This window comes from Mirounga angustirostris, unplaced genomic scaffold (assembly GCF_029215605.1).
Source record: "Mirounga angustirostris isolate CCGP_5_RB_7025 unplaced genomic scaffold, mMirAng1.0.hap1 SCAF_4, whole genome shotgun sequence".
In the NCBI taxonomy this organism is placed as follows: domain Eukaryota; kingdom Metazoa; phylum Chordata; class Mammalia; order Carnivora; family Phocidae; genus Mirounga; species Mirounga angustirostris.
This window is the reverse complement of record NW_026991712.1, coordinates 171,765,034-171,833,896: the sequence shown is the minus strand read 5'-3', so window position 1 is coordinate 171,833,896 and position 68,863 is coordinate 171,765,034. Positions and strand designations below refer to the sequence as shown.

Genomic DNA, 68,863 nt, shown 5'->3' with positions numbered 1-68,863 from the left:
CCAGTCTCCATTTCTGACTGCCAGTCTGGGTGGCGCATAGTGACACTGGATCCCTCAGTTGCACGAGGCCTAACCCCACAGCAGAACCTTACCCTTTGCTGCTCCCTGACCACTCCTGCCCCGGCTTCCTCATTGCTTTTTCCCTTCCCATCTCCTTGGCACAGGCCCTCCCAAGGTCACTGCCAATGATAAAAAGAAAAATAATGCCAGGGCGCCTGGGTGGCTCAATCTGTTGAACGTCTGACTCTTGGTTGCGGCTCACGTCATGATCTCAGAGTCGTGAGATCAAGCCCCGAATCGGACTCCGTGCTGGCCGTGGAGTCTGCTTAAGATTCTCTCTCTCCCTCGGCCCCTCCCTCCCAAACAAAAACAAACAAAAAAAGAAAAATAATGCCTCCCATTTACCGGCACTGTACCAGGGACAGTGCTAAGTGCTTATAAGCATCACTGGGCCCTCCCACAACTCCACGTGGGGGGAAAAGCGGTCTCTTACTGCAGCCCAAGCGGGCGGGGAGCTGGCAGTTTTGGAGAACATGGAGGCCCTTTCAATGGTTGCTCCAGAAGCTCCCTCCATCCACCCAAAGGAAAAGGAATTAAAGTCATGTGTGTGTAAATGAGTATGAGTGTGTGCATGTGTGTGTGTGTGTGAGAGAGAGACTATGTCTTATACCACACTTAGCTCCCAGGCCCGAGAAGGGGACAGTGGGGGACAGGAAGTGAGACCGGGCTCCCTGCAGGTGACCATGACTCTGGGTGGTCTGCGGGAGCCCAGAGGGGCATCCCCCTCATTGCCCACGGTCCCAGAGCATGGAAGGTTCTATGTGAAAGGGCTCTTCTTGGGATGGTTCCAGAGCTCTACCTTGTAGGGTTTGTTTTCTTCCCCTGATGTCTTTCTTCCCAGCACGGCTCTCTTTCTGTGTGCATACATGTGCACGCATGCATGTGTGCACGAATGTGCACAGACGCACGTGCATTTTTACCCACCTCTCTCCCATCACCTGCGTCTCCCCTAACTTGGTCCCCTAGACTTTCCGGAGTCGTCCTCGTTAGCAGCCCGTGTGATTCCTCGTGCGAGGGGATTTAGTGCCTCTCATAAAACTCCACTTCACCTTGTTTTCTTTTCTCCTCTCTCTCTTGGGCCCTGGCCGCAGAGCCTGCATTTCTCCCCTGTGTTTGGCCAGATATATAAAATAATACATCCACTGTGCAGGAGGAAATGACCCTTGGGTTCGGGGGCTTTTTTAATGGGCCCTGAGCACGGCTGACAGCTCCCCGCGCCCCCCGTTTGACCCTTTCTCGATCTGAGTGCCCGGGCATCCATGCTGGATCCCGGGCGCTTCGGGCCTCGCAAAGCCCCTCGGTTTCTCATCAGGCTTCACCCTGCTTCCCCTCTGCCTGTGGACTTCCTCTGGCTGGGGTTTTTTTCTTTATAGTAACGGGAGAAATGTGTTTGCCTCTAAAACTATAAGCAGTCTAGACATGATGATCCCCCTCTCTTCTTCTCCGAATCTGTCTCCCGGCAGGACTCATGGGACTGGCACGTCCTGGAGCAGCTGTCCCTCTCTCATGCCCCCTTCTAGAATGTCAGGCGCTGCTGGAATCTCTAACACAGCAGGAGGCCTGCCCTTCACAAAGGTTGAATGAAGGAGTGAATGAATGAACGAAAAGACGGAAGCTGTGCTGGGCGGTCTGTCCCCAGGTGGGCCTTTGATCCCAGAAGACATGGCTTGAGCCATCCCGGAGCTGGAAGATCCTGCTTTGGGATGTGGTCCCGCTCCTTCCTCCTGTGTGACCTCGGGCAGGTGTCTTTACCTTTTGGAGCTTTAGTTTGTCCCTTTATTTGCAGTGTTTTATTATTTTTTTGGTGACAGAAATGTACTGGGGTTCTACTTCTGTACTGAACATATACACATACAAATAACATAACATTAATAATAGACTCCATGTATGGAACTCTGTAGCAGGCTGTGAGGATTATGATGATGCCCATTTTACAGATGAGGAAGCCGAAGCCTGAGAGGTGAGTGGCCCAGCTCCCGTGCCAGCAAAGGCGGCCGCAGACGCCTGACCCCCGTGGGGACTTGTTGGTCCCTAAATGGACATTGGTCACAACAGCCACTGGGCGGGCAGGGATCCAAGGTGCTGTCTTTGCACAAGGGGGGAATCAGCCCGAAGAATGTGTTCACAGGGACCAAACTTACACATCACAAGATGTTTGGCGTCAGAAAGACCTGGGTTTGTGTCCCAGCTGCGCTACTTCCTGGCTAAGCGACCTCAGGCAAGTCCCTTTACTTCTTGGGGCCTCAGCTTGCTCATCTTGGAAGGGGCAAGAAACTACTTTTCAGGCTTGTGTGGATTGAGCATGTGGTGGAAACAAAAACAGCGGGTAAACTGTGAAAAGCAGAAATGAGCATCCGTAATGGACCTGCTTCCTGCTAGGCCTCTTTCTGGCAAGCATGACAGACAAGGTCGTGGTCCCTGGAGGTGACTTTCCAGGGGTCGGAGCCGGACGGTCAGCTGGGAAGGCAGTGAGAGAGTTTGGAGGGCGGTGGCGAGGGCGACGCAGTGGGGCGCTGGTGTGGCTGGGCCCGGGAAGGCCTCTCTGGGCAGGTGACATCTGGACAGAGGCTGGGATGTAAGAGGTCCATGGCTGAAGCTCTGTCATAAATAGAGGGACAGCCTTGAGGAAGGGAAGAGCGGGTCTGGCTGAGGGACCAAAGGAGGCCAGGGCTGGAATCTGCAGGGCTCGAGGCATCGAGACACAGGGAAGACGGTAGGTGGCTTTCCCAGGGCTGCTGATGTGACTCATGGTCCCCACCCTGGCCGAGGGTCCGTTGGGTGGTGCCTGTGTACATGCTTGAGGACATGGGTCCTTTTCTTGGAACAGAGAGAGCTTCCCAGCCTGGATGGGCAGGCGAGAAAGCAGGAGGGGTCCCCGGGCAGGGCCCCTCAGGGGTGGGATAAGGCACCTGCCTGAGCCCCTCATGCGTCTGGCCCTGACGGGAAGATGGGGGGTGATTAACGGGCAAGAATGGGGCATGGGAGGAAAGCAGGGGGCAGCAAGGGGGCGACAGGAGCCCTGAGGTCCAAAGGTGCAGGGAGGCGTGGGCAGGCCAGGCAGGTGCCTGGAGCTGGACCACAGAGGCTCAGGGACACATTTCCAGAACGGCTCTTGAGGTTGCTTCCAGTATCCCACACGCAGGGGTTGGCCTGCTCAACCCAGAGATCCCGCATCCTCAAAAAACCCCCAAAGGTCCAGTGCCCATTCACTGACCATGAGCCTTAGCAAAATGGATCTTCCTAGGAATGTCATTTTCTCCCCACTGCAATTGGTCTGATTGAAGGTATTTTCACTTTTAAGCTCCCCCGGTCGTTGGCTTTGTCCTTCTGATTCCCATCTTCCCATCTTGCTGGCTGTGCAGCATCGGGCAAGTGGCACCACCACCTCTCTGTGCCTCTGTTTCCTTGGCTGTAAAGCAGAAGCCAGCTTAAGGCAGGGCAGCTGGATGAGGTCTGTGACTACGGCGATAACAGGTGCTCAGCTCCAGGCATATTCATTTGCAGACCAGATGCTGTTCTCTGCGAGGGGTCCGGGGCTTGCCCAGAGGGCTGGAACCAGCCTTCCAGGTGCTGGCACGGCTCGGGGGACAGAGAGATTCGTGTTGGCCACAGGAAACTGCCGCTTCAGTTGCCCTCCTTGGTCACATCGTGGGGAGGAAGGGGAGTCTGGGGGGCAGACGAAGGAGACAGCAGAGCTTGAGCCTCCGTGGGGGCCCAGACAAGGGACAGCCATCGCGGAGCTCAGAGTGGCCGTGCTCTGTGACGATGAAGTCCACAAGCTCCAAGACACGGCAGTCGTGCCCCGGGTCCAACCCCCATCTCCTGCCCGCCGCAAAAGCAAGCACAAAGGGGCTTCACTGCTCCAGGGGTGGATTAGCAGTGTCAGTGTCTCCTGGGAGTGGGTCAGAAATGCAGATTTCCAGGCTCCACTGCAGTCCTACCAAATCAGACTCTGCCCCCTCACAAGAGCCGCAGGTCATTTGTGAGCTAAGTCCGAGCAGCGCTGGTCTAGGGGACAGGTAGGACGACGTCCTGCACAGCCTTGTCTGTGGCAGGTGTCCCTCGCTGGGGGGTGGGGAGGGCGTGCCACAGCGGGAGGCAAGGTGGCCGTGTGCCCGCAGGGACACACAGGGATCCCACGTCGTGGGCTGAGCAGAAGAAGCAGGGATGGGGATGAGAACCCATGTCTAGAAACACGCACATGGAAAAATGACAGACAGGACAGTGTTGGGACAGTTGGTGGAAGGAATGTGGACTGTATGTCAGGGAACAGTGTTGTGTCGTGTGAACTCTCCCGAATGTGATCGCTGTCCCGGGTTATGTAACATGACGTCCTTGTTCTCCGGAGGCGCCTGCGACATCGAGGGGTGAAGGGTCCCCATGTGTGCAGCGGACGTCCATATGGGTCCGCCCAAAATCAAGTATACTGGTACGTGGAGAGAGAGAACATACAGCAAAACGTTAATAATTGGTGAATCTAGGTGAAAGGGACATGGGAGTTTATTGTGTTTTTCTTGTCGCCTTTTTGAGGGGTTAATTTTTTTTTTTCAAATTTAAAGTAAGAGAGAATACTAAAAAATTCAGCACAACACAGTTGTGCCAATTTAAGGCAATGTGTATTTTATGAGAACAGAGAGAGCTGGAGAGACTGGCGAAGTGTCCTCTCAGGGAAGGGGAAGCAAGTGAGAGGCGGGCCTTGCTGACTGGAGCACCTGAGGCTCAGGAGGGCGACGGGTGTGACACTGAAGGGCCTGGCCCCCGGAGCCCTTTCCTCACCTGTGGAACAGGGGAGCAGGGGTACCCCGTCCTCGGCCTTGCTGCGAGGCTTGCGGCTCCAGAGTTGGAAGGACCCTTTGCACAGTGCTGGGCCCATAGTGAGAACTCAGTGAACTGGGCTGTCCCAGTGCTGGGTCCTCCTGTCCCAAGATCACAGACTCTGGATGTCAGAGAATGCACCCCTCTGTCCTGCGATTGAATCACCTTTACGGTGTCCTGCTGGCCAGTGCCCAGCCTCTGCTTGATCTCCTCCCATGACAGGACACTTACTCTCTAGGCAGTTCATCTGATCTCAGGCTGGTCTATTGGCAGCTCTTTTTTTCTTTTTTAACTTTTTTTAAAAAATTGAGGCATAATTGACATACCACATTATGTTAGTTTCAGGTGTAGAACGTAATGATTCGATCTTTGTATAGACTGCAGATGATCACCTCAGTAAGTCTCGTTAGCATCTGTCACTGCACGTAGCTACAATTTTTTTCTTGTGATGAGAACTTTCAAGATCTAGTCTCTTAGCAGTTTTCAAATATGCAACGTGATATTATTAACGGTAGTCGCCATGCCGTACATCACATCCCCATGACTTGGTTATTTTATAACTGGAAGTTTGTACCTTTTGACCCCCTTCACCCATTTCACCCGCTCCCACCCCCAACCTCTGGCACTGCCAATCTGTTCTCTGTATGTGTGAGTTCGGTTGTTTTTTGTTTTTTAGTATTTTTTTAGATTCCATATGTAAGAGAGATCATACAGTGGTTGTCTTTCTCTGTCTGGTTTATTTCACTTAGCCCTCAAGGTCCATCCATGTTGTTGCAAATGGCAACATTTCCCTCTTTGTTATGGCTGAATAAGATTCCCTTGTATATATAGATCACATCTTCTTTATCCATTCATCCGTCAATGGACACTCAGCTTATTTTCCATATCTTGACTATTGTAAATCGTGCTGCAAAGAACTAGGAGTGCAGATACCTTTTTTTTTAAACTAGCGTTCTCATTTTCTTCAGATAAATACCCAGAAGTGGAATTACTGGATCATGTGGCAGTTGTATTTTTAATTTTTTGAGGAACCTCCATACTGTTTTCCATCGTAGCTGAGCCAATTTGCATTCCCACCAACAGTGTGCAAAGGTTCCCTTTTCACCAAATCCTCCCCCACACTTGTTATTTCCTGTCTTTTTGATAATAACCATTCTGACAGGTGTAAAGTGATATCTCATTGTGATCTTGATTTGCAAGACCCTGATGATGAGTGATCTTGAGCATCTTTTCAGGAGCCTATTGGCCATCTGGATAACTTCTTTGGGAAAATGTCTATTCAGTTCCTCTGCCCATTTTTTCAAATTGGATTGTTTGATTTTTTGCTATTGAGTTGTAGGAGTTCTTTATATATTTTGGATGCTAACCTCTTATCAGATATATGATTTGCAAATATTTTCTTCCACTCAGTAGGTCATCTTTTTATTTTGTTGCTGGTTTCTTTTGCTCTACAGAAGCTTGATGTGGTCCCACTTGTTTATTTTTTTATTTTTTATTATTTTGTTGTTGTTGTTGTTGTTGTTAGTATGGTGTCAAGTCCAAAATATTATCACAGAGACCAATGTCAAGGAGCTTACCATCTATGTTTTTTTTCTAAGAGTTTTATGGTTTCAGGTCTTACATTCAAGTCTTTAATCCATTTGTGTTCATTTTTGTGTCCGGTGTAAGATAGGGGTCTAGTTTCATTCTTTTGCGTGTGGCTCTCTAATTTCCCAGCAGCAACATTTGCTGAAGAGCCTGTCGTTTCCTCAGTGTGTATTCTTGGCTGCTTTGTCATAGATCTATTGACCATGTATGTGTGTGTTTATTTCTGGGATCCCCATTGTGTTCCATTGATCTGTGTGTCTGTTTTTACATCAATACTACACTGTTTTGATGACTGTAGCTTTGAAATCAGGACATGTTATGCCTCTAGCTTCACTGCTCTTTCTCAACTGCCAGTTCTTTCTGATAACGGAGTCCAGCTTTATGTACTGGGGGTCTCCTCCCATGGAGTCCAGCCCTTTCTCTTGGGACCGCATGGAGCACATCACACATCTAATCCACAGGCAAGTTCCAGCCGCCTTGGTCTCCTCTCTGGTCCCTCTAGCCATCCCTCCTGATGCTCCAGGTGCCCCACGTTTCTTCCCTCCCACCTCCCAACCTTCTTATTTGTCCGGATCCTTCCACCCTGCAGGCCTGAACACAGACTCTGGGTACAGAATGCAGATAAGACACAGGGACCTTCAGCAGTTTCCTTTTATGGGGTGGACTTAACTGATGCCACGGCTCCCCTTCGCTCTTATCTTTCTCTGGCATCCTAAAAGGCCCAGCTTTGTGCAACATAAAGGTGGGGCTCCTAGCCTGCCTCCCTTCCTCCCTTAGTCAGAGGAGGGTCAGGCTGAGTCTGCCATGTACCAGGAAGACCACAGGAGACCCCAGCCAACCATAGACATTTGTAACTGAAAATGTGGCTTTTTCCTCTTTTCTTTTAATTATAAAATAAAACAAGTTCATCAAAAAAAAATATGAAACAGTTCAGAAGTGGATAAAGTAAAAAGCAGTGTCCTTTTCTCCTCTCCCCCTCCCCAAATCTTAACCTGTGTCGACAGTTTGGTGTTGTTCCTTCCGGGCATTTTTTTCCTTCTATATGTAAATAAGTATTTTTTTTCCTCCCAGAGGGCACACTACACAGATGGCTCATTTATCGGGGTGATGTTTCCATGTTAGCACATAGAGCCCCAACCATTTCTTTCCTTATGTTTTAAGTGACATATTAAAGACAACTTTATTAACTATTCTTAGAACAATGGTGTGCCCGAGGCCAGCAGACAAGCAGCATGATGGGTGTCAAGTGAAAAGCCCGTTATTTCCAGTGCAGACCCCTGTCCCACCCCAACACTGACCCCTGCTCAGAGTTCTCTACGCACACCTTAACGTGGGCTCCCCTGTGGAAATGCCACGGGCCGAGATCATCCCGTGTACGGTCTCGTGGCTGCCCAGGGCCACAAGGGGTGGGCAGGCCACGCTTGTGACTAACCTCCTGCTGATGACACTTAGGTTACCCTTAGCTTTTCACTTTTAGAGAAGGCTGCAGGCCTCCCACTGCCCAGATGCCCTTAGGTCCGTGTAGGAAACATCCCGAAATGGGCTGGCTGGACCAGAGCCCATTGGCTGGACCCAACTGCAATCAAGTGGGTGCACAGTCCCATCGGTGAACCCGATAACGCAGGAGGGAAAAGAGCACGAGGCCAGGAGCCGGGACACCTGGGTTCTGTCCCCAGCTCTGCTGCTCCCCCGCTGGGAATTCCAAAAAAAGTCGCTTTCCCTCTCTGGGCCCGTTTCCTCACCCTCAAATGGGGATGCCGGCCCAGGGGGTAGAGGATGCCTTGCCTGCCTGCAAGCAGGACCCAGTCTCTAAAAGTGGGGCGAGAGGACCCTTCTCCAGCTCTCTGTGCAATTCTTCCTTGTGATCTGGAACTGACTCTCTCCACTCTGGGTAACCATGGAAGGGCTCTTGGACTTCTCTGGTGGTTGGGGTTGGGGCTGGGGGTTCGGTTTCTGTTCGAGGACCTGTCTGTGTGGGGCTGGCCTGCCTGTGGCCCCCTCAGAGAGAAGTGGCGCTGGGATGAGATGGGGGCCGTGGTTGTCTGGGCGAGAGTCTCGAAGGACCTTACAAAGGCCCTTCCGGATCAGCCTCCCATCGATGACTTGAAGTCCTGTCACATGACCGCAGGAGGGTCTTCTGTCATTTAGGGTCCAACCAAGAAACAGAAACACGTAGCCATTTCAGACAGAGAGACTTATACAGGGAGTTCATTCCACAGGTCAGGGGAGAGCTGAGAGCCGAAGAGGGGATGATGAGTCAGCCCAGAGATGAGCTGGTGCCCTGGGGATGGAGGGAGCTGGTGCTGTGGGGATGGAGGGAGCAATCAAGGGGATGCCCTTGATTGCAGTTGGGTGCTCTGCCCTGGGGTGGTGGGGTCGGCAGAGCCTGGGAGCCCGGGCTGCCTGGTGCCAGGTGGAGGCTGCTGGGTGGGAGCTGGACCACGGCGGGGATGCAGCTGCTGCCGGCCATCTCGCTTGAGGAGGAAGATGCCAGCTTCTGTCTCTATCCCCCTCTTCCGTCTCCCCAGACCCTGCCTTGCCTGACCGGAACCGCGCTGACAACCCACTGGCAAGGGAGTCTGGGACATGCAGCCCACAGACACCGGCCCCCTGCCACACAGGAAGGAAGGTGTTGGAGGCGAGAGGCCTGGGACTGGCCCTGTGATGACTTGTCCTTAAATGCTTCGGGTGTTGGGGAGCTCACTCTCAAGCTCTGGAAGGAGCAGCAATAGTCCACTTCGTTGCCAGCTGAGTATGAACGTTGGCTCAGAATAAGGAAGAAAGTTCCCTGTGACTCCCCCGCTAAACCAAGGGATCCGTCTTCAGAGCATCAGCCCTTTGTGTAGTAGGACAGTTGGCTGCCCCAAGCCTCGGCTTTGCTCACGCTCTCGTATCTGCCAGGAAAGCCCTTCCCACCCTCCACTGCTTGGCTAATTACCCATCTGATGAGATGGAGCTCTTCCAGGAAACTTCTGGCACACCCTGTGCCCTTCTATGGCACCTCAGACTTTGTTCTCTGTTCTGCACTAACCACGTCGCGGTAAACGTGGATTTCTGCGTTTGGCCCCCCTGATTCACGGGGGGCACAGAGACTGATGGCCTTGGGTGGCATCACATCCCAGAGACGCTCCAGTGTGCCGAGCCTACCAGAGCTTTGTGGACGCGCTCTAACTTAATCCTCCGCAGGATTAATCCTGAAAGTAGCTATGATTAGTCCGCAGTTTTCAGCTGGAGGATCTGCGCAGAGCTGGGATTTGAACCCAGCTTCTTCTGGCTGGGAAGGCCACGTTCCTTCGCCGTGGGCCACGTGGTCTTGTCACAGCACGGCTGGCCCGGGGGTGCGACTGCCTCACTGAGACGTTTTCGGTTCAGCTTCTGGTGCCTCGCCCCCCACCCCCTGTCCCAGCCCCTACGTCAGCCCCTCGCAGACGAGGATGCCGTTCCCATGGCCACTTCTCCATTCTGAAATGACCAAGCGGCCTGGCTGGGCCGGCGGCTCTAACCACAGATTGACAGATGTTTCCATGTGTGGAAGTGGGGTTTGAGTCTTGAGGCGCTGTTTTCGCGGTTCCCTTTTCGGCTCTTGTCCTTGGGCGACGTGACCCATCACGGTTTCGTGGCCCTGATGTGTTTCCCATGTGTACTGTTCACAATCTTTAGACTGTTCTTAACAGTCCTTTTTGTGAGCATAGCACGTTCCAGTTTGCAGAGCCTGTTTATACACATTAGCTCATTGGATCTTCCCAGCAAACCAGGAGGGGGCTTATTTGACAGATGAGGGTTCAGAGAGTCTAAGAAATGACAGCAGCAACGGTTTGCAGCCCTTGGCTGAACTCTTAGCACGTGTCCCTGAAGCACCGTGCTAAACCACGCGATGCAGCCGTGGGAGGTGGGTAGCGTTATTATTCCTATTCTAGAAGTAGGGAACTTGACGCTCCAAGAGGATAGTTGACTTGCCCAAGGTCACAGAGCAGCAAATCCAGACCCATCTCTTAATTCCTGGTCCAGTGTTCTAGCCAACTCTTTTTTTTTTTTTTAAAGATTTTATTTATTTATTTGAAAGAGAGAGAATGAGAGAGAGCACATGAGAGGGGGGAGGGTCAGAGGGAGAAGCAGACCGCCCGCTGAGCAGGGAGCCCGATGCGGGACTCGATCCCGGGACTCCAGGATCATGACCTGAGCCGAAGGCAGTCGCCTAACCAACTGAGCCACCCAGGCGCCCCTTCTAGCCAACTCTCGAGAACAGCTGCCAAACTGAGCAAAAATGCCTTGTTATATCTCAACAAATCTATGACATCACTGCATACAGACACACCACTATTTTATATGCCATAGGAAATAAAAATGCTGTCAATTAGGCTAAGACAATACTTTCTTATCACTTAGACTTTTTTTATTTCACACTTAATAAAAAAGCTCCTCTAGATTTAGGTGCATAATGTACACATATCACTCTTGTACATACATAAAAGGAACATTTATATGAAAATAAAATGATATGAAATTTACACGAAAATGTACTTCGTCACATTGAAAATCTGACTCTGAGTCAGAGTGACCAATGCCTGTGCTTTTTTTTTTTTTTTAAGATTTTATTTATTTATTTGACGGAGAGAGACACAGTGGGAGAGGGAACACAAGCAGGGGGAGTGGGAGAGGGAGAAGCCGGCTTCCCGCTGAGCAGGGAGCCCGATGCGGGGCTCGATCCCAGGACCCTGGGATCATGACCTGAGCCGAAGGCAGACGCTTAACCGACTGAGCCACCCAGGCGCCCCTACCTGTGCCTTTTTAAACAATATTGTCCTCTGTGTCAGCAAGTGTTGGTGATCTCTCTCTCTCTCTTTCCGTTTTTAAATGCATTTTATTCAGCAAAAGCTTACATATAATAAAGTGCACAAATCATAAGTACATCTGATGAGTTTTTATCCATGTAAATATACATCTGTGATCATTGGTGAGCTGATTGTTAAATATTTAGGAATTTTGCAAACCAGCTTTTAAACTGTTTATTGTTCAAAATCAGCCATCGTGGGAATATTTACACCATGGAAACTGGCAAATGCTACAGTTCTGGGCTTTTTTTCTCTCTCAGGGACCAGTTTACCAGCACAGTATTGAACTACCACTGGGTTTAGGAAAGAGATTTCCAGCACCCCCTAGAAGGCAAACTCTATGCTCTCCCTAATCCCTCTGCCACAAGCTAACCATTCTGAAGCAGCTTTTCTTCCAAGAATCCGTAGGTGGACTGGTGGCCCCTCCACGGGCTCTGCATTGTGCAGTGCTCCCCACTTTTCACTCCCACAGGAAGAATGCTGCTAAACACGTCTGCTTGCCCACCTCCCCTGCCCTGTACCCACAGCCGTCTGGTTCCTAGAGGCAAAGAATACTCCTGTACTGTCTCCAGGATTTTTTTTTCCCAAGCCACAGAAACCCATACTAGAGAGATGCTTGGCTTGAGAACTCCATCCAGAGGGCCCCTGGCCAACAGCTCTGGTAAGACACACCCCAGTTTTCAGAGATAGTAAAATGTGAAAAATGGCGCCTCTTAGAACCGCTGAAATACTGAGCACTATTACCCTTCTGAATGTCTTCCTTTCCGGTTTCCTTTGAGAAGCAGCTCGTCTTGGCGATCGAGCCTATAAAGATGTGCCTGCGTTCCCTGGAGGCCAGCGATCTCATGGGGCACCCCACCCCTGGGCGAGCGGGGTCTGCCTGCTTCTCTGGGGTCAGCCCTGAGCTGGAAAGAGAACCCGAACCCTGCAGGAAATCTCGGCGTTGCCACCAGCCTGCTTCTGGACGTCTCTGGGGATTGCTCAAAGTGTACCCTTATGGGGTGGCACCTCGGACACACCTCTGTGATGACTGTTTCAGGATCAGCGTGGTCTTCTCCACCCAGCCGTGACCTTCTGCGACTGGCTTTTAATCACCCCTGGGCTCCCTCAGAGCCCAGCACGCCCCTGACGTGGGGCAAGTGTCCGGGATATATTTGGATGAGTGAGCAGATGACAGAGCAGGGATGGAGAGACTTCATCCTGAAGGCCCGTCTCACTGCCCTGGAGAAAGTCACTTCTCTATCACATCCACAGGGGCACTTGAGATGACCACGCAAAATGGCTTTGCAGGAGCTCTGCGGGCTTGAGAACATGACTCATGTGACCCCTTCAGAGAAGTCAGGACTCACGTGCTATTTGAGTCCTTGCTCTGGGGCCGGACACAGAGCACTTTGCATGAATCCCTTCAGTGCTTCTCAAAGTATGGGCCACAGACAAGCAGTGTCAGCATCCCTCTGGAACTTGCCGGAAATGCAAAATCTTGGGCTCCTGCTGAATCTGAAACCCTGGGGATGTGGCTAGTAGTTTGTCTTTGACAAGTGCTCCAGAAGGTTCTGCTGAAAGCTAACATTTGCAAATCACGGCATGAGCTCACGAGTCTGCCCACCAGTCCTGTGAGGTAGGTACCATACCTACCTCATTTACCATAAAGAGCAAAAACCTCGGTCGTGCGGCTTGGTCCCCAACATGTCCAGACTGGAAGACAATTTTTTTTAAAAAAGCTATCATTCCTACACCATACAATTAACCCTTTTATAAGGTGTACCATTCAGTGGTTCTTAGTATAGTCATGAGGTTATGCGATCATTACCACTCATATGATCATTGCCTCCAAAGCAACGTTGTACCTTTCAGCAGTCACTGTGCATCACCCCCTCTCCCAGCCCCTAGCAACCTCTCACCTACTCTCCATCTCTATGGGTTTGCCTATTCTGGACATTGCATATAAATGGAATCCTATAACTTGTGGTCTTTTGTTTCACTGAGCATCATGTTTGTTTGCAAGGTTTATCCATGTTATAGCATGTGTCAGTCCTTCATTCCTTTGTGTGGCTGAGTAATATTCCGTTGTATGGATAGACCACATTTTGTTTACCCATTCACCCACTGATGGGCTTGGGTTGTTTCCGTTTTGTGGCTATTGTGAAGAGTGCTCCTGGGAATATTTGTGTACAAGTACTTGTTGGAACACCTATTTTCCATTCTTTTGGGTATATATCTAGCATTAGAATTGCTGGGTCATGTGGTAACTCTGTGTATAACTTTCTGAGGAACTGGCAGACTGTTTTCCAAAGTGGCTGAACCATTTTAAATTCCCACCAGCAGTATATGAAGGTTCTAATTCCTTCAACATCCTTGCCAACATTTGCTATTTCCTTATTTTTTCCCCTTTAATTGTAGCTGTTCTAGTGGATGTGAAGTGGTATCTCATTGCACTTTTGATTTGCATTTCCCTCATAATTAGTGATGTTGAGCATCTTCATGTACTTGCTGGCCATTTGCATATCATCTTTGGAGAGATGTCTATTTAAGTCCTTTGTTTATTTTTGAATTGAATTTTTATCTTTTTTTTTGTTGAGTTTAGGAGTTCTCTATATATTCTGGATATTAATCTTGTATATGAGATATATGATTTGCAACTATTTTCTCCCATTCTGTAGGTTGTCTTTGGACTCTGTCAATAGTGTCTTTTGCCGCACAATTCTTTTTTTTATTTTGATGAAGTCCAATTTATCTATTTTTTCTTTTGTTGTTTGTGCTTTCGTGTCATATCTAAGAATTCAAGGTCATGAAGATTTAACCCCTATGTTTTCTGTTTTCTTTTTTTCAAGATTTTTATTTATTTATTTTTAATTAATTAATTAATTAATTTATTTATTTATTTATTTGAGAGAGAGAAAAAGAGAGAACGTGAGTGGGGGGAGGAGCAGAAGGAGAGGGACAAGCAGATTCTGTGCTGAACATGGAGCTTAACACAGGGTTCAATCCCATGACCCTGAGATCATGGCCTGAGCTGAAATCAAGAGTGGGATTCTCAACCGACTGAGCCACCCAGGTGCCCCAACCCCTTTGTTTTCTTCTGAGAGTTTTATTGCTTCAGTGTTTACATTTAGGTCTTTGATCCATTTTGAGTTGATTTTTGTATATGGTGTGAGGTAGGGGTCGAAACTCATTTTTTCATGTGGATGTCCAATTGTCCCAGCACCATTTGTTGAAGAGACTAGAAAGAGACAATGTTTTAAAGAAAAATGTCAAGTAAAATACTAGTGTAGCTGATATAGCAAAAAGTGGGAAGGTGGTACTTGAGGGAGATGTTTCTAGTGGATTCTTGCTCCTTAAGGATTTCCTCTGCCCTGAGGACATGCTCTGTTCACTAAAAGATGCCAGGACGAGGTGATATGGCCACTGGTCTCCTACCCAGAGGGGCAACTTGGCAAGACCCCAGCCAGGTTTCCCCTTCTCTGCTTTTCCTAGACCTACATCTATGAACAAGGGGTCTCTGGGAGTAAAGAGGAGTGATCTCCCTCACCTGCTCACCCAGTACCCAGCTGCTCCCTCCTCTTCCCCTAACTGGACCTTGGCCCAGCACCTCTCCCATCTGGCCAAATGCAGTTCAAAAACAACCTCAAGAGCATTTGGATATGTTTTCCTGCCTGGACTAATGACACTTCTGTCCACATCCTGGACCCAAGTTCCCATTGGGTGGGGTGGCAGTCCTCACCTCCTGAAAGTTGGTGGAAATGTGTGGTTTTTCCTTTTCTCATTTTGCTTTTGGAACATAAGAACCTTTCCAAGTCTCTCTGGCCAAAAGATGACAGTACGGGCCTTTTGGCCTCCCTGCCCAAGCCGAGTGGCTCCATGTGTTGCCCATCTTTCCATCACCCACACGGTTCCAGGTGTATTCATTTCCTAGAATTATCATAACGAAGTGCCACACACTGGGTGGCATAAAATACCAGAAATGTATTCTCTCACAGACTGAAGACTGGAAGTCCAAGACTGAAGTGCCCTCGGAGTTGTTTCTTTCTGGAGGCTCTGAGGGAAAGTCTCTTCCATGCCTTTCTCTTGGCTTCTGGTAGTGGCTGGCAATCCTTGGTGTTCCTTGACTTGTAGAACATCACTCCAGTCTCTGGTCTTCTCCCTGTGTTTCTGTCTCCGTGTCTTCTCCTCTTATAAGGACACCATTGGATTAAAAGCCCGCCCGACTCCAGTATGACTTAATCTTAACTAATTACATCTGTAGTGATCCTATTTCCAGATAAGTTCTCATTCTGAGGTTCCAGGAAGGACATGAATTTTGGAGGGGATACTATGCAATCCGTGGCACCAGGCAATGCCAAGGGCATAACTGGGAAAAGGCTATAGCTGACACTCCATTTCTGAGAGCCTCCTGTGTGGTTCTGCTTCTAACAGCCTGCACCTGAGCCTGGGCGTTAGCGCGACATGTAGCACTTCTTCCTCCCTATGAAGGGGGTGAACAGATGTACTGCTCATAGTCTGTGTGCCAGCCCATGATCCAAACCTGAGTCCTTTGCTCCTCTGACAGGTGACTGTAGAGAACTGTGACCATGAGGCGTGTGTCTAGGGATAGAGATAGGGACGACAGAAGCAGATGACATGGGGAGGGGGGTCTGATGCACCTCTTCACTTACCTGGATCCTCCGGATCTGCTCAGTCCTGATTCCAAGTGGTATACGATTTCTAGTCTATATGGGGTTGCTGCTATGCCCTCCTACCCTTATGACCTGGTGGATCTGATAATCCCTAGCTCAGTTTCGAAGCTCAGGTAGTAGAGCTGCTTCCTGTCCCAGGTGCTCAGTCTTTCTTAGGATCCAGTAGCAGGCCAAACACTGTTTTTCAAAAGAAGAGTCGTTCTCTGCTGCTGACAACCCTAAGGGTCTGCACTGGCACCCCCTTCTACCGGGTTTGCCAATGACTTCGCCCAATATCCTGCTCTTGCCCTGTGGAATCTTCTTGGTTGTGTGGCTTGAAGAGCAGGGCATCATAGCTTGGACCTTGGCAGAGTCGTCTCTCTCTTCATCTCAAAGCTGAAAGCTTTCTCTGACAAATGTCAGTGAGGATGTAGAGAAATTGAACTGTTGGCGGGGATGGAAAGTGGGGAGGCTGCTGTGGAGAACTGTATGGCGGCTCGTCAAAACATTAAAAACAGGACTACCATATAATCCAGCCATTTCATTTCTGGGTATGTACCCCGAAGAATGAAAGGCAGTGTTTGAGGAGCTATTTGTACACTCATGTTCATAGCAGCGTTATTCACAGTCGCTAGAACATGGAAGCAACCCAAGTGTTCATCAACGGATGAATGAATGAGCATAATGTGTATCCATACAACAGAATAATATCCAGCCTTAAAAAAGAAGGAAATCCTGTCATATGTCAATGTGGATGAACCTGAGGACGTTATTCTAAGTGAAATCAACCAGTCACAAAAGTACATGCACTTTGTAATTTCACTTATATGAGGCACTTAGAAGAGTCAAGATCATAGAGACAGAAAGTAGAATGGTGATTGCCAGGAGTTGGGGAGTTATTGTTTAATGGGGATAGAGTTTCATTTTGACAAGATGTAGAGTTCTGGAGATGAATGGTGGCGATGGTCACACAACAATGTGAATATATTTAATGCCACTTAAGATGGCTAATGTAGACTTAAAGTGGTTAAGATGGTAAATTTTATGTTATGTGTATTTTTTTTTAAAGATTTTATTTATTTATTTGAGAGAGAATGAGAGAGAGAGAGAGCACATGAGAGGGGGGAGGGTCAGAGGGAGAAGCAGACTCCCCGCCGAGCAGGGAGCCCGATGCGGGACTCGATCCCGGGACTCCAGGATCATGACCTGAGCCGAAGGCAGTCGCTTAACCAACTGAGCCACCCAGGCGCCCATTATGTTATGTGTATTTTAACACAATTAAAAGCACCCACCAGCATTCTAATCACTTAATAAATAGGTCAGAGTATTATTCCCAAGTGTGGTATATGCTGCTTCCAAATTCAAAGAGGCCAAAGAGGGTGCCTTTAAACAATAGGTTCCCTCCAAGTTCCTGAGGTCAGAAGCCTGAAATCAAGGTATTGGCAGGGCCATGTTTCCTCTGAAGGCTCCAGGGGAGAATCCATTCTTTGCCTTCTCTAGCCCCTGGTGGCTCCAGATATTCATTGGCCTGTGGCTTCATTACTCCAATCTCTGCCTCTGTTGGCACATTGCTTCCTCCTCTTCTCTGTGTATCTCTTATAAGGACATTTGTCATTGGATTTAGGACCTGCTCAGATAACCCAAGATGATATCCTCATCTTGAGATCCTTAAAGACCCATTTTTTCCAAATAAGGTAATATCTACAGGTTTCAGGGATTAGGGCATGGACATATCTTGGGGGGGGGGGTGCTTTTTTTTGGTCTCCTGCATGGTAGAAGAGGAAAGGTACATGTGTTTTGTCTCAGAGGTGACAGCTCTGTGTGCCTCAGCCCCTTGGGTCCTTGATATCTTCAGCAACATGATGGACCCCTGAATCTTCATGAGGTTTATCTTCTACCCTCTGGCACACATGGTCTTGCCCCTTCCTGCTCCCCAGATTCACAGCAGCAGGGGAAGGGGGTCATTGGCCTATGAAGGGGATGTGGGTAACTTTCCAGAAGCTTTCACCATAATGTCCTCGATAATCTTGACATTCCACGGACATCACCCAGGTCCATCATGTAGACATTGCGTGAGTGTTGGTTGCTAACAGTGCATATCTGCCCCTTTCTCTGGAGACCTGCTCTCTGCCCAATAGTAGGGATCTTACCAGGGAGGTTCCGTCTCTCCTGGGGATCGGCAAGCCACAGTCTGGCTGACCGACACTGGAGTCCAAAAGGCTGGCTCTCGGTGGGGAAGGGGCACCTCAGTGGTGCCGTTCATGCTCCAGAGGCCCCTGGGAGACCAGAGTGAGGCCAGTCTCCAGCCCAAAGACCTCACCAATTAGCTCTCTCCGCTTGCTCTGTCCCCCTTCCCTCATTCCACTCCTGAAAGCCCACGACCCACAGATCCCTACCTCTGGATCTGCCTCTGGGAACCGGAGCTAAGACCGTCGCTGGCCACGATCTGATGGGGAACAGGGCCTTAACAGAGCCCCTGGGCAGGGCCAGGAAGCTGTTCTGCGGCCCCTGCCTTGTCAGGGTCAACGGCTTTGCGGGTGTGCCCGCTGGAGAGACGGCAGCAAGCCCAGCAGCTGAGATCAGGCGGTCCCGTGCTGTCCCCTCCTCAGAGGGACCCTCCCGGCTCCCAGTCTTCCTCCAGCTCACTCTCCTACTTTATTTTTTACAGCCCCTATTACTCTCTGAAACCAGGTGACAGATTCGCTCGCGGCGTCCCTCCGGTCCGAGGGCCTGGGACCCCGGTGCCTCCACAGCTGGTTCTCGGGCACCCAGCACGCCCGAAGGTGCTGAACCAACACCCAGCGAATGAGTAAAAGAGCAGGCCGATGTTCTGTCACTTAAAGTGGACAGAAGGGAAGAATTGGGGTTTTCTGCGGAGATTCTAAAGCGAAGGCCATTTCTGGGGGTCATGGGGGTGGGAGAAACCAGGTCAAGGCAGGCTGTCTTCCAGGTGCTGAAAATCCCCTCGGCCCGGGCCAGCCCCTCACTGGCCGGGCTTCTTGTTGGGTCTGGCGCAGACCTCAAGGAAACATAACATTTTTAATAAAACCTCAGAGTCAATAAAGCCGAATGGTCTCCGTGCCTCTCTTGCCCGCCCCAGCTGTTGACTTTAGAAGTCAAGAGGTTGGGGTGTTGCCCAATCCCCGTGTAGTCCAGGGAGATATAAGCGAGGAGGGCCTGGCCCATTTTCTGTGAAAAAAACACAAAACAAAACAAAACTCACTGGGCCCTGGAAAGATTCCACCACCAGCCAGAATCAAAGGTCCATTCAGAGCGACAGAACTCCTCACATTCGCTGCTAATGAAAACCAAATTTCGCATCCCTCTGAGCATTTCCAGGGACTGCAACTGGAAGGGGCCGCCATGGAGCTCTTGGCCACCCCTCCTGCCACCAGGAGGGCCCCGCCGTGTTAAAATTGTTTTATGATGATATGGGCCTCGTATTTTTCTAATTTCAGGCGTTGGTGATTTAGGACTGACTTGTTTTCATGGAAAAAGAAATAGAACTTGTGTGAGGCAGGGCGAGACGGCCACCTCGGCAGATAGCCCCCCTGGGTGTGGGTCCTGGGGGAGTGAGCCCCGTGGCCCGCCTCCAGGGAGGCCTCGTTCACGGGGCGTCCTCTCGGAATGGGGAAGGATGGACTGGGGGGTCACCAGAGGGTGCAGAGACACGGATTTCCGTCTTTGGATTTCCTGCTTTGTGACTCTCAGAATCACAACCCAGAAAGGCAGACACATCACTCTCAGAAGCAGAGAAAAGGCCATAAAACCTTGCGTCCTTTCTGCTTCTGCTTTTTGTTTTATTTTTTATTTATTTGAGAGAGAGCACAAGCAGGGGGAGAAGCAGACACCCTGTTGAACAGGGAGCCCAATGTGGGACTTGGTCCCAGGACCCCGGGATCATGACCTGAGCTGAAGGCAGACGCTTAACCGACTGAGCCACCCAGGTGCCCCATCTGCTTCTACTTTTTAAAAGAAAAGACCAAAAATTAGAAAATGATTTCTTTTTCCTTTCTTTTTCCCTTTGATGATCAGTCTTTATTCAAGTACAAGCCATGGGGCACAAACCCAGGTGTGCAGGAAATAGCGCCTTCTCCCTGAAGTCAGTTCTTACTTTGAGTTTCCAATACCTTCAGCTGATGGGGAGCAAACAACCTTCTCAGGTATTGCTCTGCCCTCACTAGAATTGGGGGGGAATTCTGTTCTTGGTCCTCAGTTTCCTCATCTGTAAAATGGGGATAGTGATAGTATACACCTTAATGAGCTGAGTTAAAAATGGCAAAATATTTGGCAAGCAGTATTAGCTGTTGTTGTTATTATTTCAAAGATAAATGCACAGAGAAGACACCAAACCTAGCATGGGGTTATCAAGGAAGGCTCTCTGGAAGAGGCGATGCCTCAGCTAATGTCAAAAGCTTCGGTCCAAACCCAATCTTGAACTCCTCTGCTTGCATATTTAGGGTCTAGAAATTTAATAATATATGATCCCCCTGACAAATGTGCTCATTTTGGAGAACTTTGGAAAACACCAAAAAATATAAAGAAGAATATGGAAAACAGTTATAACCCCATCCTTTCAGTGATTTCATTCTAGATTACTTTTGTTTCTATCTTTAAAATGCATTAATTGATATACTGTTATACAATGTATAACTGGCTAGAAAAATGTTTATTCCTGGAAAAGTACATATTTATAGAAAATAGAGTTCTGGATGGGGGAAAAAAACCACTGAAAATATTAACAATGCTTATCTTTGGAGGGGTGGGATTGTGGGTGATTTTTCTTGTGCTCTTTTTGGTGATCTGTATTATCTCCCTTCTCTCCCATGACTATGTATTATTTAGAGTAGTTTTTTCATTTGTTTATTTATTTATTTATTTTTGAGAGAGACTCTTAAGCAGGCTCCACACCCAGCACAGAGCCCGACTCAGGGCTTGATCTCACGACCCTGAGATCATGACCTGAGCCAAAACCAAGAGTCAGATGCTTAACTGGCTGACCTACCCAGCACCCTGTTATTTAGTATAATTTTAAAATGTGATTTTACAATTTGTAATACATAGAACTTGGGAACCTCAAACTCAAGGTCTTATAACTATTATATCTTCAGGCCACAGAGGAGAGTGGGGTGGCTGGACCAGACTCTGAGCCCTGAATGCTTTAGTCTGAGAGGCTGCCTGTGGCCTTGGGTGTGGTGGTCAGGTGGTTGTCATGAGGCAGGACAACCTGTGGGGTGGGAGGTCAGGGAGAGGGCAGGGCTGTTGTTTTTGCACAGCTGTCAATAACAAAAACTCTTACTGCAAACTCTTATTGCAACCTTGTCTCCGGTAGCTCCTTCAGAGGCTATAACCCTGAGAAACCGAGAAAAACAGAGCTGAGGTTTAGGTCCTGGGGTCCTTCCTGTGACTTCAGTGTTAAAAGTGCCTTAGGAACGCTTTGCTCCTCCTCCTGCCATTTTGCACAGGCTCTGCCCTCCTCTGCCTGGACTATTGCAGTAGCTTGTGAACAGGTCTCTGCACCTGCTTGCAGCCCACATTGCACGCCACCACGGTGCGATCCCCTCCAACACACACCTATCTGAATGTGCCGCCACACCTCAGCTTGGCTCCCCAGTGTCTGCAGAACCAAATCCCCTCTGACTGGCTGCTGGTCCCTGTGACCTGGGCCCCCCTGTCTCCCCATCCTGTTGATGTTGCTCCGCTTTCCCCACTGCCCAGCTCCCGTCCTTCAGGCCTGTGCACAGGCGGTGCCCTCTGCTTAGATGCTTAGATGCGGCCCAGCTGCCGCATCTCTGCCAGGTGAATTTCCTGATCTTTCCATCTTGTCTCATCCACACCATGTATCCCATGGGTCAGCACACCTGTTTTCCTGCCTGTCAGCCCTATGTGCTCCTCAAGAGCCTGGCTGTGACTTATTTGCCATTTCCTCTTGCTGTCTGGCAGCTGCTGGTACGGTGGGGCTTGGGTCTATGTTTAGCGAATGAGTGAAGAACCCTGGCCAAGGCCTTGCAGACATCAAGCCGAAAGAGCAGCGTGGGGTGGTGTGGCCCAGACAGCTGCCACCCATTAGGACACCAGCGAGGCCACAACTGTTTCCAGCAGTCGGCGTGGGCACAAAGTAGCTCCAGAAAACTGGCTCTGGGGCTGTTCTACTCCCCAGTCCCCTGAAGCCTTCCTCCTGGCCGGGCTCAGGGCAGGCTTTCTCCACGGGTCAATATAAATATATAAAACAGCCCGAGTTTAGCTGCAAAACTAAAAATAGGAAGCCTGGAATCCGGCCCTCCAGGCTCCTCTAGCCGCTGGACCACACAGGTGTGGATGCGGATGTTGGGGGGTGCGGCCCCTCCCCTTTCCAGCTCCCCAGCCCTCGTGGGGAGGACTGGGGGCACTCCGGGTTTCCGCAAGGAACAGTTCATTCTTTCACTCTGGCTGCCCCCACCCCCATTTGTTTGACAGCTCATTTCATTTACGACCCCAAAACGAACCGATCCACTGAGGTGCCATTCCCTGCTCACGTGGCCAAGCGGGTACGTGGTGTGGCTGAGAGCCGCCCCTGGGCCATGCCGGCGGGGGGAGGGGGGACCTGGGTGCCTGTGTTTATGGGGTCTGCGTCTAACCCTGATCCTCCCCGGAATACCCCCTGCTGGCCCCCCAGGAGTCTTCTGAGACCCTCTGAGCTTCCTTTTTTTTTTTAAAGATTTTTTATTTATTTATTTGACAGAGACACAGCAAGAGAGGGAACACAAGCAGGGGGAGTGGGAGAGGGAGAAGCAGGCTTGGGCACGTGTCACTGTCTCGGGCCATAAAATCCTGCCGGGACGTCCCTCTCAGAATACAAGCCAGAGCTTCCCTATGGCCGGAAGCCCTGCAGTTGCAGGACTGCTCCGAGGGGCAGTGCTTTGTCTGGGGGCCACATCCCCTCTCAGGAGGTGCTCAGCACAGCCCCGTGCCCAGGAGGCCACCTCTGGGAGCCCCAAGGCCTGCACTGCCGCTCTCAGCCTATGGCCAGGCCAGCCACACACAGGCTGTGGGTTGGCGTGGGGTTTGGTGAGACTGTAGGCCCCGCCCAGCCCAGAGCAACTCCTGGAGCCTCCAAAATGGAATTCTGGAGGCCAACGGGCTCCCAGACTCTGGGACAAAATGGCCTCTTCATCCTGGACGGACTGCTTCACGTCCTGAGCTCCTGATGGCAGCTCAGGGGAGGTGGGGGCGCCTGGCCAGGGCTCCAGGACTCTGGGGTTACCGAACTAGGGATGTCAAACTTTCCCTCAAGCCAAGTAAACGGCTGTCCCAAAGCAGGGCCTTTAGTGATCATGGGACCTGTGATTCCACTCATGTACTGGTACTCGGACACAGTATAGAATAGAAGTATGAATAGAAAAGGAAGCTCAGAGCGGGGGGCGCCTGGGTGGCTCAGTCGTTAAGCGACTGCCTTCAGCTCAGGTCATGATCCCAGGGTCCTGGGATCCAGCCCCGCATCGGGCTCCCTGCTCCGTGGGAAGCCTGCTTCTCCCTCTCCCACTCCCCCTGCTTGTGTTCCCTCTCTTGCTGTGTCTCTGTCAAATAAATAAATAAAACATCTTTAAAAAAAAAGGAAGCTCAGAGGGGGACAGGGACCACCCACTGCCACACAGCTAAAGGGGGAAAGCAAATCGTTCTTCCAACCCAGACATTTCCCAGGCCCTTCTGAGGATGAAGCTCCCAAGATTAGGAAGTCCCACTGAACTAGCACCCTGAGGGGACCTTGCATGCTCCCCATCTGCTGCCACCTGCAGGCCACTGTGGTTACAGCCCTCAAGCTCTGTGATCCCCCGCACCACGCACCCCCCCCCCGGGGCCCAGTCCCAGGACTTCTTCCCGCCTCAGTTCTTGTCTTGGATGCATTGGGTGCGCTGGTCCGTGCCTGCTGGGGGAAGGCGATGGAGCTTTGAGTCAGGGGCTCTAGAGGCCACAGCTCCTCTCCCAGCAGCCATGGCACCAAAGTGTGGCTGGGGCGCAGGGGCTTGAACTGTGGTCCCCTCCTAATCTCCACGATTGCCCACAAAGTGACCCCCAACTCAACCCATTTCTGGAAGCAGAGTGTTGGCCTGTCCAGGACCAGCCCTGCTCATGCCAGGTAGATGCCACCCAAGCACACTCAGAAATTCTGCAGCTGGGGTTGGGGGCTTGCTGGGAGACAGCCTGCCGCCCCTGGGGCCCAACGGGTGCTGTGGGGGCAGGGGCCCGGATCAAGGGTTTAGGCCGAGGAAAGGGAAACTTCCTGTCGGGTGTTGAGTTTCAGGCAGACCGACCTAACGGAAAGGGGCAAAGTCTTGGGATTAGTTTTGAAGTATTTTCATTAGAGAATAAGGTCTGTTCTGTGAAAATTCACCCCCTCAGGTCCCACCTGGACAGGCACGGGCGGCCGGGCCTCTTCGCTGGCAAGCACCGAGACAGGTCCCCGGGCAGTCACACGCACAGCGCCCACCGTCAGCCACAAACATCTCTGGGGAGATGGGAGGCCAGGTGACACCCTCTCTTTGCACCTTTACTGCCTCATCTGCAAACGGGGGGAGCTGACCCAGCTGCCTGCTTTGTAGTTCTGATCTGCTGCTAAACTGCTGTGGGCCCAGCAAACACAGGCCCCGGGGCGGGGTGCTCCCCGAGGCTGTGCTCCCTCCACCCGCCTCTGCCCCCGCCCCACTCCGAGCCTGGGGAACAAGGTGGGGTACACTGCTCCTTCGGGCTACTTGTGAGTCGTGGTGGCACCATGAAGACCTGTCTGATGTCCCTCTGGGGTTCCAGCCACACCAGGAGGAGGCCGCATTTGCCCAGAGTGGTTCCCGTGGTCATTACTGATGGAGCTGGATGCAGGGAGGCCAAGGTGCTGGAGGTCTCCAAAGCAGTGGGTTTAGTCCTGTTCCTGTCCCCAGGCCCTGCCCTGTTCCTCCTTGGCCACGGTCGGAGAGCCCCCCACCCCCACCCCGCCGGCTTCCAACCCCATACACACAGCCCTAGAAGTCTGGCATTGGGATCCTTCAACACATCTCAGAGTTATATTATTGTAACAAATCAGTCAAAATTCCATTTTACAGTTAAATAGTACAGAAGACAGACAGTTTACTGTACAGCAAGTTGTGCATTGAAAACAAACACACTAAGCAAATTATAGTGCAAAGCAGTTTCCACCCCTCCCCCCCTTCCCAGCTCTGGGACGGTTTCACTGAAGATGTGTGTGTGGCAGGTATTAACACCTCGACATGACAATATGTCACAAAGGCTCTGTACCCACCACCACCAAGCTTACAGTAATATGGTATCAAACCCCCTCCGTTTCCTTGTGCTTTCTAAATCAGTGTGTTCGCCGAGGACAACTTTAAAGCAGCCTTGTAAGTAAGGACCCATTCCTAGCAGCCCGAGCCATCTGTACCCACTATGGGCCTTAAAAACAGACTCGGCATGGCTGTCATCGCTTTTAGTCGGCGGGGGCAGGGGTGGTGGGGGTGTTGGGGGGGTGGGGAGGAGATCCATTTATTTCCTGTCTCTGCCCCTACCAGGCCTTGGCTATCAGGAAGGGCTAGTAATCCGGAGTGGGGCTACAAAGTGCTGGGCACTGGGAACCCCAGGGCGCCTCCCATGCAGGCCTGGGGCCAGTCTGCAACCACAGAGAACAGGCATGAGGGAGGTACCAGGGCAATGGATTTGTAGCTGCTTCCTGAGAAGGGGTGGGGAGCCCCCCTGGGTGCAGGGAATCAGCAGGACACCCCAGCAGCTATCTTGAAGAGATGGAGACTGCTTTTTCCAGTGAGGACAGGACCAGAGAAACTGCAGCGGGAGGGGTTTGAGTGAGATCACCACAAGGACTTCCTAGCTCGCTGGAGTGTGTATCCGGTGCGCATCATCTGGTTGCTGTTACAGGTCGGGGGTGGCACGGCAGGCCGAGAGCGATCACAGAGACGACAAGGACGGAGGGCAGGTTGTCACATCCACAGAGGATGTGGCTGAAACGATGACTGAAAACCACACGCTGTCTAGCCTTTACGGGTCTTCTTGTCCTTTCCACTTGCGCCTTTTTAGAACTAAACTCAGACATGAGCATCTGTGCAGCCTGAACCCCTGGGCAGGTCCTGCTTTCCCATCTGCAAACTAAAGGGGCAACACCTCCCCCCTGAGGACAGGGGGTGCTGCGCCGAGGCTGGCCAGCCCTTCGGTCCCGCCGCCCCGCAGCCGCGGCTCCCCACCTCTCCAATTCCTCTTGGGCAAATGTCTGCGAGCCGCAGATGTGAGCTCTAGCGTCGCCTGGGGTTCCCTTGGGTCCCCACCAACGTGGGCCTTCGGCTGGAAGTTGGTAGGACGCCGGAAGGCCTTACAATGCCACACTCTCTGAAGGCAGCGGGGCTGCTGGTCCCTACTGTAGGGCTTTACCTCTAAGAGACCGTGGGTTTGAAAATGTTTGATGCCTCTTATTCTAAAAACTGGTTTTTGTTCAAGCCTGCTTTTGGGGCACAGACTGGTTCAAGATGGAGTGCCGTCAAAGGCTGGAGGACCTGGCCGGGCCTGCCCACAAGGCTGGGGGCTGGGGGCGTGCACAGCTTGGCTGGACCGAGGTGGGACAGGGTTGCCGGAATCTGACCCCGTGACCTCTCACCCCGATGCCTTCTGCTAGGACCTCTCTGGTCCCTGTGCTCTTTCCAAAAATGGCAATTCTGAGACCAGCCAAGGAGGCGGGGGAAGGGGGATCCCTAGCCCTCCACCAGGAGAAGAGAGGGTGAACACCTTGGGCTGGTAAAGTGCACGGAGGACCTGTCTGCAGGTGTTTTTCCTGGTTTTAGGGACCCGCTGCCATTGGCTAGTCTATGGGGCTTGGGACCCGCAGACAGCTGGGACAGGGTGGGAGGCTTTCAGCTGTTAGGAACTCTAGGGAAGCAGAGCTGGGTGGGGCGGGGGGCAACTGGCTTGGGGGTCTTCTCATCCCATCTCTGCCGGCGACTTCCTAGGGCCTCTGGATGGGTCCCGTCCCCATCTATACAATGAGGGGAAACCCTCTCAGGGGCGGGGAGACCTTCCAGTTCTGATTCAGTTTGCGTAAATGCCGAGGGAGGGCTGGGCCCATGGGGTAATAGGGTCTCTGAGGAAGGGGAGGGGGTGGGGAGGTCTTTCCAGGGCCCCGTGGGTCAGACGCAGGCCATATGGGCAAATGCCACCTCTCTCTGGAACAGATGGTCTCTGCCCCCAGGGGACCTGGGCCCTGTGATAGCACCGGGCACGGCTGGGGACAGCCAGGTTCTTCCCGGGGAGGTGGCAGGAGGCTACCTTCCCACAGGCACGGGGGATGAGATGAGGATCTGCGCTACAGGGCAGCGGCCTGAGGGAGGTCCCTACCTATCTGTACAACGACGTGGCTGGACTAGATGCTCTCAGAGCCACCCACCAGCTCCGGGCCCCAGGACTCGTGGACCCTGGGCCCACGACTGGCCCGGAGCATAAGTCCCATTCCTGCCCCGAGCCTCGGAGCCGGGCCAGCCACTTGCCGGGAAGGTTCGTGGGGTCCCTGCCTCTGTCGGGAGCAGTCCGCCTGGAGCCGGGGGAGGGCGGGGGGTCAGTAGGGCCGCCACACGGCCTCGTCCATGCGGCCCGGCGTGCTCAGGGCGGTGGGGGAGTTGCTGTGGCTGCCGTCCGCCTCCACGCTGTCGCTCTGGCCGCCCAGGCTGGGGTTCATGAGGTTGCCGGCGGCGACGGACGCGCTGCTGGTGCAGGAGGCCAGCATGCGGGTGGGGGAGCGGTCGCCCCCGCTGCTGCCGGCCACCATGGAGAACTGGTAGGAGCCGGAGGATGCGCCGTAGTAGAGGTGGTAGGGGGACGGGTTGGCCTGGAAGGGCCCGCTCTGGTTCTGCGGGGCCCCTGGGTAGGGCGGCGGGAGGTAGGTGTGGTGGAAGCGGCTGGTGGCCGGCATGCTGGCCACGCTGAGGCCGCCCGAGGGCGTCGCGCTGTAGGGGAAGGCGGCCGACATGGCGCCCGGGTAATGCATCCTGGGGTCCGGGAAGCGGCTCTCCGTGAACGTCTGCAGCGCCGGGAAGGAGCGGTCAAACTGGCGGGGGTCGGAGAAAGGGTTCAAGTCCGAGGTGCCTGGGGGACAGCAAGGGGGACAGTCAGCCACAGTCTGACAGCACCCCAGGGGGGCCTCTTCAAGAACGACCTTGGGAGGGGCGCCTGGGTGGCCCATTGGTGGGGCACCCGGCTCCGTTTCGGCTCAGGTCATGATCCCAGGGTTGTGAGATCGAGCCCTGCGCGGGGCTCCATATTCAGCAGGGAATCTGCTTAAGACTCCCTCTCTGCCTGTCCCCGCTGAACACGTGTGCTCTTTCTCTCTCTCAAATAAACAAATCTTTTTCTTTTTTTAAAGATTTTATTTATTTATTTGATAGAGAGCTAGCACAGCAGGGGGAATGGGAGAGGGAGAAGCAGGCTCACAAGGAGGGAGCCCGACGCGGGACTTGATCCCAGGATCCCGGGATCATGACCTGGGCCGAAGGCAGACACTTAATGACTGAGCCACCCAGGCGCCCCAAATAATTAAAAAAAAAAAAAAAAAGAATGAAGCGTCGGGGCTCTGGTTCACCGGCCAATTGCGGGGAATCCCTGCTTCTAGATCTGCCTCCACTCTTACTGCCCTGGGCTGCTTGCAGGCTGGAGTCTGCCCGGCTCGGAATGCGGCCCCACCTGGGAGGCAGGTGAGAGCAGGTGCCTGGGCCATGGGTGGCCTTGGAGGCCTCCGTGGGCACGTGGAGAAGGGGGAGGACTTTCCCTTCTCCTCATGGAGTCCTCTTTACAGCCTAGCAGTGCAGAAGCCTGTCCAGGGCATGAAGGTGGGCCCACCTGGGCTGCTGGGGGTGTGAGGAACAGCTTCTGCCTTCCTCCCTCACTGTTAATAACTGGTAAGACTGTGGGTATGAAGAGAGTCTCCAATGGTGCTCTGAGCTTGGGAGCTGGAGCATGCTTTTACAGATAAGGAAACTGAGGCCCAGAGAGAGAGACTGATTTTCCTAATTTTGCAAAGGAAGGACTGGAGCTCATCCCAAGGCCTCTGCTTTCGGCTCCCTGCTGCTGGATGTGTGCACCTCTCCTGCCCAGGTGGGGCTCAGGTAGCTTCCAGGAGCTCCTGCTGGTGTTGTGGGGGCTGGCTCCACAGCCGCTGTCTGTCCCTCACCGTGGGCCTGTGTCCCCAGGGCTATCCTGTGGGCTGAGGCTGACCGGGGGCCAGACAGGGAAGAGACGCCACCTTTACCTGGCTCAGCAGCAAAGGGAGACGGCAGCCGGAGGGGCTTGGTGGGCCGAACGTGCCTTCACACGGAGGGACCCGGCGTCCAGCCAGGCCCTGCCCTAGTTCCTGCAGGTATGGGTCCTCACTGGACTCCCAGACAAGAGCCTCTCAGCCTCTGCGCCCTACTCTTGCAGTCACAGACCCCCTGAACCTCAGCATTCAAAGGGGCTTCAGGATTGAGTCTAACCCCTTCAGTAGGAAAACTCAGGCCTAGAGAGGGTGAGGCGCTTGCCTAAGGGTCACACAGCACACAACCTGGCACAGAATCCTAGGGCTCAGGTTCTGAGCTCTGGAATGGGCCTGACAGGTAGCTGTCCTGTCTCTGAGGCAACCCAGCACGGCACTTATCCTGGTTGTGTGTTGTGTGTATCCTGGTTGTCTGACACTTACTGGTTGTGTGTCCTTGGGCAAGTCACCTAACCTCTCTGTGCGTATCTTCCCACATGAAAAATACAGGCAGTAACAGTTGCTAGGGGTTAAATTAGTTCCTACATGTGAAATGCTTAGACTCACACAGAGTAGAGGCTCCGATGAGGGTTTGCACTGTGCACCGGCTGGAGCACCTCTTGCTCTGAGCACCCGAGAGAACTGGCCCGTGCAGGGCCCTGCAAAGGGGGGTCCCTGACCCTGGGCTTTCCTTGTACCCTGGCCGAGGGGGTGACTCTGGGCAGCAGTAGAGAGGTGGATGATCCCCCAGTGGTGGTCCCGAAGGCAAGTCTGTCTGGCCCCAACCCCTCTGTGCTACCCCCACCAAATAGGACTCAGAGGGAGACCTGTCCTTGTCACGTGGCCAGCTCTACGTGGGCCCTGCCTGCTCTGAGGCTTGGCTAAGGGTGGCGAGCTGCAGGTCCCCTCAGGCCTCTAGTTTCCCCAGATCTGCCTGAGGTGCTGTGTGACCTCAAGTGACACCTGTAACTTCTCAGGGCTTTGGGACCTTCCTTCTCCACTGGGGGTGTTGCCTTAGCAGGCTCTGGTTCTGGTCCTGACTGTGAATCAGAATGGAACAACGCTCCCAGACTCCAGGTGGGTGGATGGGGGGGTCAAGGCGACGGATGACTGGGGCCTTCTGGAACATCTAGTATTCTAACAGGGCCCCTGGCAGGTCAGTGCTGCCCTGGGGTGTAAGGGGTCAGAGGTGCCTGGCTCCCCACCTCAGCTCAGCACGCCAGGGCAGAAGGCCTTGTGGACAGCGCCTGGCTCCCAGAGCAGAGCCAAGCACGAGGCTGACACCCCCACTCTGAGCCCAGGAAGTGAGTGCCGCCCACGCGATGGGAGCCTCATCCTCCAAACAAAGGAAACCCAAGCAGGGACCCCAGAACGTGACAGTAGGGCTGCAGCCCAGGAAGCACAGGGCCCAGGAAGCACAGGGCCCAGGAAGCCCAGGGCCGTGCAAGGTGGACCCGGGCCTGGTGCGTGTGGCCCTTGAAGTTCCCATGGGCTGTGGGCTCTGAGCTGGGCTCACCCAGACTGCCACTGTCCTCTCCTGCCTCACTGCCTGGGTAGTGGGGGAGGGCCTGCCCTCAGCACCCCTGTGGCTGCTACCCCGCACCCCCAACCCAGTAGCCCCAGGAAACCCGAGCTGGTCGGCTGAGGAGCAGCCAATCCCAACACTGGAAGGAAATGTTTATTTTCTTCTCCAAATTGCCCCAGCTGCTGCATGGTGACTGAATGAGGCCTTTGAGCTGCGAGAAGCCCCCACCGTGGGCAGCCACAGCCGAGGGGGCCGGGGGCTGGCGTCTGGAGGGGTCGGGGTCTCGGCACTGCTTACTAGTGACCAAAGCCAGGGGGTCAAAGCTATTAAGGGGCATCGACAGAAGTGATGGTGGGGTGCCCTGAGGGGAATCCCCAGGATAGAGTCTGAGGGCAGAGGCTCATCCCACCACAGGGGGAATGCCAATGAGGGGGCCCTAAACCCGGCCCTGCCAACACCCCTCTTCTTCCCACATTACAGATGAGAATACTGAGGTTCAGAGAGGTGAAGTAATCTGCCTGAGATCACAGCCGGGACCTGGCAGAGCTGGATCCCTAGCCAGGTCCACCTGATGGCAAAGTTCACTCCGGAGAGCACAGGCCCCGGAAGGGGGAGAGCTGGCTGGGGCAGAGGGCCACACAGGCTGCCCGTGGGTGTGGAGGGAGGGCCTGGGGGCCCTGCCTCAGGATGCTGCAGAAGGGGAAGGACTGGGTCAGCCACACCCCATACAGGCCCAGCCTCCTCTCCTCCCAGCCCCAGGGTGGAGGTAGGGATTCTGGCCCGGCCCTTAGTGGCCGGACAGGGGGCGGGTAGGCTTGCCTCAGGCTCTGTAGGCACCAATTTCTAAGCCGTGTCCGTCACCTGTGGCAGGGGAGAGGTAGGTGTTCCTTCCATGGGAGCTGCTGCACAGGAAGCCATTGTTCACCCTCACCTTCTAGAATCTGGGGCTCCCAGGCCGGGCTCCAATACCCCCTGGGCCCCAGCTGTGCCCATGGCAGGGAAAGGCCTGGCATGTCAGACCAGTGTGCCTTGACAAGGGCTGGCCTGGGAGAGATGGGAGCAGGGACAGCTTTCGGGCAGGGGCGGACAGGCACCTGGAGAGCAGATTACCTCTCCCGGTCTCTTGAGGTCAGACCCCCATGCGCAGGCCCCCCGGGGCTCAAAACCACTGACTGCCTCAAACTCACTAGCCCACGGGTCTCTCCTCACCTTGGGGGCTCAGCAAGGCCAAGAGCAGAAGCTTCCTATCCCGGAAAAGAAGGGACCGTCTCTTCATGCTGCGAGGCCGTATCAAGACCCCGGCCACTGCATCACGCCTGGCTCACGTGGCAAGGGCTGGGGGCAAGGCCTCCCTTAGCGGAGGGCCCCAGTAAGCCCCAAGCCCGTCCTGGAGCATGGAGAAGGGGGTCAGCTCGCACCCCACCCTGGGCTCTTCCTGCTTGGGGCCCCCTTGTCTGCACCCTCAGAAGTGCAGGAAGTTCCTGGGAGCAGGTGTGTGGGGGACTTCGGACCTGGTCATCGATGGGCTCTGTGACCCAAGAGTGGCTCTTAATCTCTTGGGCCTCAGTTCACTCCTCTGCTAGATGGGTCGTAAGCAGGCCCTGCAGGAATGGCCACTCTCGGCACTTCGGACGAGGGCTCTCTGCCCCACCTGGTCCAAGGGCCCATCACACACAGGCTCCTGTGCCCCAGCCTGCTGGCTGAGAGGGCCCGGAAAACGGAGGAGATGCTCCTCACTGGGCCATGCATGGACCTGCCCCGGGCCAGGCATGCATCTCCTCTGCAAGGCCTCCTCGTGCCTGCCGCGTCCCCCCAGGCAGTGGGGACACAGACGCTGTCTGGGGCCTCACCTGAGAGGCCGCCCTCGTCTTCTCTGTTTGGGAGAAGTCTCTGGGCCAACGGGGGACTTTCCCCCAGGAAATGCTGTGTGTGTCCAGGGCTGCACCATTGCTTTGCTGTTTACAAACGCTGCCCGAGTTCTGTCGTGGCCTCAGAATGTCGCCCCAGCCCTGGGCAGAGGCATCCACCACTGCCCCTCTTTCAGATGGCTCAGGAGGGGGCACGTGGGGTCCACAGGCTCCTTAGATAAGTCATGCCCCAATTTTAACGGGTACACTATGGGATTAATACCCATGTCCCTCAGGAGACCGTGAGTTCCTGGAGGCAGGGCCTGTGTCTATTCATGCTGATCCCGTGCGTGGCACGTGGTAGGCGTCTGTACATGTTTGCTGAGTGAATGAACGAAGGGCCTAGCCCAAGTCTGGGCACACAGTATCCCCAGGAAACATCTGTAGGAGCCAATGAGCAAGAGCGCCCTCTTTCATCAAACAAGGCAGTGCAGTGAATGACCTTCAAATGAGCCTTTGGTCTGGAGAAGCAGGACCACGTCCAGGGTCCCGTCCACCCCCCCTCCACCCCCCGCACCCCGGCTCCCCCTGTGCCGTACCTTGGATGGGGGTCTGGGCCTGGCTGCTATAGTGGCTGGTGGTGCTGATTGAGCCACGGGGACTGGGCGTGCTCGGGGTCACCCGCATGCGCAGCCGTTCCAGGTCCCCGAAGCGGTCAGGGAATGGCTTGGTCTGGTCCTCCAGCTTCTGCCGGTGCCCTGCAGAGCATGGGGAGCCCATCAGCAGCTGGTTCCCGAGAGTTTCAGGGGGACAGAACTGCCTCACTCTGCTGGGAGGTTCTCCCTGAGGTCCAACCTGAGACCTCTGCAGGGACAATCCTCAGGTGACTACCAACCTCTTTGCTGAGGTTCCCACAGGCTTTCTGGACAGAGAGTGGCCACGATGTGCTGTCTTGGGGCTGCCATGATGGTCTGTCTCACCCCTGCCTGCTTGAGTAGGAATACACGTGCTTCTACCTGAACCTCTACAGCCCACTGTGCAGAAGGGGAAACTGAGGCAGCAGGCCTGTGAAAAGTGGCTCAAGGGGGCTCCTGTGGGACTAGGGAGAGAACCCAGGAGTGCTGCCACCCTCTGCCTCCCAGTGTCCCAGAACCCCCCCACTCCCCACATCTACAAGAATAGCGGGAGGTGGTCCTGCAGTGTGACAGCCGGCTGCTCCAGCCCTGAGCCACCCTGGGACCCCCAGGGCGCGCTTCTCCTCTCCCGGAAGGCCTTCGACAGAAGGGAAAATCCGCTGGGATGAGAAGAGGCCTGGGGCACTTCTGGGCGGGGCTGAGCTCCCGCCTCTGACTGGAAGCTGGGGACAGGGGACCAGCACCCCTGGCTTGGGGCATCACACCCAGACAAACTGCTAGCATTTCCCATGACTTCTCTGCCGGGGCCCACTCACGAGGGGCCCCAGCTTCGTCTCCCGGGCCCCGGGGGTGTGGGCAGGGTCGGGCTGCCACGCCCCCGTCTCTGCGGCCTAGCTGAGGCTACCCTCACGCCTTCCGAATGACGTCAAGCTTGCGGGGACTCCCCCTCCCTTTTTCAGTTATTCATTTTATATTTCACAAGCAACACATGAACCGCTACAAAAATAAAAGCATTACAGAATTACAGGTCAGGCTAATGGCTCCTTTGACCCACCCTAAACCCCTCCCCAGAAGCCCCCACGTGGTCAGTTTGGTGGTCTTTCCAGCCTTTTTTGGTGTCACAGCATGGAAAACATGGAGCAAGTTTCTCACAGAACCTCTTGAACGTTCTCAGCCTGGTTTGTCATTCTCTAGCTCGCTTTTCCAGGAGCACATCCCAGAGTCCCACCTCAGTTTCCTGATCTGTAAAATGGGGGAAGTAACCCAGCCCCATGGTAACAGCGCAATTCCCGCTACACTTTGGGAGCCCCCCCTGGGGCACAGTGAGGGCATAGCGAGGAGGAGGAGGACCGGCCACTAGCCAGCAGATGTCCCTCGACCGGCATGTCACAGCCCCAGAGGCCACAGCTCACTCAGCCCCTCATCCTCTAGGATGGATGATTAGGCTCTTCTCACATTTCCTCCGCTATTCACATGCGGTACTCTCCAGAACCACCCTCCTCACACCTCTTTGTGTCTGGGGATTTCTCCAGCACAGACACTAGAATGGGCTGATCAGCCAGACACCAGCCATTAGCCTAACATCCGAGGCTGGACCGTTCCTCTCCACCAGACCCCGACCCTGAGGCAGGAGGCCAGGCAAACAGGGCGGTCAGGTTCTCTTTTTACAAAGAGAATTGCAGCTCAGAGAGGTGCAGAGGCTTGCCCTCAGTCACACAGTGAGGAAGGAAGGGATGTCCTGGATCTGGGATCCCTTGGAGAAGCATGGGGAGCAGCTAAGGGAGAGGCAAGGCTTGCCTGAGTCCTCGGGTCCGCAGTGACATGCCGAGTTTTCTGGATTGACAAGGAGAGGAGAAGTAGGTGGGAGGGAAAATAGAAACCCTCACTGTTCTTCCTGAGGCCTGGAAACATGCTGGGGGCCTAGAAAAGCATGAAATGACTAGTGACTGCCCTTAGGAATGAGGAAACAGAGTTGGAGGCCTCAAAATGGGTTTGATTTCTGATTTTCAAAATGGGGATGCAATGGATTCTGGCACCAGACATGCCCAGGCTCCCTGCCCATCCCTGCCTCAAATGGGCATCCCAGTGCTCTTAGAGATGAACCCGTAGTCCTGGGAGCCACAGTGGGCTCAGCAAGTCATCAAGAAGCAGGGAACCCACTTTCTCCTCGGAGGACGCCCGAGGCCTGGAGCCCAAGGGACACTGTCAGCTGGGATGAGAACACTCAGCTTCCAGCCAGGACCCCCTGGGCTGCCTCTCAGGACCATTGGTAAGGGGGCAAATGGAGGCTGGGGTGACTTGAGCTGGAGCTGGGGCTGCAGACTCTGATGCCTGTGGGGGCCAGGCAAGTCACATAAGTGAGGCACATGGGATGGTTGGGGAGTGGGGCAGACTGGAGAGGGTGTGCCTTACAGAAGGGGTAGGTGCCACCCGGTCCAGCTGGCCAGTGCCCTGATGTGGGTGGGCCCAGTGTGGCCAGAGCTTCCCGTTTACCAGAAGAAACCTGCTTTGATGTGAAATCTTTACATGTTGGCAATTAATTCCAACACTGCAAAAAAAGAAAAAGGAAAAAACCCCCAACCCCCAAACCAACCTGTAGGATGTGTCCTGCTCACGGGCTGCCAGTTTGCAACCTCAAAGTTTGAGATTTCATTTTCTGGTGGGTTGGGTAACTTTAGCCAACTGAGGACTGCTTAACAGAGACCCCTCGGGAGGTGGTCTCTAGGGGCGTGTCTCAGGGCTCAGCCCCGAGGGGCCTTGGAAGACATGTTGTTGACACGGCTGTGGTGGCCCCTGAAAATGGCGGGGTGATGTGGACAAGCTGGGGGACAAACAAATTCAGAACAATCTCAACAGGCAGGAAGTCGGCCGGATAGATGTGGGGGGACTGCAGACTGACCTGCGAGCAGCTTGCGTGCAGAGATTCTGGGTGTCTCAAGTCAACCACAAGCTTGACGTGAGCCAACGGGGCGCTGCCAGGACAGCTGAAAAACCTCAGGCCTTGTCGTTACCGTCACTGGGGGGACGAAGTCCTGTCTCTGAGTCACGCTGTATACCAAGTGTTCACGCTCGCGCCCGCAGCCCAGTGGAAGGAGGGCGGGGTTCCCAGCCAGCGTGGGCTCAAGGACGGGCCTGCCACCTGTGCGCCCCGTGGCCTCACCCAAGTCCCCGCCCCCCCACAAGCCGCGGTGTCCCCTTCGCGGCCAAACAAGGTCTCCGAATGCGCCCCGGCCACACGGGCCACTTGCATCCCAGCGCATTTCCCGGGAGGCAGGATTATCATGCCCACGTCAGAGACCGGGACGCCGGGGCCGCGGTGGTGAGCTGGACACAAAGCCGGGACGGCAGAACCAACACCGGCGTGCAGACCCCCGAGGCCAAGTCCACGGAATGTTCTTCCTCCTGACAGTCTCCTTTTTGCTCCCACTGCCCAGGTGGGGCTACTGAGGCTTCCAGCTGAGATGTGCGCCAAGCGGTTGGTTTGGGGTAGAAATCAGGTCATCTGGCCCGAGAGCACGCCCTCCACCATAGGGGGCTCTGCTTCGCCAGGGCCACGCTTCCTGGAGCAGGGCTGCTCTGACAGCACTCTGCGACTCGCCTCCTTGCCGCTGTGGGACTCCGGGGCCACTGCCAGGGAGGGGCCAAGGGAAGCTGAGGGGGCTCCACGTGGCCAGGGCGCCAGAGAGTCTCCGAGCCACAGGGCCCCGGGCGTCACATCTGGAGCAGAACGGAACTTCCTGTGCCCGAGGAGAGATGGGCCTACAGAATAGACCTCTTTCATTTGGCCACCCACAGCGGGAGCGGGCTGGGAGCTCTGGCCCCGCTCACGTGGCCACCTGGGGCCCAGCCCTGTCACACCGTGCCTCAGTTTCCCCTCCGCACAGCTTGCTCACGGAGGCCCCTCTAGCTCTGAAAGTCTCCGGCTGACGCTTACAAAGCTCAGCCCCTGGCCATCTGAGGGCCTCCAGAAGGAGAGAAGGCAGGGCTGCCTCGACCGCACGGCTCAGCCCCCACCACCCACCTCCTCTTGTGCTGCTCTTCCCGGCGTTTCTCAGGTAGTCCCTCACACCTCAGAGCCACGGCGCAGGGGGAGCCCCTGCCACAAACGCTTCCCTGTTGCTCGGGGCTCACCCCAAGGGCCTCTCCCCTGCAGGCAGACCCCCCCCCCCAGCCGTCCCTGCACCGAGCCTCTGCAGCACCTCCACAGGCCCCCAGCAGGAGCTAGCACGACCGGAAGTAAAACCAGCCGCCAGAACTCACGGAACGCTTCCTCTGCTCCAGCGTCTAAGTCGTCCACATGCCCTGCCTGGCTTCACCCTGCACTGTCCCTATTCTGCAGGTGAGGAAGTGGAGGCTGGTTGAGGGTCAGCGACATGCCTGAGGTCACGCAGATGGCTTGAGGCCATCTTCTCTTCCTGGAGGCCATCCTGCTAGAAAGGGGCCTGGGTTTTGATCATCAGGGCCTCCAGACAAGGGGTGTTAGGGCCCAGCCCGGCTCTCTGCAGGCCCAGGAGGGTGGGCCTGGGGAGAAGAGGAGAGGGTCTCAGTGGACTCCCCCAGGAGCCCTGCCCTGCTCTGAGGCTCAGGGCTGAGAGTCCAGCTCTCTAACCATGCTTTGCTCTCACCCACCAAGCCCTTCTCCTCCTCTGGGCCTCAGCAGCCACACCTGCAATGTGGTTTCCCTACTGTCTAGCCCCCGAGGGGAGGATGAGCTGCAGGACAGACCCCAAGTGTTTAAAAGGAAAGCACTTTGCAGGGAGGATGGGGACCACCTGAGTAAGGCCCCACCTGGGCCCATCACACCTGGCCTGGGCTACCTGCCAGCCTCCAGGAGCTGGGCTCAGATCAGCACACCCCTGCAACACTGCCTCCCTTCGTGCTGGGACCCTCACTTGTGGAAGGGCGGGTCCCAGTGGCCCAGGCCTGTACGAGCCAGCTCTCACCCACTGGTGATCAGGGGTAGGTCACTCTCCCCCTCGGGGCTCCAGCTGTCTCATCTGTAATATGGAGATCCCATTCTGACTCCCGAGGGTGTGTGGACATGCTGCAGGAATTAGATGGGCAAGATGGACAGTCTGGCCTTGGCCCTCAAGGAAGGTATTCTGGGCTCCACAGTTCTTCCTTACTGGTCTACACAGTGAGTGTGCCCAGCCTCGCAGATGTTTGAGGAGGATCAGAAGAAGGGGAATGAATGCTGCGGCCCAGCCAGACTGGGTGATTCACCCAGGGTCACCCAGTGCTGGAGGCAGAGGACAAGGGCCGGGTTCTGGTTGGGGGCTCCCTTACCGCCAGTCCCAGGGCATCCTTCATCACCACCATCTGGGCCAGCATGGGGTCCCCGCACCTACCAGGTACCTGGTGCTTCTGGGGGAACCAGCGGGGCCATCCCCCTGCCTTCATGCTGGCCCAACGCCAGCCCCCGTGATGAGACTGGCAACCATCTCCGATGGGCCAGGCACTGTGCTAGGTGGGCCGTGCATGTCATCTACAAGGGCCACAGCCCTCTGAGAGGCTGCGACCAGTGCCCCCATTTTACAGATGGGAAAGTGGAGGCACGAGGTCAGGTCAAACCTGGAACGGTCAGCATGCTGCATGAAGCTTGGCAGCTCAGATCTTGGCTTCCCAAGACCTCCAAGAGAGGAGTGCTATGTTGACGGGTACTGAGGCTCCACTGGCAAGAGACCAGCTCAGCCTCAGCGGGGTGGGGGAGGGACAGGAGGCAAAGGGGACGGGGAACAGGGAGAAGCAGAGCTGGGCAGGGCTCAGGAAGAGCATCGGCTGCCGGGAACAATGTGGGCCCCCGTGGCGGGGCTTTCACCCGTGTGAAGCCACTCGACCGCCTGGCCGGGCCCTGGTGCGGTCACAACGCAGACACAGCAGCCGCTGTCCGCCCAGCCGTGGGGTGGGGCACCCGGGCCCGAGGCCCGCTCTGTGGCCTGTCAGGAGATTTACACCCGACTCTTAACAACCGCGCGGACTCGCAGGCGGGTGCTGGGCCCCGGGTGGTCCGCCTTGAATCGGCCCCCTGTGAGCAGATGAAAGCTGGTCGGTGGCTGGGCAGGGAAATGGGCTGGCGGGGGGCCAGCGGGCAGGGAGGCAAGCGGCTCCCTCCCAGGGCTGCAAGTGGGGCTTCCATCGGCCTGGGGTTGATTAGGGGAAGCCGGGAGGTCTGAGGTTAACCCCTTCCCTCCTGCTGGGTGCACTCCCCTGGGGATCAAGGGGATCCTGGGAGCCGGGGGCCAGAAGCCGTTGCCTCTCTGCAACCCGGGCATCCCTCTGCCTCCCCACACCTGGAGCTGTGAACGAAACTGGGGCAACTTTAGGACCCTCAAAGGCCCAGAGACAGGCTTAGTTAGGGTCACTTCTCCTGCCCATGCTGTCTGGGGCCCCCAGCAACCATTGGCTCTGTGCTCACTTCCTTCAGACCTCTCTGGTCAAATGTCACCTCTTTAAGAGGCCCCCACCTGGATCTGCTCCCTGCCCATGTCCCATCCGTGCACTCTCCACCCCTCCCCCCAGCTCTGTTTTTCTTCCTAAGACTTCTCACTACTTGAAATTAAGTCAGCTAATCATTTGCTTACTTCATTTATTCAACAAACAGTTACTGAGTACCTCCTAAGTGCTCATGTCTGTATTTCGGGGTCCCGGCCAGCATCTGGCAAAGCAGAGGAAAGAACCTCTGCCCCATGGAGCATAAGCACCGGTAAGGGGAGATGAGAAATAAATGAGTGAACTCTATAGCATCTTGGAAGGTAATCAGGACTCTAGGTAAAATCAAGGCTGGTAAGTGTGGGTGGGGGTGGGGGTGTGTATGATTTGAAACAACACGTCAGGGGAGGGCTCGCTGAGAAGTTAGAGTAAAGCCTTCATTCGGGGTGGGAAAGAGCAAGCCATGTATCCGGGGGTGTCCGGGGAGGAGTGTTCCAGGGAGAGAGAATAGCAGTGCAAAGGCCCTGAGGCAGGGAAGTGGCTGGCCAGTTGGAAGACCAGCCAGGAGGCTGGGGTGGCCAGAGTGGGGTGAGTGAGGCCAAGGATGTCAGGGAGGAAGGCAGGGGGTAATGAGCACAGAGCAGGTGGGGCCCTGTGGGTCGTGGTGACCCCCGCTGTTTACCATCTTTCTCCGGAGCCTGTCTACTGGGTTCACTGTGGCATCCCCAGCTTCTAGAACAGTGCCAGACACATGAAAGGTGCCCGGGAAAATATTTGTTGAAATCATTCCATGTACATTTTTGGGAAGAAAGGGCCCACAGGCAAGATGCCTGAACTGCCCCCCTCTGCCCCAGGCAGGATTAAGAACTTGGGTCCTACCCTTTCAGGTACCAGCACCTGCTAAGCCTGGAAGATGGGGTGAGTGGTTCTTAAACCACGGTCCATGCCAGAATTGCTAGGCACTGGACTGCCTCCTGCCTGAATCCTGGATCCTGCTCAGCCACCTGCTTTTTTAACCAGCCCCCAGTGACTATGAGGGACACCAGCATTGAGAACCTCAGAAACCAAGGCCACACAGGCAGGAAGCCACCAAGCCAGCCTTCAAACCCAGCCAGCCACCTGGCTGCAGATCGGGCATGCTCTGCAGGGCACCAGAGGGGAACGACCCAGCCACAGAACCCACAGCTGGGCCTCAGGGATCTGTAGACTCCCACTCCTTGGCTCCCAGAACCAGCCCCTACTCCCACCCCACTCCACAGGAGGCTCAGGCCTCACATGGGGTTGGGAGTCAGCAGGCAGGAGAAAAGCCCAGAAAGGAAATCCTGTGATCATCCATGAGGGTTTGGTACTTCCGGCGGGGCTGGGCAGCTACCAGCTCTTTTACCACTCAGGACGACCCCACAGGGCAGATGCTGAGAACTACTATCGTCCCCATTTTATAGATGAGCACAGGGAGGTGGGAAGGCCCTTCTAGGTGGCCCTCACTTCTCTGAGTCCTAGACTAGAGCCCGTGCGGGGCACTGAAGCTCACCCTTGGGCCAGGGGCTCTGCCTCCTGGCCTGTCCCCTCCTGGGGTGGCTGAGGGCCCGTTAACGGGGACTTCGCACCAGGCCTGGCGTGTGGGGAATGCCTGGCAGCCAGCAGCTGGCCTCTTACCTCATATAGGTGGGGACAGAGAGGCCCAGAAAGGAAGAGGACTTGTCCAAGGTCACAGACTGAAGGCCAGGTCAGGGTTAGAGGCCAGGGTGCTGGTGAGGCCTGACCCGCAGGCTGGGGTGGGCGGGGGCAGAAGCCAGCAGGTCCTCAGCACGGGCGGCCTGCAGAGCCGCCCCCTCCCACAGCTGCTCTTTTCCAGAAATCAGCTTCTGCTAAGATTTTTGTCTGAACAAGTCTCTTTAAACCCATGGGTCTGGCCCGTGCCAAGGCCCAGAGAGGGGCGCCATCTGCCTCAGGTCGCGGAGCCAGCCTAGCCTCCGACTCCAGCCTGTCCCCCGGCCCAGCTTCCTTTCCTTCCTCTTGCTGCCTCGTCTCCCTCTGGCCTCTACTGCCTTGTCCCGTGTCACCCTCCCCCATCAGCTCACCCCCCAGAAGGGCTGTCTCAGGTCTGGGGGACCCCAGGGGAGAGGAGTAGGCAGAGGATTCGAACTGGGGGCTCCCACAGGAGAGCTGAGCCTCTATCCTCATCCAGGGGCCTCAAGGGGGAGGGTGGGCGGCTCTGGGACAAGCGGGGCTGGACGTGGACGCCCTGTGGGATTCCAGGCATTGCTGGGCCCCCCAGGGAATGTTCCTAGCAAGCTCCGGGACCCCCTGCTCGCATGCCTCTACGGACTGGGTGCTTTGTGGAGTGGCTGCTAAGCATTGCAGCATCACATTGAGCCCAACCGTGGCTCCTGTCCATCCCGATTCGGCCCCTAGAGACAGAGTGGCATGTCACCTCCTTTATACCTCTATGGCCATGGCTTCGATTTCTCAGCAGCCAAGAGAGGGTCACCATCCACTAATGGTGGTGGTGGTGGGAATGCATGGCAGTGGCCAGGTACTGGGGATAACAGGACACCATGAATCCAGTGACTCACCAGGACCCTTCCCTCTGCCACAGCCAGATGCTATCCACATGCCATCACTGATCTCTAGGCCTGCAGCGTGGGTGGTATCACCCCACTTCCGGGAGGAGGGGCTGAGGCCCAGAGAGGCCAGCAACTTGCCCGAGGTCCCTCAACCGGGCGGGCTGGCTCAGGATCTGCTCTCTGCATCATGATGGCCTACGGCTCACAAGGGCTTCCTAAACATCACCCCTTGAGACTCTTGGGATCACTGACCCAGTTCACAGATGACAAAACTGAGGCCAAAAAGAAGACACAACTTGTCCAGGGCTATGAAGCCCAAGGCCAGGGGCATGGACCCATCCAAGTCCAATCCCAACAGGAATATGGCCAGAGCAGATGCCCGCCTGTGAGCCTCGTGGCCCAGGAATTGGCTAGATGGGGAGCCAGGCCAGCCTGATTCCCAAGAAGGAAGGGGCCAGCCCATGGTCAGGCCTGGGTGGCCCTCACTGACAACACCCTGGCATAGCCACACCCTTGTTCTGAGCCTCCTGGGCTCAGGTCCCCATTCTGTCTTCCTGCCCCAAGTCCACCCAGCTTAGAATAGAAATCCCAGACTGTCTTAGGAAGACAGGGCACCTCTCAGCAGACTGTGGGAGGCCCTGGCAGGTTCTCAATGTCCCCTGGCCTGGATTCTCTCCTGACTGGAACTGGGGTGACCCTTTGGCTCTGCTGTCACAAGGATCCCATGAGATAATAAATGTGAGAGGGTTTTCCAAACTGCAAAGGGTCACTATCCTAAAGAGCAAGACAGGGTAGCTGTCAATGCCCCACACTGAGCAGGTCGCAAATCCGGGGGTGGTCCATGAAAGCACTGTGGTCAGGACCCTGGTCAGAAAGCAGCCGGTCCAGAGATGGCCAGCTGGTTCTCAGTTTCATTCATTCATTCATTCATTCATTCATTCAGTGAACATAAACCTCTGGCCCACTCTGTGGCAACTGCCCCTCCCTCCAATTCCCCTAATCTAAATCTGCAAACTGGGGGTCCTTCAGCAGGCAGAAGCAATTAAACACAAGTGTCTCTGATGTTAAAAAGCACACATCAGTACCCCCTGCACATAGTAGGTGCTCAATAAATATTTGCAGAATCAAATCTGCATTCCTGAGTGTAGGTTTTGGGGTCAGAGTGCCTGGGCTCTGTGTGACTTAAGTCACATACTGAGATCCAAAGAAAGTTTCCAAGAAGCGGATCTGGCCTCACAGCCAGACCAGCTCCTGTTTTTGATGGCTCCCTCCCTCAGCCCCTGGCAGAGGAAGCTGGGGTGGAGTAGAGCAAACCTGGCCTGACCCCCCTCCCCTCACCAATACCCTATCTGAAGCCTTTTCCATCCCTGAAGACTTTCCTTAACAGATGCAAACTGCAAATCCATACTCCCTTAGCGGCCCATCCACCCCCCCCTTTCCATGGGCAGGCATCCCACAGGGAAGGGGGTCAAGCTAATTCTGCCTTTTCCCCTCCCAGCATCCTCGCTGGCCTCCAGCAGTCCAGGGCTAAGCACAGAGGGTTCAGGGGTTGCTGGCAGGCACACAGTGTGTGTTGGGATGTAGAGCCCAGGACTGCGATCCCCCACAGGAGAGCTCCAGGGACCCAGTGCCATCTATCTGATCTTGGCTGCTGCCCTCTCCACCACATGTGGGGCTCTCTTCCCCCACCCAGGGGGCTCAGTGACTCTGGCACTTACGTCTGGGTTCCCGGGGTCCATCCACGGTCACCTTGATGGCTCGGTGGTAGGTGGCCACTTGGGTGGGGTTGGTGAACACGGTGATGGTCAGTGTGAAACTCTTCCCTGGGGGGAGTGGAAAATAAAGGCAGAAGGTTGGCACCTGGAGCTATTAACGATACCCTGTTCTCCCTTCCAGAAGGGGCAGATCTCTCTCCTTTGAACTTGGGCAGAAGATGGGGCTCTGGGTGAAGTTCTACCTGCTGGTCTTGGCATTCAAGGCCTCGGGAGGTCTGGCACCAACTTTATCATCTTCCCCCACCCCATGCTCTGGGCACCCTGCTATTTCCTCCCTGCTTCCTGGCCTTTGTGCCATTCCTTCTACCCAGAGACCCTCATGATTTTGGGGTGGGGAGCACCCTGTGTATTTATAAAAATATGTATAAAATACATATTTGGGGGGCACCTGGGTGGCTCAGCCAGTTAAACATCTGCCTTCGGCTCAGATCACGATCCTGGGGTCATGGGTTAGGCTCCCTGCTCAACGGGGAGTCTGCTTCTCCCTCTCCCTCTGCCTCTCCCCCCACTCCTGCTCATGCTCTCTCTCTCTCTCAAATAAATAAAATCTTTTAAAAAAATACATATTTTTTTCCTGGAAGTAAATTATGAACTTTATAAAAAATTTGGGGAACACAGAAAAATCACCCACAGTTCCACTAGCCAGAGATAAACACTTAACATTTGGGTGTTTTCTGCTCTAATCCCTTTTGGGTGGGTATGTGTGTTTATAGAATGGCAAGGATCCCAAAATACGTATCTTCATACCCCAGTTTTGTTTTTCTTCATTTAACCTCACATCATAAGCACTTTCTGATGTCATTAAAAACCCTTCACAAACTTCATTTTTAATGGCTGCAAAATACTTCAACCCACAGAAGCCTCGTCTTTTCTTTATCTGCTTCCTTACTCCCTGCTGCTGCCCCTGCAGCCTCCTCCCGGAGGCCCCCTGGGGGGGGCGCTGAAAGTGGGCTGATTGGGGAGCTGCCGACATTTCATTTGTAGACGTAACTGTTATTTCCAGAACTCTGTTCTAGTTTTAGATAGACATTTGGCTCCAAAGTCTCCATTCAAAATTCCTAAGAGAGGAAAAACCTTTAAAATAATAATTTTTTTTTTTACCATTTAAAATAAAACGAAAATGACCTTTTGTTTATAAAAATCTTTGTCTCCATCTCTGCTTATTTCCTTAGAACAGATTCCAAGAAGTGGTGAGTGATTTCATCGCATCAGAGGGCTGGGACGCATTCAGGGGCATTGATCTCTCAAGTGAGAGGATGCTCCTCCAGCGTCACTGTGACCGTGACCGCCCCCACTCAGCACGCGGCCATCGGCAGCATGGCCGCCTATCAAGGTGGAAGATCTACATGCTCCTGACTTCATCTGCCGCTCTGCATGCCTAGTGAGACTGAAACTTTTTATATGATTATGGTCTTCCCAACCCAACACAAATTATCTCTTCGTGTTCCTTTACGCTTTCCTTATTCGCGTCCTAGTGCCTTTTAGAAATCAGCCTGTGTTAACCTATTAGCACTTCCCCACCCTCTTTGTGGCAACCAGTTTCTCAGCTCAGTGGCCTTTACATTTTGCCTTCTGATACGGAGCTGTTTAGCATTTTCAGTTCTTCCTCCTGTTGGTGATTTCTCCTAGTGTTTCATGTTCAGGCACGGTTCCCCATGTAACAAGCAGATAAGGTTTACCTTAGATAAACAGCGTTCTCCCTACCTTCTACCTTTAATTCCTTGATTCTTCTGGGGTTTAACTGGTGGGTGTGGTATAAGGGAAAGATAAGGGCAACCCAATTCTCCCAGCACCTTCAGTGAAGTAGGAGTCCCTTCTCTCTTGCCTTCTTCTTATCAGCATCAAAGCCCCCACACAGTATGAGATTGGGGAGGCTGGGGCGCTGGGTGGCGGGGCGGGGGGCTTTGCTCGTCTCCTAAGCTTGGCCTCCTCCTTCTCTGCTTCTGAGCATCCCTATCTCTGGGCCCCATTTATCGATCCAGGGACTCCTTAAGGGCAGAGGCCCAATGGCTCAGTGCACCTGTGTCCGCCAGGGCTGGGTCAGGGTGGGCAACTGAGGGAGGCTGCCCATGGGGACCCCTCTGTTTTCCCTGCACTCCCGGCAACTCTCCAAGGTGGGCAGGCAGTCTTGCTACCCCCCTTCACAGGCAGGAGATGAAAACTCAGGGCAGGGAAGGAGAGCTTGTGGTTCTCTTTGCCGGGCTGGGTCCGGTGATCATGTGAAAACTCAAGTCCCGGAAACAGGAGAATCCAGAACACAAGTAAGCCAGCCAGGCTTCCAGGGCCACACCACGGAACCCCAGGGCTTCTGAGACACCAGGGGTTGGTTTAAATCGAGGTGTGACTCAAACTGGGGCAGGATGGGGCCTCTCTGGAAGAATTTTCCTGAGCCAGTACACTGGAGGCAGGGATGGAAATGCACACAGCACCTGCCCCTGGAGTCCTGGGTCAGAGGAAATCGAACCCCTCACTCTCAGACCACAGGGGCACTTTCCATGGTTTCTGGAAACCGAAAGTGCAGAAGGTCTAGGGAAATGCCAGGCAGGTGGCCTCAGGCTCCCTGCCCACCTCCCCTTCCTGGGATCTGCCATCCCTCCCTCTTTGGTCATTTTTCCCCTGGACTCCTCCCTCCCCTGCCAGCCGGGCACTTTCCTGGGTAGGCAGGAGGTCGGGGGGGGGGGTCCCTGGGCCTCTGCTGCTTCCATCACCTCCTAGACACTGCCAGGTGCTGGGCCAGATGGGCCCCAATTACTGAAGTGCTCCTGTGTCTCCCTCATTTCCCTCAGGTCTCCACTGAAAAGTCACCTCCTCAGTGAAGCCCTCTCTGTCCCCTTTATCTAAAGCAGGCATTTTAAACTTGGCATCCAGGGCTCCTTCTTAGGATTAAGTGGGCCCTGTGAACAGGGACAGGAGAAAAGGAGACAACTGTATTGTCTCTAACCTCTGGCTACAGTTTAGCATCTCCCTCAAGTATGACCGTGGGCAACAAACCACAGAGGTATTATAGAAGTCCCTGTGACCTTGTCACCAACAGACGTCACAGATATTTACATATCACATTACAGACATTGCATATTTCTCTAAATATCTTTTATGCTCGTCACAACTTCAAAATCACGGTCATCATCAGACCCATTGCCACATCTTATTATTTAATACACTACTAAAAGAGCACATTTATCCCAATTTTTTAAGACATTTTGCTAACTATGTTTTATTATAATTGGTTTCCATTGTAATCCTTTGTATTTTATTTTATTCTTTAAAACACATTATTCTGAAACTGTCAAGTAGCCCATGGGGTAAAAAAAAAAAAAAGGTTAAGAAGCTCAATGTGAAGCATCAGAGACCTTCCCACTCCCAACCTCCCTGCTCAAACCTCCCCCATTGTGCTTATTACTTTCGGCAATTCCTCTACTTATTTATTTTCTTTTGTCTCCCTCTTCTAGATGGTAAACTCCCTGGGCACCAGAACTTCTGTCTTGTTCACTGCTGTGTCCCCAGCCCCTAGGACAGCATCCGGCACATAACAGGCGCTCAAGAAATGTTTGTTAAATGCATTATGGGAGAGACAACCATTTCCATTTTACAGATGGGAACACTGAGACTCACAGAGGGGCAATGAGTCATCCAGGTCAATAGTATCTAGGCAGGGCCAGAAAGGTTAGAATGTGCTGGAGCCTGCCCCCTCTCCCAACCCCATACTAAGGACCTGCTCCTGGGGAGTGAGAAGCCCCCACTCTCACCAGGCAGCAAACCACAAACTACCCCTGAGGCCATCAGCCCTCCTCTACAGTTTCCTCCCACCTTCCAGGCCTGGCACCACCCTTCCCAGGTGCCCAAAGGGAGGAGGAAGGGAGAAGGACAAAAGGCAGGGGCCGGGACCTGGGAGCAGGAGTGGAAGGGAGGGGCATGTGTCAGGTACCATGGGAGGCGGGGGGTCCCCGAACAAGGGGTGGGGGAAAGCTGTCCCCCTGAGGGCCCCTCACCTCTCTCTCTCTACCTGGTGGTGAACCCATCTTCCCATCTCTCCCTGTCTCCGGGCAGGAAGCTGAGATGACAGAGAAGGTGGAGGATTTTGTGCAGGAACGCCTGGCAAACCTGCCATCAGCCAGAAGTCCAGGAACTGCAAATCAAGGCACTCCCAGGGCTGGGCCCGGCTGGAGGGGAGAAATCCTAGTCTGGAAACAGCTACCCCTCGGGGCCCTAGGTGACCCCAGACAATCTCGCAGGACCCAGGGCCCCTGGACCAATCAACGCTTACAGCCGCCTTTGGCAGTGTGGCTCTGGGCCAGTCTCTGTCCCCCTCAGCCTGGGTTGTCGTGTCATAAACCCCCACCATGGGGGCTTCATGGACAGCAGGTGGGGGACACGTGTCAGGGGACCTCTGGGTTTTCTCGACATTGGTCAAGAAGCCTGTAGGCTGCACCCACACATCACACCTCAAATCTCGCTCTACCTACTATGATTTCTTTTTAACCAGCTAATGACAGTTCCAGAACTCATGCTGTTTTCACTTTCACCTTGGCTGCCTCCTAGAGGACATTTTTGGAATTTGTGGTATGTGGTCCCGGAGAGGGGGCGTGGGGGGCGGAGGACACAGACGTCCAGCACCCTACAGCGCACCCAGGTAGTCGTTCCTCCTGGGTGTGAAACACTTGTTACAAAGATTCTCTGAGCCATGAGCCTAAATCAATTTTACATAAAATAAAGCAAAGGATTTTTGCACACTTTTAGTATCTGTTGAATTTTCCAGGATGGAAGACAGTTCTTTTTTTTCTCCCCCTGAAACTTTGTTCAGAACTTTGCCAAGCATTGTTCACCACTTCAGAAGACCATGTCATCGACGGCAGCGGACTCTGAGTCCTGCACGCCCAGCTGGAGGTCTGCCGTGGCACTCCCGGGGCTTCTGCCAGGGGGGCAGGCACCCGCTCACCTCAGTGCGGTCTCGCCCCACATTTATATATTCAGATGGATATTTTATCATAAATCCCTTTCCCCTTTGTTCTCCATTATAGCTATGGACTTCTATGGATTTTGAAACTGCGCGTAAGTAGGTAGGTTCCATTAGTTACACATTTCACTGTAAGACAGCGAAGGGTGCATGATAGAATATTTGTTGTAAGAAAGGCACTACATCTGGTGGGGTGGGAACCTGGGGCCTAATTGCTGGAGACACCAACAACTTGCTTTCTTTCCCTCCCTTGCCTTGGGTCCCACCTTCAGGCTTATCGTGAGGGCTCTGTGGTGGTGGTGTGTCTATGTCCTTCGTGGAAACCTATCTTCCTGGAATTAAGATGGCATCAAGGAATAAAAGGCAAGGAAACAAACAGAAGTTTCCATCTGGCTTCTTGGTCTTGGCAGAAGTCGGAGGGCCAGGGAAAGGCTCTGGGTCCCAAACTCCAACCTGTCCCAACTCCTGAAGTGCCCCACTGTCTGGGTCAATCACTGATTTGCCCTCTCGGTGGGAATTTCCCAATGGGCAGCATGGGCACGGCAGACGGGCCGCTGCGGGCCACACGACCCCTGCGCCCTCCTTCTCACTGCCAACCGCCTCCACTTCTCCCACTCCACAATTCACACCTTCTGGGTTTCCCCCGCCCCCGCCCAAACCGCACCATAATCACAGAATCAGTGACTACACCACTCAAAGGGACTTCAAAGATCTCCTCCGGTCGCAGGCATTTGAAGTAACAAAATCTGTAACCTGGATCCAACTCTCAATATGTGCCAAGTGATACAGTGGTGCCAATTTCCTTAATCCCTATAAAATTTCAGGATTTCCTTAATCCTCATAAAATCTCAGGTCATTATTGTCCCCATTATACAGCTGCGGAAACTGAAGCACGGAGAGGTTACGCCATTTGCCCCATGTCATCCAGCAAGTCACGGGCAGAGCTGGGACTGAAATCCAGGTGGGCTGGTAGTGGAGCCCAGATTGTTCAATACCATGAGCCTCTGAGGTCTGAAAGTTTTGTCAAGTCCCCAGGTATTGGAGCTCCCACTCAGGCCCCTTCCTGCCCACCCCCCCTCCCCCCGCCCCAGGACCAGTGAGACTAATGGGAGAAGGGCGGTGAGAATGATTTATAAACTCAGCCTCCTGCATCTTCCAGAGCCACAACCCCAGCCTCAGCCTCGCCTGCTTCAAGAGCACCCGCTAAATGATGCTTTGCAAACCCACCTCTCTCCCCTAAAGCCCTGCAGGGTGAGTACAGGTCCATGGGCATAAATGCCACAAAGAAATCACTTTATGGGGCAGAAAGGCCAGCCGGCCAGCCATGCCCTTGGTCACTCAGGGAATCACCGTATCTTCTCTTTCTCGATCTCACCTCCCAGGACAGGGAGTAAGGTGCCATGTTCCTGATGCCTTGCTGGGCTCCCGGGATGGACCTTCCCTTCTGCCTGCTTCACCAGGGCCTGCAGCTACAGCGGGCCTCCCTGCACCGCCCCCCCGCCCCCGCCGGCCCCATCCTCACGCCACCTGGGCCTGCACACCTGGCCACCGTCCCAAAGTCAAGCTGCATCCCAGCGAGCCACCAACCGGTGGCGAGTGACTCTCCACTCAGGGCTGCGGCTGGGATTAAGTTGCAAAAGGCTGGAGAGATTGGGGATGACAAAAGGGGTTTGGAGACTAATTAGGAGCAGCAATGAAAGCTTAATTCATAAAAGCAAACATTTTCCATCCATCAACCTGCAACCAGTTAAGGGCAACGTTTGAAAGAAATCTGTGCGTGGGGAAGGGAGCCAACAGGAACAGGAAATGTTTGAAAGAATGTAAACTATTTCAGTTTCATAAAAAGTAACAAGTAAACAGTTATTACATGCAAATAATGCCCTGGTTTTAATTAATGCTGAAAAGTCAAAATATGTTTGACATTTGTATGTATACATTGAACGGTTGGAAAGGAAAAAATGGTGCCCAGATGCCCGTTGCTGAGCAGGGCTGGCGGCTCAGAGCGAACTAAAACCTTGAAAAGGTCTTGTTTATTGGTGATGAAAAGTACAATTCTGCCTCAGCCTCTGTCGAAATTGGGGGCAGAGGAAACCTAGCTTACTTTCTTAACTAAGCTGGAAGGGCAGGCTGGGTCTTGGGAAGGGCACTCCCCGCTTTTCAGCAGGCTGGTCTTAAAGGGCCAGCGAGTCCTCAAGCCTCCATTTCGCTGGGGCAGAGTTTCTAGAACTTCCCCACCCAGAAGTGATGGTGGGTTTCAGGTCCCAGCAGCCTCTCACTCAAGAGCCCCGGTGGGGGGGGCACCCGCAGTGGCGGCTGGTCCTGCCTGCCTTCCTCCCGCCAGAGGCTGATCACACGGGGGGGGGGGGGGGGCACACCGGCCTTGATTCTGAGGTGGGGGACTGCAGCCTGCACCGCATTCGTGTCTCTTCTAAACCACCTTAAGGCTCAAGGGCTGGGGAAACTGTGGCTTGGGGAGACCACAGCTGGGGAGAGGCAGCCTCAAAGCCTGCTCGAAGCTTGAAGCTCTGGGAGATCCCAGCGCCTAGGGGAGAGTGGCTGGGGTGCTTGGGCCCCTGCAGACCAGCCATTCGTCTAAACCGGCCGCTAAGCCCACTTGCCACAAAAGACCTACGAGGTCCCCCTTCGAGCTCCTTAATCCATGATCTCCTCCTAGCATCTTTTATGAGGCCAGAATACTCCACCGGGAAAGAGGGGTGACACGGACAGCTTCGAGAGTTAGTAAACCCCAGAAACTGGGAGCAAATTGTATCTTTTTCTGGCGAAGGACTCGCATCCTCCAAGGGTTTTGTGACACCCCCACGGGGCTCCAAATGGCTGTTTGAGACCAAGCCAGGCCTAGGGACTTGTTTTCTGGGGCTCCCATTTGGGACCCCAAGGGCTTGCTCTCAGCTTCATTCCCAGACCTCTGCCATTGCTGGTGTCAGGGCGCGCAGACTCCCTGCTGCTCACCTCGCCCACTGCGGCCCACGAAGCGAAGGTCGTTGAACCTGGCCACCTGGTTCTTCATGACTGCCGAGGCATTACGCAGCTCCGCAGAGTAATTCTCATCATTGCCGGCCATCACGGTCACCACTGTTCCATCAGGCACATCCCCCAGCGCCACCACCTGAAGGCACAGGGGCAGGGGGACAGCTTAGAAAGGTAGGGGAGGCCAGGGAGAGGTGGGGAGGGGCCGGGCAGCTCCCCTAGGTCTCAGGCACACTGCAGGATTTCTCAAAGGCAGAGCGGAGAAGAGGCTTAAACACAACGGACACCTTCCCCCCCAAATAACAAAAATAAGAAGCCGAAATTTCCGCCTTCCACACCCAAATCCTAGATCAACTGGTTAAGCCACGTCCTGAGAAATCATCCTTGCAATGAAATCTGAGCGAGAGCTGTGAATGAGCTCTATCACTATGGTCTGGGGTGTAGTTCCCCTCTTTCCTCGGGCCTGAGCAAAAGAGGAATCAACATGCTCCTAGCAACCAAACCTCTAAGTAAAAATAGTATCAACAACAATAATAACGGGACTGCTCCCCATGCTCAATTAATGCAAGAGCCGTTTGGGGTATGAAATTTGGCCCTGAAATGTGGCCTGGGCCCAGTTTGCTGGCCTCTGCAGAGCCGGAATTCGTTATGCAGAGAAAATGCAAAATGCAAAACAAACCGGTGTCTTGAGAGGGGTTGTACAGAAAACCTCTTTAAAGTGAGAGAGGGGCTTTCGATAGCAGAAGGATGCACCTGCTGGGAATTGCAGGATGGGGGTGGAGATGCCCCCCCCATACGGTCTCCCCAACCTGAAGCAGTGTGTAGAGGCAGATGCCTTTTGAAAAGGAATCACACTGCAAATGTAGTCACAGCCATTTAAACGTGGCCACCGCGTGCAGGGACTAGGGATCCAGATGGTAAAAATTTCAAGGAGAAAATGTTTGGGGTCTGATTAAAAAGGCCAGATTTCCTGTCAACATCCTGTCTTCTTTTAATTTCAAAGATTCCTTTTAAGCTCCAAGTGACAGTAAAACCTCCGATCTGAGGATTAAAGTCACACGGGCCTCCCCCTCCCCCTCCTCCCCGGGAGATTTTCCCCACTGGCATTTTAAGATGTCACCCGGGAGACCTCCAAGAGCCACTCATCCTTTTTTTTTTTTTTTCTTCCAATTTGGAGTCCTCTTAATGGGAGCAAGGACGGCCTCAGCTGCCAGAAGCCGCTGTTTCCAGCCACCTCGGGCACCCGCCACCCCCAGCCGCTGGCCCTTCCTGCCCTGCCCTTTCTCACGGCAGCTGTGAGAGGTTTAGGGGAAAACCAAGGCGTTTTCGTTTCATCTCGCTGCCCCCTTAAAAAAATGAAAATGAAACAGTCGCCTACTCCCTAGCAAAGAGAAAAAGATCCTCTGAATGACTGGGGGCTGCCAGGAGTGGGGGCGCCCCCCATTTCGGGATTCCCGCCGCAAACGTTTAGGGTTCGGTGCCCCCCTTCTCAGCCCTAGAGTCGCCCGGTGTAAAATTTCAGAAGCCAGTGGTTGAGGGTGTGAGCAGGAAGTGTTTCTGAAGCGGTGCAGGAGGAGGGGTGCCGGCAGTGGAGGGTAGGCCCTATCCACCCTCCGCACCCCACCTCCGGTGTCCTCGCCCTGCTCCCGGGGCTCTTCTTCCCCTTTGCCTGCAAGGCTGTGTCGGAGGGATCCGGACTGGAGAGGAGCGAAGCCCCATCCGCCCGTTTCCTCATCAACGTCTTTCAGCAGGGCTCCCCGAAGGTGGAGGGGGCAACCCCCCTAAAAGCCATCCGTGCCGGTGCATCCGAGAGGGAACGCCAGAGTCCCCGGGCGGAGCGCGCAGCGAGACCGAAAGCGCCCCGGGCCCGGCCGCTGGGCTCTCGCCGCGGGGTAGCGGGCACGTCCCCTCCCTTCCCTTGCCGGGGCCCTGGCTCCTGCAGCTGAGACGCCCGGATCCCCAGGGCCAGTGTCCGCCCGCCCCGGGCCCCGCACTCACCTTGAACGCGACGGGCAGCGTCTTGTTGCAGCGCCAGTGCGAGGGCAGCACAGAGCAGAGGAAGTTGGGGCTGTCGGTGCGCACGAGCTCGCCCGCGTGGTCCGCCAGCACGTCCACCATCGAGCGCACCTCCGGCCGGGCGCGACCGCCCGGCCCCACGGCCGCCTGCGCGCTCAGTGCGCCGCTGTTCTCGCCCATCTTGCCGCTGCCGCTGCCGCCGCCGCCGCCGCCGCCGCCGCCGCCGCCGCAGGGGAAGGCCGTGGAGGGAGGTGTGAAGCGGCGGCTGGTGCTCGGGTCTACAGGAATACGCATAACAGCGGCCGTCAGGGCGCCGGGCGGGCGGCGGCGGCGCGGCTCCCCCGGGGGCGGCCGGCGCGGGCGCCTCCTCGGCCGCCGCTGCCGCGAGAAGCGGGAAAGCAGAAGCAGCCGGGCCGCGGCCTCAGGGCGCAGGGGGCGGCGCCCGGGGACGCCCCGCCGGGGCCCGCCCGCAGCGAGGCCTCGCTGCCCCGACGGCCGCGCGCAGCCTTGCCCGCTAGTCCCGCATCCTAGGCTCGCGGCCCGCTTGCGGCCGCCCCTCGCGGCGGGACGTCTGCCTCCGCCGCGGCGGGGCCCGCGCGGGCTGTGCTGCCGCCGCCGCCGCCGCCTCCCGCCCCCGCGGCCCGCTCGCGGCTGCCCCACTGACTGCGCGGCCGCAGCCCCAGAACAAATCCTCGAGAATCAAGTGGCGGCGCCGCGCCGGCCCGCGCGGGGCTAGTACCCAGGGGCCCGCGGGGGCGGGGCCGGCCCGAGCGACGCGTCGCGCAGCCAATCGGAGCCCCCATCGCCGGCACCTCGGCCGCGCTCGTGGGGGAGGAACGGGGACCGCCGAAGGCCGCCCAACGGGGAGGGGCGGAAGGCCCCGCCCCGGGGAGGACGCCCGGGTCGGGGGCCCGGCGCGTTAGCCCAGGGCTCCTCGAAAGTTCGGGGGCCCGGGGGTCAATGCTAAAACTGTGGTTAAAACGCCCGGGCCCTACAGAGGGCTCCTTTGCGGCTGTCTCCTGGGCGGCGGCTCCCTGACGCGGGGGCCGCGGCTCCCCTTCTCGCGCCCTTTCCCCGCTGCCGGTGGCTGTGGGCCTTCCCCGCTCTGGCTGCTTTCGGCCTCTGATGCCTGCACTCTTAGCGGAGGGACGCGGGGGCTCCAAGGCCGGCAACATCGAGCGGGGAGCTGCCCCAAAGCGGTTTCTCACCCGGTGCCCGGCGCCCCCCGCCGTCCCGCCAATTATTTCCGCCCAAGAGCTCCCACCGCACACGAGATCCCACCACCAGCAGCCGCCTCTGCAGCTCCCAGCCCAGCGCGGCTTTGGGCCCGACCTCGTTGGCCCCGTTGCCAACCGGGGACAGACGGGTGTCCCCCGCGGGCTGGAATCTGGCTTGCGGGTGACAAACCCCGTTCCTCTCCGCTCCCCCCAAAGCAACTTTCAGGACCGTGCAGGCCTTGCTTCGTCGTTCTTCGTTGTGGCGGCCTGTGATTCTTTGAAAAACACGATGGGGCCTAGAAAACGCGAGTGTTTCCCCCTGATTTTTGCCCCGCGCATATAGCCACGGTCCTGCATCGTGCAAGAGGACGCGGGCAGGAAGACCAGCGTGCGGCGAACGCGAGGATGGCTGCCAAGCTAAGGGCCCCCCGGCTTCCAGAGGAGGCAATTTTTTTCCTCCGTGTGGACGCAAACTGGCTCCCCGAGGGCCCATGCCTCCGTCTTACGGGGCGGTGTTCTCCGGCCGCGTCGCAGGGACGCAGACCGCTCCGCGGAGGCACCGTCGCTCTCACTCCCGCCCGCGCGGCCCAGCGACTCCCAGGGCTTCACCGCAAACAATCCTGGCTTCTCCCGCCTCCTAGGCCTAAGGACAAGCTACAGCGGGGAGGGGAACTGCAAAAATCAAGCCCCCATTCATTCTGGATTGTCGCCCCAGATGGGCTCCCTGGAGTCTAGGGAACCGACGGGCTCGCGCCGAGTCTCCCCGCCGTCTCGGAGACTGGGCTGAATGTTCGTTGTTCCTGGCGCTTGACAGGTGCAGCACGACAGATTCCGAGCCTCAGAAGGGAAGAAGGATAGGGTCCGAAGTTGGCCGCAAGATCGCGCCCCAGATCTGACCCCGGCCCAGTGCGCGCCATTTCGTCGTTGCGCAACGAATTCAAGCCCCGCGTGCGCTTCAGGGCGGGCCGGCTCTGGCCCAGCCTCGACCACCTGGAGAGCTGGTCCCTGCCCCTGTCGTAGCGTCACGTCAGCCCCTCGGGCCATTTCGAAGGCAGGGACAGCGAAGGGCCCTACGGGATCTTTTTATAGAGCCTGCATCTCGGAGTTGCAGATCGCCGGGGCCAAGGCCCCTGCTCTCTCGGGAGCGCTGGCTGTAGCGGCGGAACCAGAAGAAAACGAGGCACCAGGGCCTTGGCGCGTCCAACCTCTGGGAGCTTCCCGCCAAAAGGCCCACCAAGTTGTGGCCAGGTACCGCCCGGGACCGGGGAGGGGGAGCGACGCGTGTGGCCCTGGAGCGGCTGTGGGGCCAGGACCCAATGTGTCTGGGTTTGTAAATTCGATTCGTCTAGTGGTTTCGGTTTGCACCCGTGCCCTTACTTGTCCCTCCGCCCGATTTCTCCCTCATCCTACGGCGGGTTCACAAACGGGCATCCGGAAAATGCGGTTCCTGTGGGTCTCGGCACCTGGCACAGGATCCGGCGAGGTCCAGGCCTCGGGAGGGTGCTCACTGCGTGTGGGCGTGTGGGCGTGTGGGCGCGGGAACCAGGGGACGCTTGGGTCTCCAGCCTGCGGTCGCCGGGGCCCGCCGGGCCGGGAGCAGTTTCGGGAGCCACCGCTAGTTGGCGCCTGCACTCTGCCCGCCGCGGAGTTGCCCGGCCAGGCCCTGCCCACAGACGTGTGCCAGCTTCGGTCCCGCGTCCAGGCGCAACGGCCCGCCTCCTATGAACTGCCCTTCCTGGACAGACGTTCCAGACGATTCCTCACCATTTATGCGGACAGGATAAGCCAATGGCTTTGTGTCAGACCAAAGGCTGCCCTACCTGCCTGCCCCTGATGGACACAGATGCCCACTGCCCTGGCATCTCTGGCACCCGACGGTCTCTGTGCCCTCCGACCCACAGAACGTTCTCCTTGCCAGAAATGCACAGTCCTCTCCTGTCCCATCCGGAGGGGCCAGAGGCTGAGGAGGACACGCAGAAGAACAGGCCAGAAATTCCCAATTTCTACCTATGGCTAACTTACATCCTCCCCATCCCTGACCAATGAACCTAGGGTCACCTCTCTCTCTTTCTGTTTTCTTTTTACCATTTCGAGAGACAGTTGGACAGCTCCCACTCCCTTATGTGGGACACGTGGATACCCTCTTCCTTCCCTGTTTTCTATGGCTAGCCACCTCCTTTCCCTCTTCTAGTGGACTGGTGTACAAATCTCCTGCTTTCTCTTGAAACGCTCCCACCTAAGAGCAGCCCAAATTGTCCACAGCAGGCTGAGGAAGCCAGGAGGTCTGGGCCTACCTTGGCCCAGAGTTGGGTAAGCAGGGACCCAACCTGGGGCCCACAGAACTCAGGATCTGGGGGCCACTTCCCCCTCCCCCCCCCCCCCCCCCCCGCCAGCATCCTTTGCCCCTGGGAGTGGGATCCATGGGGTCAAAATGACCCTGTGTCAGGGTGCTCTCCTCTGGCCGCTTGAGGGGGTCTAGGAGTGCACCCTAAAAGTGATGGTAGTAGTAAGTTACCTGCATGTGTCTCCCCACAGGCCAGAGAGCTTACAAGGGCAGGTCTGATTCCTCAAGAGTCTGGTGCCTGGGGAGAGGTGAGGATCCCCCAAGTGTGCCAGACACGGGACATATGTAGCATGGAAAACCTAAGAAGTTCACTGGTTGTGGAAGGGGCCTGGATCTGCAGTTCCACTGCCTCAGTTTGCCTTCTTCCACCACCTACCTGTGATCTAGGGAAAATTGCTTAAAACCTCTCTGACCCTTGTCTATTTCATCCACAAAGTAGGGCAGATGATAGTGGCCTCCTCACAGAAATGTGTGTAAGGTGTTTAGCACAGGCCTGGCACATAGGGGGTGCTCCATCCATGCAAGCTATCACTTGTATCACACTGAAAAAATAAGGCCTCCCCCTTGTCGGGGGCCTTTGGCAAGTCTCTTCCTCTTTGTGGGCCTCATACTTCCCATTTGTGAAATATCCAATTCTCATGTTCAAAGCTTCCAGGACTCAGAGCCTAGTCCATGGCTATCCTGCACCCCCCTTGGTTCGCCTAGGGGCTGCCTGGGGGAGGTAAGGTCTGTCTGTGACCTGCCTCTAGGCAGAGGCGGCTTGCGGGAGGGTTTTCCAGCAACCATCACAGGGCTACCTGAGCCTGGACCTTAAGAAGACTCACCTTCTTTCCCCTAGGCTCTTAGACCCTCGCTGGAAATCCACTGGCCCCCACCCCCTACCCTCCTACAGACAGACACTCTCTGGGCCTCAGCTGACACTGTTAGCCACCTCCCCATCCCCAAGGAGGCTTGCGTTCCCTCTATCCCAAGTCTCCTGGGAGCCCCAGTCCAGTTACTAGCAGAGGACTGTCTTCTAGAAGTTAATGATTTCTTCCAGCCTGGCCTCCACACCCTCACTCTGGTGAAGCCCTCCTGCCTGGTGGCCTGGAACTTAAGATGGGACATGTCTGTCCCTCAGTGAGCCTCAGTTTCCCCTTCCGTGAATGGAGGTGGTTCTGATCACTCCATTTCACAATCCAGAGGATTAGACTCCCTCCAGGAGGGGAGGAGCATGGTGTTTCACCACATCTAAAATGCCATCAATCGCTCCATGTGAAAGAAAAAGGAAGAAAATACTGCTAGTTAAACCAAGCCTTGCATGCATCCCGATTTCAGATATGTGTGTTTATACATATATATTTTTATACACACACACACATAAAAATTAGTGAGAAAGGGTCATGAAGAACAACAACAATATGGTCAAGGGGTTGTTGCTGGCAGGGTTGGGGGCCCTTACCCCAGAGAATTCCTTGTGGGTAGCCTCTCTGGAAGGCTCCCGAATGTGCAGAAGGACAAGTGTGCTTCTCAAATTACAGGGTGGCTTTTTTTTTTTTTTTTTGGAAAGGGCCAGACTGTGAGGGGAGGGCGGGGGAGCTGGAGAGAGCCCTGTGGTTAGAGCACAGCTACTGCCTCTCCCCCTGACTGCATGTGTCACTTTTGCAACTCGCGGAGCCTCCTCTGAACCCTGGCGGGGTCGGGGGAAGGGGAGGAACAGCAACAGGGAGGACTGCCGAGGTAGTCCCGTGCCCAGGCCCTGTGTCTGGGCTTTAAGTGCAGGCTTTCATTCCATCCCAGCAATCGTGTGGGCGTAGGTGTTATGCCCATCGAAACAAAGAGAAATATTGCTCAATATTTTCTGGGTTAGGGAGAACCAGAGTGGGGTTAAAGCCTGATCGAATGCAAAATTTGGTGATCAGAGGCACCACCTGATTATGCACCCCTGCACTGGTTGAGTAAAACATTGGGAGGAGCGGGCGTCTAGATATTGAAAGTGCTCAATAAACGTTAGTGATCACGATGGTGATGGAGCCAGCAGAGGGTGGGGTGGGGAGGCGATAGACCTGGTGAAATAGCCATAGGTGTGGAAATCAGCAGAACCTTCCAACCCAGGTTGGGAGGCTGAAAGGGGCTGCACAGGTGGTCTGCTGAGGCTTACCCACCTCATGCTCGCCTCCGGCCTCAGAACCTGCCTGTGAGGAGGTAGACTCCGCTGTAGTCCCCAGTGGGACAGATGGGAACACTGAGGCCCAGAAAGTGGGAGAGACTTGACCTGTTTCACTAAGGAAGAGGCAAGACTTGGGACTGAGCCCTGGCAAGGCCAGTGGGCAGCATGGTGCGACCAAAAGCAAGGTGGGCGGACAGCCACCCCTGACATCCACCCGGACCCGCACGATGGTCCCCCAGTGCCTCACGTACAGATGAGACCGTGAACACCCATTGCTCCAGGGGAGATGCCAGAGTCTGTGTGTCTCCCTCAGGTCTTCAGCATCCCCATCGGAACGGTAGGAGTGAGCTTCCACGGTCCCTGGAGGCACCGGGCTGGCTCCCCGTGGACCACCAGGTAGGTTTCACTGTGACTTTGGGGTCGAGTCCAAGGGGCCCCTTTCCTCACCTCCTACCTCCTCAGGTGGCACTGACTCCCTCTTTTGCGAAGCCCTGGACCTCCACCCCCAACTCCCCTATAGGTCCTCCTGAGAGGGCACTCAGCTTGGGGAATTGGAGAGACAGGAGAGAAGGATGGAGAGAGGTGGTCTCAGCATGTGCCTGGCCAGAGGCGAGGAGGCAGACCCCATCAGTAGCCAGGGAAGCAGGCTCTGGTTTCGGCTCCTGTCAAGGGGTCTGGTCTTCCTACTGCCCTCCCTGCTCCTCACTTTGGTCTTTTATGAAAGAGGGAAATAATTCTGGTAGAGCCCTTTGGTCTATGACTAATAATTTCCCTAATTAGCTGGAGTCCTGTTGTGTGCTGGGAGTTTCACCTCAATTACGGCTAACCCTCAAGGGGCTTCTGCAGCATCTTTTATTCTCTCCATTTTACAGATGGGGAAATTGAGGCTCAGAGAGTAAAGAGCTTCCCCACTCTGGGCCTCAGAACCGGAGGGCCCTTGTTTAAACAGGATTCCTTGATCCAGACTGTCTCTGCTCTGCTGGCTGGTCAGAGTGCCCGGGACTCTCCGGCCACATCAGTGGGCCGGTGCAGAACTCCCTGCTGGCAGAATCATCAAATCAGAGGATTCTTCGTTGGTGGGGGGCAGGGGACAGAGACTGGTGAGAGGGACCTGGGTAACTCGGAGCCCAGGAGGGTTCTGGAAAGGGCATACTCTTTCCCCGGCCCAGGAAGGGGCTTCAGCTCTGGCAGTCAGGGAGGGAAAGGGCTCCTCTGTGGCTGTCACCTCTCGTACTCCCTATTGTGGAGGAAAGATGGGAGGATATTCAGGTCCAAAACATCTCCAAGCCTTAATCAGATGGCAAGAATGGCCGCCAGTCCAAAACCAATATTTGGGATTGAACTGGAACCACGGGATTAGAATCTTGAGCTCTATTAATCATTACTGACCACGGTTAAGTCTGGCATGCCAGGCCTAATCCCACACTTTGTGCTTATTTGTGCCTCCCCAGGACCCTTATTGGGGAGGTACAGCATCACTGCAATTCTATAGGTGAGAGAACTGAAGATGTAAACTTGCCCAAGGTCACACAGCTGGGCAACTATGGAGCCGGGATTCCAACCAGGCAGCCTGGCCCCACACTCTGTTCTCATGGACCAGAATCAGATGCTTGAAGTTAGTCATGGAAGAGAATTAGAATCCTGGCATGAAACTTGTGGGCAGGATTCAGAATTTTAGAAAGTCAGCCTCAACAGGGCTCTGAGATATCATATCCAAATCTCCCGCTTGTCAAGTGGCAGAAATGAGGCCCAGGGAGGGAAGGGGTCTCCTTCAGAGTCACTGCCCAGGCCAGGGGCTGAGTCTGGAACCCCATCCCACCCTCTCTCATTGATTCTGGTCCAGGGTGCCTTCCTCCCTGTGGGGGCCCTCCTCACCCCACCGCCCACAAAGTCCCATTAGGGATTTTCCACCTCCCCAAAAAAGTCCTAATGGCTGTCAGTCCTTGTGAAGCCTTAATTAATCTCAGAGGCTGATGGCTCTGAGGCGACCGGGGGCTTTGGCCTTACGCAGATGAAGATTACGGCTCCATTTCATGTGGTGGTAAAGGAACGCCTCAGACATTCCTGCCAGCAATAAAAGCCACATGGCTTTCCAGTGTCGCCCTTGGAAAAGAAAAAAAGCGCAGCCCTTTGCGGAAAGAAATCAACTATGTGCTGTATGCATGGCATGAGATAAAAACGGGGCAGAACGAGGTGGAGAACAGTCGGTCTTTTATGCTGCTTCCCGTGGCCACGAGAGTGGCAGGGCCCGGCGGTCGGAATCCCAGCTGCAGCCCCGGGGAGAGGCGGTGGGAGCCCCAGGGGAAGGGCCTCAGCCCCTCCACCTGAGCTGGGCTTCTGCGGCCCCCCCATGCCCCATTGGCAGGGCTGGCTTCCCCAGGCCTGTAACCCCATGTCCTGCTTGCAGAAGGGCCCGTGCCTGATCTCCTGCTCTGCCTTCACTGCCTCGAAATCCTTCAGACTTTTTGAACAAAGGGCCTGCATTTTCATTTTGCACCGAGCCCCCCCAAATTAGGTAAGCAGTCCTGCCCACAAGTCACCCCGCCAGCCAATGGCGACATCTCCCCTGGCCTGGGGAGTTGTGTCTTTTTGAGCACCTACTTTGCCGACATTATCCGAGATGAACTTTAGAACAATCGTGTGGATTGCGCAGATGTGGCAGCTGAGACTCAGAGAGTGTTCCACGTGGCAAGGAAGCCTGGATTTGGAATCGGGTCCCTCTCCCTCCAAAGCCAGTGTCTGAACCACTCCGCAGGCTGCAATATTTCATTTTCACCATGCTCCGTGGGGGTGGGGGTGGCAGTGCACGTGGTCAAGCTTTTTTTTTTTCCCCCAAATAACAGAAGGGATAACAGAGGCCAGAGAAGTGAGGGTGCTCAGGCGCATGCCCAGTGGCTAGTGGAGCACTCCGTACCAGGCTGTGCGATAGGGATGGGGACTGCATCCAGACGGCTGGGGTGGGGTGTGTCCCGGTTTTATAGTTGTTTGTTCGGCTTGTAAATGTGTTAGCTCTCTATGTGGGTCACTGTCTCCAGTCTGGCCGGGGATGTAGCTGGAGTCCTGGCCTCCCCCACCCCTCGCCAGTGCTGGGTTCTAAACACCTGAAAGTTCTTCTCTGTGGCTTCCTCCACTCTTTCATGCTCTAGTTTCCCTCTGCCACCCTCCCTGGTTGGGGAAGCAGTTGCACCCTATGTCCTGATCAACTCAAAGGAGTCCCAGTCCTCAATGAATCCTGGAAAACTGGGCCTGAAGGGAGCCTAAAGACGATCATGACCTATAACCTGGGCTAGGCCCAAGGCTCATGGACCTGGCTGCTGGCTCCAGGGGAGCCGTCCCCTTGTTTCTTGGTGGGTGACTCTGGATAGTCCCTTCCCTCTCTGGGCATCAGACACCTCATCAGGGAGCTAAGTGCATTGGGCCACACTTGATCCTCAGGAGGACTGTCCATCTTCAATGTTCTAGAATTCCATGTTAATCTAGGACAGTTCTGGGGCTCCTGAGGTCCAGGAGAGGTCAGAGACGTGCTCAGGGTCACATAGGAGGCTCACTGGCAGCTGGACCTGACTCTGAGTTCCTGCCCACTGGCCCAGCTCTCCCCTACACAAGCCTTTTGAAGGCCCAGGCTTGGTCTTGTCCCTCCTCTCCTGCTCCCCAGTCCACCTCAGCCTGTCAGGCCCTAAGTGTCCAGGTCTGGAAGCCACAGCTAAGTGGTTTCTGTTTTATTATTTATTCTGGATGTCTGTCTTATTATTATTTTTTAAGCAATATTTATATTTTATATACTCTTCTGTTACTATATTTTACAATAAAACATTGTAAAAGAAAAGCAAAGGGGAAAAAATAGAAAAAGCTCCTCCCCATCCCCACCAAAGCTCTAAAAAAAAATGGACAAAAATGCTTACATCTGTATATGGTTGCAAAACTGCCCATGGTGTGTCAAAACTGGGGAGTGTTTATTCTCGACCAGATCACTGTTTCAACAAGATTGTCCTATCTACCAGCTCAATCTCAGCCAAATGATCTGGTGGCCTCTGAAGCCATCCTCCTCATGGCAGCACTCCCACATGGGGGCATTTCTGGGTCCCCAGGCCCCGCTGAGCATGCTCCCTACTGAGCTCCTTAAATCTTACCAGTAGTCCTCCAGATATGTGTCACTGGGCCTCCTTATGGGCGAGGAACTGAACTTGACTGAGGAAGCCAGGAAACGGCAGAGCTGGGATTTGAACCAAGCTCTATTGATGCTGAAATTGTGCTTTGCTCACCCCAGGAACCCGGGACCCTCATTTATAATAAAGAATGTTATCTATGCTTTACAGGTATTATTTCATTTAATTCTTATGGCCACCTTATGTGTTGGGCCCCCTGTCATCATCCCCATTATAACACTAGAAAAACTGAGGCATAGGAAGGTTAGTCACTTGCTCCAGTTCACCCCACAGGTAAATGTGAGAGCTGAACTTTGCACCCGGCAACCTGGGCTGCCTGGTCTGGCTACACAGGGAGCGTAGACACCATGGAAGCAAGACAGAGCAGTGGCCCAGGGTCCACCGGTGACCCCGAGAGACCAAAGGCCAGCAGGGCTGGATGGCTGGTGTTGGGGGGTGCGGCCAGGGAGATCTGCTCCCGGAGTGACGCCAGCCTACCTACCATCCTTGCCTACCAGGCCCACAATCCTCGGGGAGGTGCTGAGGATGTAGGCAGAGCCAAACAGAGACCTGAGCAGGCTCATAAATCCCTGCCTGGCATGTCTAGGCCACAGGCTCAAACACTGGGCACTCCTTGTCATTTACTGTTGGCATGCATTTGTCACTGGCAAGAATGTGACATTTAGCACCTGTGTGTCTCTGGCTGCACCTGAGGGGGCTTCTGGAAGGGGATCCTAGAAGGTGCTCAGACCTACGGTGGGAGCTGGGCCCTCTTACTGCCCCATCTTTGAGGCTCAGTCAAATCAGGGCTGGGCTTGATGATGTGAAGCTCCTTCAGCTCACAGAGGCCTGGCCCCATCCATAGGAGCGCAAGGGAAAATGTTCCCAGTCCTGTCCTCAGGGAGACCTGTGCCCGATGCGGGGAGCTGGGATGGACAGGAAGAGGAGAAATGAGAAGCAGACGGGGAGGAGGCTCTAGATTTGCTCGGTCAGCAAACACTCATTGAGTACCTCCAGCCTACGTGCCGGTGGTTGTTTTAGGTGCGGGGGGTACAGGTATGGACAAACCAGGCAGGAGCTCCATGCAGCTTTGATTCGGCGGGGAAGGCAGAAGATAAACAAGGAGGTAAACAGACAAACGCCAATATTTGATAGCATCTTGGGATGTTGGATAAAACAGACGAAGACTAAGGGATAGAAGATGACTGGGTGGGTGTGTAGGGGGAGGAGATGGTCACCCATACTTTAGAGCAGGTGTTCAGTGAGGGTCTCTCAGAGGAGGTGACATCCGAGCCAAGACCTGGAGGCTGAGAAGGACCCAGATGGAGGAAGGGAGAACTGGCTTCTCCCACCTGCTTTCTCCCCCTTCCTCTGTACCGGGCATGTCCACATTTCCTAAAACACTTTCTGCCTCCTGTCTCTTCTGCTTTTCTCACAACGGCCCCCAAAACCAGATGGGGTGACTTGTAGTAGCCCGACGTGCAGCGGAGGAAACTGAGGCTGCAGGTGGGAGGGGCTTGCATGGCTTGATGCCCGAATGCCAGGACCAGACCTGGCCCCTACCCCGGGGCCCTGGTCCTCCTCTGGCCGCCCCATCGGCCAGCTGGTTCTTCAACGCCCAGGTCTGGGCAGGCTGCAGCCAGAGGGGAGTCAGGCAGTGGGCACCGTTTCTCCAGGGTCACGGGGCTGGAAACGTGGACTGCTGGGCAGGGCCCGGGAGGGGCAGCAGCTCGGGGCCGGGCGGGGGTCCGGAGCGGAAGGCGCCCAGCCCTGATTGGAACAAGGTGGCTGCACTGGGAGCCCAGCCTGGCTTCATTGATCTTGCCCGGTGTTCCAGCCACCAGGCGGGGCCAGTGCCGGGCAGGCTGCCGGTTTTCCCAGGTGTGGGGACACCCTGGGGGAATGGCTTTTCATGTGGTCATGGGGTAGGCCTGCCACCCAGCACATGGGGGAGGCCAGGGCGTTGGGGGCACGCTGGCAGTTGCTGGGGGGGCGGGGGTTCCTGGAGACTTGAAATTCCACAGCCGGCCAATGTCAGGCTCTTGGAGACAGGGTCACAGACTTGAGGCCCTGAGAGTGACATTAGAATCCTTGTCCCTGGAGCTCACATTGAGTGCTGCCTGTGTGGCTCCGTCACTCCGCCCGAGGAAGTGGGCTCTGCAGTCACCCCCACTTACAGTGCCCAGACTGAGGCTCAGCAGGGTAGGCGAACCTGTCTGAGGTCACACAGTTATGAGGTTTTTGTCCTAGAATATACGATCCCTAAAGTCAGAGAGTCTTAGGGTGTGGGAATTACAGCTGGTCAACCCTGGGAGGACCTTGAAGATCCTTGAGTCCAACTCTCTTGTGTTGGAGAAACAGGTCTGGGGAGGGGACGTGGCTTCCTGAGGTCACAGTATGGCCAGTGGTCAAGGTCAGGACTCACCACTCACCTTGGGAGCTTGGCTGGTCCCTGAATGTGGGGTCCTGGGGCACTTGGCCCCTTTGACCCTCAGTCAAGACCTAGTCTCCCACATGTTACCAAACTTTCTGGCAGGTAACTGACTGTTTCCTGTTAGCACACAGGAAGTTCTTCTAAACATTTAGCTTGAATCCCTCATGCTGCAGGGAAACTTTCCTTCTAATCCTACAATTCTTCCGGGAGGAGTTTGGTCTTTAATGCGAGTATTCTTGGAGTGACTGTCAGCTTAGCAGAGCAGGATGGTGTTAGGGACAGGGTTTAGGGAATTGAAGGCCAGGAGTGGGGGAGGGATTAGCTCTTTGGGATTCTGCCCGGCCGGCCCCCCATTCCATCTCTCCATCCTCATCTCTTTCCACCTGCTCCCTCCCTGTATCCAGCCACACTAGCTTCCTTGCTGGTCCTTAAATACCAATCCTACCCCCACTGCAGGGCATTTGCACATAGGGTTCCCTCTCCCTGGAGAGCCCCTCACATTCTGTCTGCATGGTCCGCTCACCACCTCATTCACGTCCCTGTCACCCTCTGTGAAAAGCCTTCTCTGAGCCCCTGTGGTTCAATAATGGCAGAATAATGGCGCCCAAAGATATCCACATCCCAAGCCCTCTAACCAATAACATGTGACGTTATACAGCAAAAGGGAGTTTGCAGGTGTGATGAAGGTTAAGGACTTCAAGATGGGGAGCTTATCCCGGACTTTCTCGGTGGGCCCAATTTTTCACAAGGGCCCTTGTAGAAGTGGAAGAGGGAGGCAGGAGAGGACAGTCAGTGGTAATGTGACATGGAAAATTGACAGGAGCCACCATCCAAGGAAAGTGGGTGGCCTTTAGAAGCCCAACAAGGCGAGGAAATGGATTCTCCCAGAGCCTCCAGAAAGAAACACAGCCCTGCCTACACCTTGATCTTAACCCAGTGAGACTCATGTAGGACTTCTGACCCCCCAGAACTGTAAGATGAGACATGCGTGTTGTTTTAAGCCACGAAATTTGTGGTAATTTGTTATAGCAGCACTAGGAAATCAATACAGCCCTGTTCCTTGATTTAAACTTCTTCAGCACCTTTATCCTTGCCTGAGAAATTATGCCTCTACTTATGAATTGTCTCTTCTCCCCCATAGAATGTCCCTCCCAGGAGGGAAGGGTTTTGTTTTTTCACTTGGTGTTGCATTTCCAGTTAGAGTCGCCAGATTGAGCAAATAAAAACACAGAGCATCCAGTTAAGTTGTATTTCAGACCAACGACAGACACTTTTCTCATATAAAGTTATCCCAAATATTGCAATTCTTTATTTGTCTGAAACTCAGATAATCTGGGTATCCTGTTTTTAGTCTGGCAACTCTACCCCCAGTGCCTAAAAACACGCTTGGGTATATACAAGGGTCTCAATAAACATCTGGCAAATGAATGAAATCCATACATGAATGAATTAACGTTAATTTTTAGCTTAAGAACATTTTGGTTTCCAGAATGCCTCCAGGATAAAGTGTAAATAATAGCAAATAATCAAGGTGAACCGTGTTATAGCCCTATCTACACAACTGGTACTGTTCTGAGTGCGTTACAGTTGTTGCCTAGCGTGGTTCTTGCAGTAACCTGATGAGGTCGTTAGCTCATTTTCCAGGTGTGGAAACTGAGGCCCAGGAGGTTTCGCAGCTTGCTCAGAGTCATGCGACCACTGAGTGGCACAGCCAGGCAATTCAAAGCCGCTGAGGAACCTGGCTCACAGAACATTCTAGCTTCATCTCCTGACACACTTTCCCACACAGAGTAGATCCTCTCTCATATAGCCCATGATGCCTTTGCGAGTGGTACCCTCCCCCATTCTGGAACTCCAGAACTCCTGCGTGAGCACCAAAGCCCTGTCCTAATTTCCCTTCATTGTGAGACCATCTCTGATGCTCCCAGGATGCCCTGGCCCCCCTCTCTTCACTACTCCTGTGGTCCCTTGTCTGAAGGCATCGTAAGGACTTGTCATCATGTCCTTTTCTGCCCCAGACTGTGACCTCCCTGAGATCAGAGATGGGTCACCTTAAGCCCTTTGGCTGTGAAGCTTAGACCCTGGCTCTAGGGAAGTGTCTAGAAGCATTTGAAAATGGATGGATGGATGGATGGATGGATGGATGGATGGATGGATGGATAGATGAGTGAATGAATGAATGAATGAATGAGTGAATAAGTAAGTGAGGGAATGAATGGATGGATGAGCGAATGAATGAATATTCATCTTTTTCACACTGGGCTTCAGTTTTAAAGTCTATTAAAGGACAAGAACAATCTCTAATCCCCCACTCCATCTCTTAAAACACATTTTTTTTGATTATAAGAATAATACACATTCATTAAAGAAAAATTGGAAAATAATAAAATTACGAAGAAGAAAATTAAAACCACCCATAATCCTGCCACCCAGAACAATTGTTAACATTTTGGTTTTTAGCCCTCTGGTGCTCCTACTGTACGTATAGATTTAATTTCTTCTCTCCTCCCCCGACCTCCTTTTCTTTTCTAACATTGGGAACATATATTACGTGCTGTTTTCAACCTGCTTATGAAACGCACCAATACATTGTGTATGTTTCCTGCCCTGCTCATTAAATCCCCTCCCCATTGGCAGGGCATGTGT

General features: G+C 54.7%; 1 protein-coding gene and 1 long non-coding RNA gene across 2 annotated transcripts; one reads left to right on the top strand and one right to left on the bottom strand.

The window, feature by feature from the left end:
* The first annotated feature begins 8,423 nt into the window (after positions 1-8,423).
* On the top strand, positions 8,424-18,996 carry LOC135364212 (uncharacterized). Its single transcript, XR_010411050.1, has 3 exons — positions 8,424-11,955; positions 12,077-12,912; positions 18,615-18,996. It is a non-coding gene; the product is annotated as an uncharacterized LOC135364212 (long non-coding RNA).
* A 5,957-nt stretch (positions 18,997-24,953) lies between these two features.
* Positions 24,954-54,571, bottom strand: RUNX3 (RUNX family transcription factor 3). The gene is made up of 5 exons (XM_045898416.2): positions 53,911-54,571; positions 51,895-52,051; positions 43,914-44,018; positions 33,164-33,322; positions 24,954-28,051 (listed from the first exon to the last, which is right to left on the bottom strand). The coding sequence occupies exons 1-5, from the start codon at positions 54,220-54,222 to the stop codon at positions 27,525-27,527; spliced, it is 1,260 nt and encodes a 419-aa protein (XP_045754372.1). The 5' UTR covers positions 54,223-54,571; the 3' UTR covers positions 24,954-27,524.
* Between the last annotated feature and the right edge of the window lie 14,292 nt (positions 54,572-68,863).

Bases quoted from the DNA above. Each gene is read 5' to 3' on its own strand.
- RUNX3 (XM_045898416.2), bottom strand. From the start codon at position 54,222: ATGCGTATTCCTGTAGACCCGAGCACCAGCCGCCGCTTCACACCTCCC. The intron at 52,052-53,910 runs GTGAGTGCGGGG...CTGTGCCTTCAG, and splicing joins CGCTGCCCGTCGCGTTCAAG to GTGGTGGCGCTGGGGGATGT. The intron at 33,323-43,913 runs GTAAGTGCCAGA...CATGCTCTGCAG, and splicing joins TGGACCCCGGGAACCCAGAC to GGCACCGGCAGAAGCTGGAG.